At 40.2% G+C, this 72089-nt stretch overlaps 1 protein-coding gene and 1 pseudogene across 6 annotated transcripts; one reads left to right on the top strand and one right to left on the bottom strand.

The window, feature by feature from the left end:
* On the top strand, window positions 21882-33744 carry LOC109226787 (kinetochore protein spc25-like). Of its 6 annotated transcripts, none has more exons than XM_019391648.1 (11): window positions 21882-22212; window positions 22383-22448; window positions 27651-27797; window positions 29644-29757; window positions 29956-30045; window positions 30123-30245; window positions 30522-30742; window positions 30923-31002; window positions 33028-33065; window positions 33145-33258; window positions 33346-33744. In XM_019391648.1, exons 1-10 carry the CDS (start codon window positions 22044-22046, stop codon window positions 33153-33155), a joined length of 1059 nt encoding a protein of 352 aa, XP_019247193.1. In that variant the 5' UTR covers window positions 21882-22043; the 3' UTR covers window positions 33156-33258; window positions 33346-33744. The 6 variants fall into 6 exon arrangements, with proteins under 6 accessions (XP_019247193.1, XP_019247191.1, XP_019247195.1 ...); XM_019391646.1 differs by having other exon boundaries at window positions 27651-27812; XM_019391650.1 differs by lacking the exon at window positions 30923-31002 and having other exon boundaries at window positions 27651-27812.
* On the bottom strand, window positions 34569-37513 carry LOC109227755 (annotated as a pseudogene).

Raw genomic sequence — 72089 nt, 5'->3', positions numbered from 1 at the left:
TTTACAATATGGCTGATATCGGAGTGGTAGGACCATTATCCAGGGAAAGAGCCATCGTAGTGAAATACAACAAATAAAATTTCTGAAATGCATCTGTGGTTAGGTTTTATTTCTCTTTATCTGGTTGTTAAGTATTGACTCTTTTTTTCACATCATGCTCCCTTAATGGTTGATCTCTTGGAACCTGTATTGGTCAAAATTTGGACTGGACTTAATAACTGCAAATGGACGTGGTCGAGGATTAAGACGACCATGGCACAATGGCGAGGAGTCGTCTTAAGAAGGATTAGTGCCGAGGTCAAGTAAAGAATGTACGGAAGCAACGATAGAATAAGTTTACAATAGAAAGAAGGAATATTCCATTGGATATTCTTTCAGTTGTACTTTTTAGGTTTCTTAGGAATATCCCCTATAAATAGGAAGAGATAAAGAACAAAAAGGGGATATTCACTTTTGGGATAAGAACACATTGTAAAGGTTTACAGAGAATATACAAAGCTTGTCTGGTCCACTGATTCCACTATTCAACATATATCCCTTACTCACAAGATCCAAGGATCTCTTGTCCACCTTCATTTCGTATTGTCTCCACGTTGTTGTCAGGAAGGAGAATCATACAAGTCATCTAATATTTGGGTGACAAGTTCCTTCTTATTACACTTATTGCCATTGTCTACATTCATTGCAGGCGTTCTTTATTGCATTCATTGACAATCATTGCGCACTCTTAATCGACATTAAATATTATCGGACATGATCCTACATTGTTAATGCATTAAGTCTTCAGATCTAGTAGTTATTATATTTAACTAGGATTCACCCCCTGTTTTCTTATTAATTCGTTTTAAGAAAAGGTTTAACACTTTTTTGGTAAAACAGAACCATTAGCCAATGGCTGCTCTTTGGGGACAATTAGCACTATAGGGAGGTTTGAATTTTATTAATCTTTGCTGGACCTTTGTGGAAGCATGTTCTCATCTGGGTGCGAACATTGTTTATAAACAAAAGGACATTTGTATAATAGTTTAATTTCAAGCTGAATCTACAATTGGTTCCAAATTAAGTTATTCACTTCACTAATGATAGAGTTCAAGATGGCTTCCCCTACCTCAGTTCCAATATGACTAGTTTGCAGGTCTAAGTGTCTGGTTTCCTTTATCATATCGGAGTAATTCAGCTATTATATTAGTGCCATCAGTGGGAGCAATTCCCCACGAATGGATTTTGCCTAGGTTTATTTTGAGAGTCAGAGATCCAATCATTTCTCTGATGTTCTTTCTGGTGCTTCGTTTTTGCTCAACTTTGCAGTAAAAGGGAGTTTCTTCCGTTACTTTTGAACTTCCTGAACTGTATAAATGTGCTTCGACTCTCCTACGCAAGCCCCTTTCTGTTTCATGTTGACTGGGTGCAGAAGCCTTTCTGGGTAAATTCTACTTGATTTCTTTTAACTCCTCCCCAGGAGGTCCCCACTTTGCTTCCTTGCTGACTCAAACTCGCAATCTTTAGGTTGGAGGTGGTGGGTGCGTTTCACTTGAGCAACCCTCTCATGTAAAAAGTTTACAGTATCAAAGGAGGAGGGACTCCTTCCACTTACAGTTCATGGCTCTAGCCTTCTCTGTGAGTGCTATTCAAAGTACCAACCAGAGTGTTTGGTTGCTTTGATTTTGAGTTATGGAAGTTCATTTGCCCAAAAGGGGAAAGAGTCTAATATATCCCTCTAGTATGAGAAAAAGATCAAGTTTATCCTCAGGTATACTTTTGGTCTAAAAATACCCCTACGGTTGTACAATTGACTCAAATATATCCCTCATCCGTTAAGATTGTCCAAGGTGGACGCCCAATCCCACATGTCACTGGAAATTTTGGCCACGTGGCATGCCACTTTACTGCCGCCAACCCATTTTACCCCTCTCCTTCACTTCTTCTTCCACCATTAGGACCTCCTACCCCTTCACCACTAGTACCGCCATTAACACCATAACTACCATTATTTCCACCTTAAACTTCGCAAGTCTTCTTTCTTTTCCTATTATTACATTTCTTATAGGAAGTTAGCAAGGGGAAGCAACAATTCAAATTTAACCTCACTTCATTTTGTGATTAGGACACAGAAGTTTGGCTATCTGTAAGCATTCCCAAGTCACTTAAAAATTTTCAAAAATATGTTAGTCTGTGATGAAAATATTTGGTTGTCTTAAATTGTTGTTTAATTAATTGGGGGTGATGCTTTGGTGCATGTTATTTGCAGATGACATAGTTCTGATGAGGAGACGCGTGGTGGTGTTAATGAGAGGCTGGAGGTACGGAGACATACCCTTGAGTCTAAAGGTCTCAAGCTGATCAGGACCAAGGACAAATACTTAGAGTGCAAGTTGAGCCTTGTTGCCAAGGAAGCAGAAGGGGATGTGAGGCTTGATACGCAAGTCATTCCCAAGGGAGAGAGTTTTAAGTACCTTGGGTCTGTGATTCAGAATGATGGAGAGATTGATAGGATGTCACACATCGTATCGTAGCAGGGTGGATAAAGTGGAGGCTCGCTTTTGGTGTCTTGTGCGATAAGAATGTGCCGTTGAGACTTAAAGGAAAGTTCTACAAGGTAGTGGTTAGACCGGCTATGTTGTGTCGACGCCCCCTTTTTCCTCGCGGAATCGGGTTAACGACATTTGGGAAGACAACTCTTTTCCCACTTTGGGAATTGGGTTTTTTGAGAGTTTGGATTTTGGAGAGTCGCCACCTAATGATTATAGTGCAGTATGACACTTTTAGAAGAATTAAAGATGCAGACCAGAGTTTTGGGTAAGGGCTTGAAATTATCTCGAGGGGAAGGTGTTAGGCACCCCTCAAGATCTACTAGTGTGGTTCCCGACCATGCTACCATTGTGACTTTAGATGTAAAAAAATAAACAAGTACAAGAAGCACAAAAGGTTAAAAGAAGTGCTGAATTTTAAAGGAGCAATTTTGTAAAAAAACGTGCAAGTGGAGAAAAAGGTCAAGTACTTAGTGCAAATAATCCGAAAAGATCATGCGAGAAGCAGGAATTGAAAATGCAATAGCTTTAAAGATTCAGAAAATTTTATTAAACTAATAAAGAAGGAGAAGGGGGTCCTACGTTTATACATTACATGGATCATTCGCACAACACTGGTACTCAATTGTACGCGGAGTGTTAACGTGTAATCATCATCTCCATGTCTACCCTTCCCACCCTATTAAGGTATTAAAGCGCGGAACGGTATCGTTTACTTATCGCATGCTACTACCCGTCCCAATCCTATTAGTCCCGGGGTATTAGTACTTCTAATCCTAAAACGGAAGAAAGGGATGGGGGCCTTTGTAGAGTTTAAAGGATAAAATTCTAGCTCGACATTCAAAACAAGTATCAAGTAAAAGGGGAGGACAAGCAAGCATACAAGGCTCAAATTAACCCCAGAAGTCAAACAATCATTTAGTTTAGCATGCCTTGACAAATACTGATTTGGTCTTAGATTAAATTAAGCAGCGAGCGGACTGGTTCAACACATGTATTTAAACAGAGAGTCTGCATTAGGCAACTCGGATACAGTTGTCAGGGACTGACCCAATTCATTAGTTAGCCAACCCTTGTTTATGAGTTGAAATAAAAAACCTAGGCGTAGGATCTATTAATTTCAGGAAAAAGATGCAAAGAGGTACCAGTAGTTTCAGAAAAGATGCAAGTTGATTTTAGAAAAAAGAATTATCAGTTTAAACAAAGAGAAAAGATGCAAACCGATTTTTAGAAAAGAGTTACCAATTATTTCAGAAAATATGTAGACTGATTAAAAGGTTTACGAGTTTCGGGGGAGTGCAGATTGGCTATAGGAAAAAGATTTACCAATTTTAGCGGGCTTCAGAAGTAGAAAATTACCGGTTTTAATAAAGACACTAGTTCCAGCAATCGATACTGTTTAAGAACGAATGATGCTATTAAAGACGAGGTTTCCTATAGGCATGTTTTCTATATGTTTACTGATTTTAACACCCTTTCCTGATATCAATAAGAGTCTTATACACATGATGTCTATATGCAACTTTGTTATTAAGCCTATAAACGGTTTGCCTAATGACATTTATATATGCAGAGCAAGAGCCTATGACATGATCTCTATATGTGTCATTACAGAACATGAATGTTAAATCCTATAGACATGCTTTCTAGGTGATTTTTGCGGTAAAGTTAAGCGTTAAATCCTATAGGCATGGTCTCTATGTGATTGAATCAGTATTAAAGACCCTATAGGCAGGATTTCTAGTTTGAATAAAATCCTAATTCATGATTTCTACCCCTTGGATACAAGAAAAGTAAAGACCCCTCCCACACCCTTTTACTATACTCCCCGAGTTTCATACAAAATTATTACAACCCAATGAATCAAACTGGAAATTAAAGGATACATCAAAAGATAACAGCTAGATCCGAGTAGCCTAATTCAACCTTAATGTCTAATAACATGCGATTGAGCCACTTCCTGGATCCAGATTTCCAAAGCCTTCTCTTTATCCAAGGTGCTTCAAAGTTCCAAGGAATCTTAGGGATTCCAAGCATTGCTTACACCCAGGATACTACCAGAATTAGAATAGTGCAGTGTGGAAGAGCCAGCTCTCATGCATCCAAGTTCAGAGGGAGCTCGGGGGTCCCAAGCATGGCTTGCAAGAGAGGGGCAAAACTTATAGCTAAGAGTAAATGCAAAGTGAAATGGAATTGGGGGGGCATGACAGGTGGTGGTCATACCTAGCTACAAAGTAGGCTGGCACACCCCTGACCACCTGCTTGGTCAAACACATTAAGAGCAGACCCTTGAAGGTCAGACCAGAGTCTGGACAGTGATTAGGACACTGCCAGACCCAAGTCTAAAGCTCAACAACACATAAAGGGGGAAAGGGAATGGGAACTGATTGAGTTTGGGATTCAAAGAATTCAATCCGGAATCATGGACAACAATATTAGAGTGTTGTTATGCCCCAAACCATAACTCACCTATAAAGGGGTATGAGGGTTTGGGATTCATAAAGTATCAAATTCATGACAAACAACTGACAGAATGCATACATAATTTAAATACTGAATTACAAAGGAAAGGGGGGGAACATGTTACAATATGCTAGAAACAAATATCAACTAAAAGAATTGGACAGAAGTGGGCAGAAGTAAACACATTGTGGTGGAGACATGTAAACTAACTGAGACATACCAGTAGAGAAGCAAAAGAGCGCAGGAGAAAGTAGAGTAAACAAAGTCCACAGCAGCACAAGTAAAAGAGAAAGAGTTTTTAAGTGAGAGTGACTTGTGGACTCCGATCGCGTTCTGTGTTCGTGTGTTCAAAGAAAAGGGAGGAGATATTTATAGCTTTGAAAACGTGTAGAGAAATAAGATAAAAAGTACAAATCTAACACAAATATGGCATGGTCACAAATCAGAATCAATTAGTATAAGGCTCCCCTTTAATCAGGGAATTCTTATTCAAACGGATACTAACCGTATCCAAATAAGGAAAGGAGAACCAGCCTTGCAAGCAGAATGGCTGTTGCCATAAAAGAAACAGTAAAGTCATACAATAGGCAATTAAGTCTAAGTACAGGATTGAAATTATTTTTGGAAAGATTCAGTGGGGCCAATCAAAGGAAAAGGAATCAATTAGACTTTGACAAGCTAGTAAAATCAGGATCTCAAGGAAGGAAAAGTTTTTTGAAATCAATTTCGAGTTAAATAAATCACAGGAGGTACTCAGTATATAATGCATGCACAAATAGCAGACATGCGAGGCTAAGTTATGGCAAAAGAAACATCATGCAGCAATAGCATATAGCAGACATTCAAAGCATGTTAGTTAGACTTCAAGGTGTAATAGAGAGAGAAGGAGTCGAAAACATGCAGGGAGTCGAGTGAGAATCACAAGCGTATAACATATAGAGAAAAGAAATGTTGAAACAAGGCATCAAGTTGAATAATTTCAAACATACAAGCATGCACAAACAACCTCACAGGACTTTGAATAGCCTCCCAAAGAGACTAGGGTTTTCAAATCAGTTGAGTTTAGAGACGACAAACAGGTGAAACAACAAGCAATTTTAGAGTCCCAAGTGAAACCCTTAAAAATTAGGGTTTTCAGTAAACCAGACAGATAGGCTCATGAACTCGAATAAATTCCCAAAGTTAGGGTTTTTAACATCAAACAAACCTAGAGATGATCCGCGTATGAATCGAATGAAATCTTAACAAACAGACTCAAACAATCACAAAATTAGGGTTTTCAACATGCTTACTCAGATAAGGAAAACAAACAACAAAGTCAGAAACATGCCAAGAATAAGAGAGGAATTTCGAAATAACTTAACCTAAAACCATAGTTAAAAGAACATAGAGTTTTGAAAGCAAAAAATTGGGGAAACTTTGAGAAACATGCTCATAACGTTCAAACACATATAGATCTTGGAGCAGATCTAAGAAATAAATAGAAGGAACCTTAGAGCTAGGGTTTCATAAGAAACCCAGGCGATGAGAAAGGCTTTGGAAACTCCAGATCTAGGCAGGATAGTCGAAGATCGAGCTCGAATGGCCATGGCTGGCCGGACAGAGGTTGAAGGCGACCGGAGAACAACCATCGAGCAACGGCTTGGTCGAGACCCCTTCAAGATCTGGTCATAGGACCTTAGAGATGAGCGCATAGAAGCCATGGGAGGCCGGTATAGGCCTCCGATGAGTCTGGGAAGCCATAGATTAGGGTTTCGGTGAGAGGCGACGGCTAGGGTTTGAGGTGAGTTGAGAGAGAGTTGAGAAAAGAGGAGGATTCAGAGGCGGCGTATTGTGAGGAATGGGTAGGGTTTGGGGTCGTTTGAAATTAAAAAAGGAAAGGGGAGGTCTGGGCCATTGATCAAAAATGATCAACGGCTCAGATTAAAAGAAAGCGGGCGGGTTTGATTTAATGGGTACTGGGTCGGGTTGATTGGGTAATTAGGCTGGGGTGATTTGGGCACAAATTGGGGTTGAATTGGGTTATCAATTTGGCTATAATTGAAATGCATTGGGCTAAGTCGTAAATAGCCAATTTTTCCTTTTTTAATTTTTTTATAAAATAGTAACACAATTTTAAAAGTAAATTAAGAGTACTGGGTAAATAAATATTGTATAAATATTAATTTAAAAATGCTGGGATTAAATTTTATAATTATAAAATGCTAAAAATTACAAGATAGGCTATGATTGCAATTATATGCAATTTAGCTTTAAAAATGCCAAATGAATTTTTAAAAAATATGCAAAAATTACCTTACTTATATTTTGGTGTAAACATGAGAATGAAATAAGTTATTCACCAAAAATGATAATTTGGGAATAATTTTGGATTTTTGTGGTATTAAAACAGGCAATAATTTGGTTTAAAAATCATGAAAGATACCAAAACTCATGGGTGTGCTTATATATGCACACATATGCTATTTTGGAAGTATTTTGGGTACAAGAATACATAGAAAAAAATTGGGTATCAACATGTTGTAAGGGGCAGAGTGATGGCCAGTTAAGAACTCCCATGTCCAGCAGATGAAAGTAGCAAAGATGAGGATGTTGAGATAGATGTGTGGGCACACGAGGTTAGATAGAATTAGGAATGAAGTTATTAGGGATAAGGTGGGAGTGCCTCTGTGGAGGAAAAAATGCGAGATGCGAGGCTGAGATGGTTCGGACATGTTAAGAAGAGAAACATAGATGCCCCAGTCAGAAGGTGTGAGAGGTTGGCCTTGGGGGTAAGAGGAAGGGGTAAAGGTAGGTCTAAGAAGTCTTGGAGAGATGAACTGTCACGACCCATTTTCCATAACAGGTCATGATGGCGCCTAACACCGTTGTCAGGCCAGCCGGTGCGGAATGTGATTAAGTTCTCATTTTACTTTAGCCAAAGATAGTTATACTAGATTTTCGAATTTAAAGATATGACCAGTAAAGATCATAAAGTGCTAAAATAGCGATACAACCCCAAAAATAAATGTCTACTACTGTGTGTGCCAGGACCTGGTGTCACAAGCTACGGGCAACTAGTAGAATATACACAAAAGAATAATACACTATCCTACTGTCTGAATCAGAATAGACAGAAACAAAAAGTACAAGAAAGGACTCCTTCGGCTGCGGATCGGCATGAGAGAGAAGGCAGCTCACCGTAGAAGTCCCTAAGCGTGCTCACTGATGCGCACCAGGATGATGTCCAGATCCACCTGCCTCAAATCATGTACAATTAAGTACACAAGTGTAGCATGAGTACATAAACCACATGTACTCAGTAAGTATCCCGTCTAATCTCGAAGAAGTAGAGACGAGAGGTCGACTTGATACTTACTAAGGTCAAGATAATATAATATAATAAAGTGAGATATACAGCATGAAGGATTTCCAATAACACACGTTTAATAGAAGAGTCATATTCATGTTCTTGTCATAATTAAATTACCAATTTTCCCTTTTTCATATCAAATGAGTGATCATGTCATAACTAAATGTAGGCATATAAATCATGCACAAACATGCTGAGGTCGACGGCCCGCTCCAACGGAAAATAAATTGTGCACTGCCGAGGGTCGAGCGACACGAACCATAGATGCATCTATTATCACCGAGGCGATCGGCCCGATCCATAACCATCAAGAAAATATCAAGAAAAGCACATAAGGCAATTACATGCAAGGGAATTCCTACCAAGGCTCAACAAACTCATACGTTCACCTTTCATTTCCTCAAGTCTCTAGCAAATCAAAATGATCATATTGGCAATTTAAAATAAGAGATATTCCCCAATTAGACATGACGTGGTCCCAAACTACCCGAACAATTATCATATAGTAGCTATGCACGGACTCTCGTCACCTAGTACGTACGTAGCCCCTGCATTTAGCAACAATTACTCATTTAAAATTCTATGGGGACAATTCCCTCTTACAAGGTTAGAAAGGAGACTCACCTCGCTCCAAAGTGCACTCCCAATGTCCAAGAGCGAGCCCAAGTCCTTAATTCGAAGCCGGACAATCCCAAACTAATCAAACGAAGTAAGAACTAGTAAATAAAGGCTTACAAGGTTGAGTTCTAGCTATTTAAGCAATTTCCTAACCATTAACACAAGTTTCCTAAATTCCGACCCCGGGCCCACGTGCTCGGATTCCGAGATTTTTTCCCGAAGGAAGTTGTTCTCTATCACCTAAGGATCACAAATATATGATTTCTAGTTCACTACATGGCAAATTATGTGATAAAACCTTAGTTTTCATTAAACCCTAGGTCTAGCTCAAATCCCTTGATTTTACCTAATTTTTAGTGTTAAATCTACCTAATGGTTATGTATTTGAACTAAAAATGAGTGGGGATTACTTACCTTGCAATGTTATGTTGAAACCTCCTCTTTGGAATCACCAAAATCGCCTAAGTGTTGAGAGTAATGTGGAAGAAATGAGTTTGGGTTCGTATTAATGAACCCTTCTGCCCCCAGTGATTTCCGCTTCTGCGGAAGGAATCCCGCTTCTGCGGGTTCCGCTTCTGCGGACATGAGCCGCTTTTGCGGAAATGGGCAAGGGGGCCTGGGCCGCTTCTGCGGTCATAACCTCGCTTCTGCGAGGCCGCTTAAGCGGAAAGCCCACCGCTTCTGCGGTTCTGGGCCTGGGCGGATGGACCGCTTCTGCGGTCAGGGGTCCGCTCCTGCGGTTTCCCCTGGGCCTGGCCCCTTACGCTTCTGCGATAAAACGACCGCTTCTGCGGTCTCGCTTCTGCGGTCCAAGAGCCGCAGAAGCGGTTATGACAGAAGCAGCAGATAAGGTTTTTCCTAAGTTTTCAACTTCACTCGAACCTCGACCATTTGACGCTCGGGGCTCCCGAGCCCCGCCCGAACATACCGACAAGTCTGAAATCACGAGGCGGACCTACTCGAGCCCTCGAAACGCTTAAAACAACGCTAAATCAGGGAATCAACCCCAAAACCAAATGATTCAAATCATTGAACCTTCAAGTTCTAAATTTCCTCCTAACGGGTCAAAACGCCCTTAAACCACTCGGATTGACACCAAATTTTACAGGTAAGTCTTAACTGATATTTCGGACTTGTACCAAGTTTCGCAATCAAAATTCGAACCCGATACCTAGGAAAACAATAATTTCTTAGTTTATTTAAATCTTAGAAACTTAAACTTAACAATTTCATATAAAAATTCATTACTCGGGCTAGGGACCTCGGAATTCGATTCCGGGCATACGCCCAGGTCCCATATTTCCTCATGGACCCTTAGAAATTGTCAAATCATGATTCCGGGTCCGTTTCCCCAAAATATTGATCGAAGTCAAACTTGGCCTTTTTAAAGAAACTTAAAGAAGCAACTAGGCTTATTCTTGCTCAAAACTCTTCTAACTTCCGAACCACCCGTCCCCGCAAGTCATAAATTAGCTAAAGCAAGTGCGGAAAGTATTATTTAAGGGAACGGGGTTCGAAAATGCAAAACGACCAGTCGGGTCGTTACATTCTCCACCTCTTAAACAAACGTTCGTCCTCGAACGGACATAGAAAAGTACCTGGACTGCTGAACAAGTGGGGATATCGGCTCCGCATGTCCTCCTCGGACTCCCAGGTCGCCTCCTCGACCGGTTGGCCCCTCCACTGGACTCTTACCGCAGAAATCCTCTTGGACCTCAACTGGCGATCCTGTCTATCAACAATGGCAACTGGCTCCTCCTCGTAGCCCAAGCTCTCATCTAACTGAATGGTACTGAAATCCAACACATGTGAATGGTCGGCATGATACTTCCGAAGCATCGATACATGGAAGACTGGATGAACTCCTGATAAACTGGGAGGTAAAGCAAGCTCATAGGCAACCTCTCCAACTCGCCTCAACACCTCAAAGGGGCCAATAAACCTTGGGCTTAGCTTGCCCTTCTTCCCAAACCTCATAATGCCCTTCATTGGCGAGACTTTCAAGAGAACCTTCTCGCCAATCGTGAATGATACATCACGTGCCTTCTGATCCGCGTAACTCTTCTGCCTGGACTGAGCTGTGCGGAGCCTCTCCTGAATCAACTTTACCTTATCCAAGGCATCCTGAACCAAATCTGTACCAAGCAACTTAGCCTCACTAGGCTCAAACCACCCGATAGGAGAACGACAACGCCGACCATATAATGCCTCATACGGGGCCATCTCTATGCTGGACTGATAGCTGTTATTATATGTGAACTCCGCCAAGGGTAAGAACTGATCCCACTTCCCTCCAAAGTCAATCATGCATGCTCTAAGCATATCCTCTAAAATCTGAACTGTCCGCTCCGACTGCCTGTCGGTCTGAGGATGGAATGCTGTGCTAAGCTCCACGCGGGTCCCCAACTCACTCTGAACAGCTCTCCAGAAATGGGAAGTGAACTGAGGGCCTCTGTCTGATATGACGGAGACCGGCACACCGTGCAATCTCACTATCTCCCGAATGTAAATCTCAGCATATCTCTCCGCCGTATAAGTAGTCGCCACCGGAATGAAGTGGGCCGACTTGGTCAACCTATCCACAATAACCCACACTGAATCAACCTTCCGCTGAGTCCGCGGCAACCCAACCACGAAATCCATGGTAATGCGCTCCCACTTCCATTCCGGAATGGGCATCTGCTGAAGTAGGCCACCTGGCCTCTGGTGCTCATATTTGACCTGCTGGCAATTCAAACATCTAGCAACATACTCCACTATGTCCTTCTTCATCCTCCGCCACCAGTAGTGCTGCCTCATGTCACGATACATCTTCGTGGCACCTGGATGAATGGAGTACCTCGAACTGTGGGCCTCCTCTAGAATCCTCTCTCTCAAGACATCAACATTAGGAACACATACACGGCCCTGCAGCCGTAACACACCATCCTCGCCAATAGAAATCTCCTTGGCACCCTGAAGTACCGTCTCTCTGAGGACCGCCAAATGTGGATCATCGAGCTGTCGGGCCTTAATCTCCCCCAACAACGAAGACTGAGCAACCATACATGCTAGGACCCGACTGGGCTCTGAAATATCCAATCTCACAAGTCTGTTAGCTAAAGACTGAACGTCCAAAGCTAATGGTCTCATCTCAGCAGGAATGAATGCCAAGCTACCCATACTCTCCACCTTCCTACTCAAGGCATCCGCAATTACATTTGCCTTGCCTGGATGATAAAGAATGGTAATGTCATAATCCTTTAGTAGCTCAAGCCACCTGCGCTGCCTCGAATTAAGATCCCTCTGCTTGAACAAATGCTGCAAGCTGCGATGGTCTGTATAGACCTCACATGACGCTCCGTATAAATAATGCCTCCATATCTTAAGAGCATGAACAATCACCGCCAACTCTAGATCGTGCACAGGGTAATTTTTCTCATGAACCTTCAGCTGACGTGAAGCATATGCAATAACTCGCCCCTCCTGCATCAATACACATCCCAAGCCAACGCGAGAAGCGTCACAATACACTGTATACATCCCCGAATCGGAAGGCAATACAAGAACTGGTGCCGTGGTCAAGGCTGTCTTGAGCTTCTCGAAGCTCTCCTCAAAATCGTCGGACCAACAGAATGGAGCACCCTTTTGGGTCAATCTAGTCAGCGGTGATGCAATAGATGAGAAGCCCTGCACAAATCACCGGTAATAACTTGCTAACCCCAAGAAACTCCTGATCTCGGTCACTGAAGTAGGACGTGGCCAACTCTGAACTGCCTCAACCTTCTTGGGGTCCACTTTGATACCCTCTCCTGACACTACATGCCCCAAGAATGCTACTGACTCTAGCCAAAACTCGCACTTGGAGAACTTAGCATAAAGCTTCTACTCTCGCAAGGTCTGAAGCACTACTCTCAAATGCTGCTCGTGCTTACCCACGCTATGCGAGTATATCAAGATGTCGTCAATGAAGACGATAACAAAGGAATCAATATAGGGCATGAACACCCTGTTCATCAAGTCCATATATGCCGCTGGAGCATTAGTCAAGCCAAATGACATCACCAGGAACTCATAGTGGCCTTATCTAGTCCTGAATGCGGTCTTCGGGACATCTGAATCCCGAATCTTCAGCTGATGATACCTTGACCTCAGGTCAATTTTAGAGAACACCCTAGCACCCTGCAGCTGGTCAAACAAATCATCAATACGGGGCAATGGATACTTGTTCTTGATGGTGACTTTGTTCAACTGGCGGTAATCAATGCACATCTGCATAGTCCCATCCTTCTTCTTTACAAATAACACCGGTGCACCCCAAGGCGATACACTGGGCCTAACAAACCCTTTAGCTAACAACTCCTCCAACTGCTCCTTCAGCTCCTTAGGAGCCATACGGTACGGCGGGATAGATATAGGCCGAGTGCCTGGAGCCAAATCAATACAGAAATCAATATCACGATCCAGAGGTATGCCAAGAAGATCAGAAGGAAAAACATCGGCGAACTCTCGGACAACTGGCACTGAATTAATCGTAGGAGACTCTGCGGTGGTGTCTCGAACATAAGCTAAGTAGGCCAAACACCCCTTCTCAACCATGCGTTGAGCCTTCAGGAAGGAAATGACCCTACTAGACGTACTAACTGTGGAACCCTTCCACTCAAATCTCGGCAACCCTGGCATCGCTAGAGAAACGGTCTTGGCATGGCAATCTAGAACGGCGTGATGTGGAGATAACCAATCCATGCCCAAAATAACCTCAAAATCGATCATATCGAGCAACATGAGATCTGCTCAAGTCTCAAGACCATAGAAAGTAACCACACAAGACCGGTAGACCCGGTTCACAACCACAGAATCGCCCACAAGAGTGGACACATGAACAGGAACACCCAAAGGCTCAAGAGAAATAGCTAGGAAACGAGCAAACAGAGATGATACATATGAATAAGTAGACCCTGGATCAAATAACACCGATGCATCTCTACCGCTGACGGAAATAATACCTGTGATGACGGCATCTGAGGCCAATGCATCTGGCCTGGCTGGAAGACCGTAGAATCTAGCTGGAGCACCGGCTGTCTGGCCCCCAACTGACTGAGTAGTAGCTGGCTGACCTCTCCCTGTCTGGCCTCTACCCCTGGAACGACCTCTACCAGTCTACTCTCTACCTCTAGGCGGCTGGACTGCTGGTGCTGGGGTCATGGGCTGCTGTCCCTGCTGTACTGCCTTGCCCCTAAGCCTGGGGCAGTATCTCCTCATGTGGCCTGCATCCCCGCACTCAAAACAACGTGGTGCGGCGGCCTGCTGTCCGGATGGCTGACCCTGAATACCAGAAGGCCCACTAGAAGGAGCCTGAGTAGCCGGCGGGCGGTAAGAACTCTCCGGCATAGCACTGAAATAAGGACCGGAAGACTCCGGAGGACCTGAATACCCACTGGATGAACCTTGAATAGCTGGCGGGCGATAAGAATTCTCTGGCATGGCGCTAAAATAGGAGCTCGCTGGAGCACCTCGAGCCGGTGGTGGTGCTGGAGCTGGGTGCCTGCTGGGCTGACCCCTCCCAAAGTGACCTCTGCCCCTGGCTGGGGCACCTCTGAACTCTCCTGAGAATCTGGCCCTCTTGTCCTGCTGCATCTGCTCTCTACCCCTCAAACGGTAGCCCTCAATCCGGCGGGCAATCTCAAGTACTAGCTGATATCCAGTGCCCATCTCTACCTCACGAGCCATACCCGACCAGATAGTGGGATGTAACCCCGCAACAAACCTCCGTACTCTCTCTGCCTCTGTGGGAAGTATCATGAGTGCATGGCGAGACAACTCAGAGAACCTCGCCTCATAGTCGGTCACTGACATATGACCCTGCTCCAGATACTCAAACTGATGACGTAGCTCTTCCCTCTCAGAGGGTGGAATGTACCGATCAAGGAACAACTGAGTGAACTGACCCCAAGTGAGGGGAGGAGCGCCTGCTGGCCTGCTAAGTAAATAAGACTGCCACCATCTACGGGCCCTGCCCTCCAGCTGAAAAGTAGTGAAGTCGACTCCATGTGACTCCAAGATCCTCATGTTGTGCAGTCTATCCCTGCACCTGTCAATGAAATCCTGGGCATCCTCATGACGCTCGCCCCCGAAGACTGGAGGGTGCAACCTGGTCCATCTGTCTAATAACTTCTGCGGATCGCCGTCCACAGCTGGCCTGGGCTGGGGTGCCGCTGCAGCAACTGGCTGGACCCCATCTGCGGGTAGTGCACCCGGAGTATGATAAACTGCGGCTGCATGACCTGGAGCCTGTGCGGTAGGGGTCTGTGCTCCCCCTCCTGCCTGTGAGGTAGCTGGATCTGCTGGAAATAAACCAGCCTGAGTCATAGTGTCCATGAACCGAAGCATACGGCCCATGACCTCCTGAAATCCCGGCGCAGTCATGAAATCCACCGGAGTAGGCACAGCTGCGGGCGCCTCGCCCTGCTCCTCAATAATGGGATCCCTCGCAGGGTCTGCTGGTGGTGCATCTGGAATAGCTCTGGGACGCCCTCGTCCCCTGCCACGGGCCGGTGCCCTCCCCCGGCCTCTACCTCGGCCTCTAGCAACGGGGGGAGCAGCTCCTCCCGGGTCCGAAACGTCGGCGGTACGAGTCCTCACCATCTGTGAGAGAATAGAAGAGGAAACTTAGTACACTGACCACTGCACGATGGAGAATGAATAAAGAGTAGTCTTTCCTAACACCCTATAGCCCCTCGAAGATAAATACAGACGTCTCCGTACCGATCTACAAGACTCTATTAGGTTTGCCCGTAACTTGTGAGACCTACGTGAACCTAGTGCTCTGATACCATGTTGTCACGACCCATTTTCCATAATAGGTCATGATGGCGCCTAACACCGTTGTCAGGCCAGCCGATGCGGAATGTGATTAAGTTCTCATTTTACTTTAGCCAAAGACAGTTATACTAGATTTTCGAATTTAAAGATATGACCAGTAAAGATCATAAAGTGCTAAAATAACGATACAACCCCAAAAATAAATGTCTGTGTGTGCCAGGACCTGGTGTCACAAGCTACGGGCGACTAGTAGAATATACACAAAAGAATAATACACTATCCTACTGTCTGAATCAGAATAGACAGAAACAAAAAGTACAAGAAAGGACTTCTTCGGCTGCGGATCGGCATGAAAGAGAAGCAGCTCACCGTAGAAGTCCCCAAGCGTGCTCACTGATGCGCACCAGGATGATGTCCAGATCCACCTGCCTCAAATCCTGTACAATTAAGTACAGAAGTGTAGCATGAGTACATAAACCACATGTACTCAGTAAGTATCCCGTCTAATCTCGAAGAAGTAGAGACGAGAGGTCGACTTAATACTTACTAAGGTCAAGATAATATAATATAATAAAGTGAGATATACAGCATGAAGGATCTCCAATAACACACGTTTAATAGAAGAGTCATATTCATGTTCTTGTCATAATTAAATTACCAATTTTCCCTTTTTCATATCAAATGAGTGATCATGTCATAACTAAATGTAGGCATATAAATCATGCACAAACATGCCGAGGTCGACGGCCCGCTCCAACGGAAAATAAATTGTGCACTGCCGAGGGTCGAGCGGCACGAACCATAGATGCATCTATTATCACCGAGGCGATCGGCCCGATCCATAACCATCAAGAAAATATCAAGAAAAGCACATAAGGCTCAATTACATGCAAGGGAATTCCTACCAAGGCTCAACAAACTCATACGTTCACCTTTCATTTCCTCAAGTCTCTAGCAAATCAAATGATCATATTGGCAATTTAAAATAAGAGATATTCCCCAATTAGACATGACGTGGGTCCTAAACTACCCGAACAATTATCATATAGTAGCTACGCACGGACTCTCGTCACCTAGTACGTACGTAGCCCCCACATTTAGCAATAATTACTCATTTAAAATTCTATGGGGACAATTCCCTCTTACAAGGTTAGAAAAGAGACTCATCTCGCTCCAAAGTGCACTCCCAATGTCCAAGAGCGAGCCCAAGTCCTTAATAATTCGAAGCCGGACAATCCCAAACTAATCAAACGAAGTAAGAACTAGTAAATAAAGGCTTACAAGGTTGAGTTCTAGCTATTTAAGCAATTTCCTAACCATTAACACAAGTTTCCTAAATTCCGACCCCGGGCCCACATGCCCGGATTCCGAGATTTTTTTCGAAGGAAGTTGTTCTCTATCACCTAAGGATCACAAATATATGATTTCTAGTTCACTACATGGCAAATTATGTGATAAAACCTTAGTTTTCATTAAACCCTAGGTCTAGCTCAAATCCCTTGATTTTACCTAATTTTTAGTGTTAAATCTACCTAATGGTTATGTATTTGAACTAAAAATGAGTGGGGATTACTTACCTTGTAATGTTATGTTGAAACCTCCTCTTTGGAATCACCAAAATCGCCTAAGTGTTGAGAGTAATGTGGAAGAAATGAGTTTGGGTTCGTATTAGTGAACCCTTCTGCCCCCAGTGATTTCCGCTTTCGCGGAAGGAATCCCGCTTCTGGGGGTTCCGCTTCTGCGGACATGAGCCGCTTTTGCGGAAATGGGCAAGGGGCCTGGGCCGCTTCTGTGGTCATAACCTCGCTTTTGCGAGGCCGCTTAAGCGGAAAGCCCACCGCCTCTGCGGTTCTGGGCCTGGGCGGATGGACCGCTTCTGCGGTCAGGGGTCCGCTCCTGCGGTTTCCCCTGGGCCTGGCACCTTCCGCTTCTGCAATAAAACGACCGCTTCTGCGGTCTAAGAGCCGCAGAAGCGGTTATGACAGAAGCAGCAGATAAGGTTTTTCCTAAGTTTTCAACTTCACTCGCACCTCGACCATTTGACACTCGGGGCTCCTGAGCCCCGCCCGAACATACCGACAAGTCTGAAATCACGAGGCGATCCTACTCGAGCCCTCGAAACACTTTAAACAATGCTAAATCAGGGAATCAACCCCAAAACCAAATGATTCAAATCATTGAACCTTCAAGTTCTAAATTTCCCCCTAACGGGTCAAAACGCCCTTAACCCACTCGGATTGACACCAAATTTTACAGGTAAGTCTTAACTGATATATCGGACTGGTACCAAGTTTCTGAATCGAAATCCGAACCCGATACCTAGGAAAACAATGATTTCTTAGTTTCTTTAAACCTTTGAAACTTTAACTTAACAATTTTACATAAAAGTTCATTACTCGGGATAGGGACCTCGGAATTCGATTCCGTGCACACTCTCAGGTCCCATATTTTCCCACGGACCCTCAGAAATTATCAAATCACGATTCCGGGTCCGTTTCCCCAAAATGTTGACCGAAGTCAAACTTGGCATTTTTAAAGAAACTTAAGGAAGCAACTAGACTTATTCTTGCTCAAAACTCTTCTAACTTCCGAACCACCCATCCCCGCAAGTCATAAATTAGCTAAAGCAAGTGCGGGAAGTCTTATTTAAGGGAACGAGGTTCAAAAAATGCAAAACGACCGGTCGGGTCGTTACATGAACAGGCGGGAAATGGCCCAGCTTGAGCTTACCGAGGACATGACCATTGATAGGAGGGTGTGGAGGTTGAGAATTAGGGTAGAAGGTTAGTATGTATTTTAGCGTTTCCCTTTGTCTTCCTTAGTTCAACAATATTAGTGTTAGTATGGTATCTCTTTTACCCTTAGTTTGCTATTTCCACATATCTTGTATTGTTAGTACTTGCCATCAGTATCCTTTTAGTTTGATATCATTATATATCTTGCACTGTTATTACCTGTGATAAGTACTTCTTTCATCTTCCCTTTTTTTATCTTGGATTTAGTTTTCTAAATATCATGTATTGTTATTACTTGCTATCAGTGTTATTTACATCTTTTCTTTAGCCGAGGGTTTTCCGGAAATAATATCTCTGCCCTTCCAAGGTAGGATTAAGGTTGCGTATATCCTACCCTCCCCATACCTCACTTGTGAAAATATATTAAGAATGACTAATGGCATCTATTGGCTTAAATCAATTTCCTTCAAGTTCTCAATTGTTATGTTACATAGCCCTTAATGCTCAAAACTGTCACGAGAACAGTATTTCCAGAATCACCTAAACGTTATATCCATGCTCCATCCACTATTTCCACTACAATTGAGAAAATGATCTAGAAATTTTCTGGCGCAAATAATATTTTATAAAAAAAATTAACTAATTAGATCGTATGTCATGATACGTACCCTGAAGTAGGAAATAGTAACGATGCACCTGAATGTAATCTTTTGAGTCATATTAGGGATGATTCTAGTAGTTTACCATTTTTCCTTGATTCTTAATATCATGTCCTCAAGAGCTTGGAAGTAGTTTCTGGTTAGGCACTTTTCTTGTGTGAAGCTTTGAGGGTGTTAGTGGAGGTCAATATAGTGAAAATAGTGGCTTTGATGGTGGCACTAGTGGTGAAGGGTAGGAGATGCTAGTGGCGGAAGAAGAAGTGAAGGAGAGGGGTAAAATAGGTTGGGGGCAGTGAGGTGGCATGCTACGTGTCTAAAATTTCAGTGCCACGTGGGATAGGGCGTTCACCTTCGATAATCTTAACGGAGAAAGGGTATATTTGAGCCAATTGTATAAACGTGGGGGTATTTTTTGACCAAAAGTATAACGGAGGGTAAACTTGATCCGGGGTATATTTGACCTTTAGCCCAATGCCCAAAGCATCTGCAATTACATTCCCTTCCCTAAAATATTGTGTTACTTGGATTCCTCTTTCAATTACCTTCTTGTGAATCTTCTCCACACCTTTCTGCAGACTCCATCGTGGTTTATACACTCTCATAGGTCTGTACAATCCATATGCACGCCTCAACTTCATTGTTAAGCTCTGTTCTTTGAACCATCATATATATATATATATATATATATTATTTTTGAGCCTTGTAAGAGTTAGCTCTCTAAACATAATAACTACCTCAGGTTGTTTTTAGAATTATTATGACTTTGGATATATATTATAGGGAAAAGGTCTAAAATTGCCCCTTTACTATACTATATTGTTTACTTCTGACATTCGTTATACTATTCGTCCAATCTAGCCTCTACCGTTAATAAACTTTTAAAAATTGCCCATAACCCTAACGGATCTACACCGTGGCAACTGACCCACTCCATTTTTTCCATGTCAACTGCCAAGTCACACGACCTATTGCCACCTCATCGTCCTCTTCACCTACCATTTTCTCTTCTACTCATTTCTTATTAGTATTTTTTTTCTTCTCACCAAACACTCACGTAACAGAAACCACTACTGGCTGGTGACAAATAGCTAGAAACACATTTGAAATACTCCCTCCGTTTCAATTTATGTGAACATGTTTGACTGGGCACAGAGTTTAAGAAAAAATGAAGACTTTTTTAATTTGTGGTTCTAAACAAGTTAAAAAGAGGTCCAGAGTATTTGTGTGGTTATAAAAGCTTCACACTAAGGGCAGAATTGGAAGTTTAAGCTAAAAATTCTTTCTAAATTTAGAAAGGTATCATTCTTTTTGGAACGGACAAAAAAGAAAATAGATTCACATAAACTCGAACGAAGGAAGTACATATTTAGGCCATAAACATCATATCCGAGCGTAGGTGACTAAAACGCCATCACCAGAAAATGTTCGCTTCGTCGGAATACTTTTGCTTTGACAGAAAATACGGACGCTGGCAACCACTAGCCATGAAAGATTATTTATGGTAAAAACGAAGTCCAAAGCCAAAGCAAAAATAGAGATCGGAGAATTTTCAGTGGGATCTCGGGAGGATCCATTTTCCGACTAAGTTCAAAAAGTTCCGAAACCTCCTAAGTTTTTAGATCTAACAAATTGCAAAGAAAAAAGAGAAAATGACTAAAAAAAAAAAAATGAAGGAGGAGGGGGATAAGGCAGTGGTATTTTGGCGACTTTTTGGTCAAGATCTATAATGGATCTTGTTGGTTTTCATGGTGGTTGAAAAAATAAAGAGAGAAAATAGTGAGAGAGATAATAGAGGTAAACGATGGTGGTGGCCTTGTGATTTTTCAGGCGAGTGTCACCGATTCCGTTTGCTGGGTTAGTGGAACGAGATTGCTGTTTGAATAACAAATGTCATGGCCCCACAAACTTTTTACCGTTAAACATCACAAGTTTCAATTTTTTTTTAAACTCCGTCAATCAAACTACCTCATCTAATATAAAACGCCCATCTAATATAAAACGAAAAGTACTTTATTTTTTTTAGAACGGACTAATAAAAATTTTAGTGCCAAATAAGTTGAACCGAAAGGTATACCAGGAATACATTTATAAGCAAAAGACAACTGATTGCTAGCACGGGCCAGAATCATCTAGTGTTCCTTATTATATAGTTCTAGCAATTAAAGAAAGCACGAAAGTGGATAAGGATAATAGCCAAAAAGCCTAAAATCAAAATAGAGCTCTTAAATTTTGTTACTATAGGAACTCATCAAATGTCGAAGGCTCAGCTTTTAGAAAATTTGAATGGAAAAATAAACCTGATGAAATTAGTAGTTGTGCCGAAATGCACTTTTAGGCGTTAGAATTTTATAAATAAGTAGTCACATATTTAGATAAAAAGCTAGAAATGAAAATAAATATTTATCGTATTTGGGAAATCAATATTTTTCCTTAAAGCTATTTATAAATATAACTTTTATTGTATTTCTACATAAAAAGAGATAAATGACTGAAATAGAATAGAAAGATGATTAAAACTTATTTTGGGAAGAATAATTCAGAGATTATACATTATATAATGATACAATGATAAAAGAATTGGTTAAACTAAAAGTGTTTATAAACCGTAAAATTATATTTATCAAATATATAAATAAGCACTTTGATATTTATCAAATATAATAAATAAACCAAAAAAAAAAAAATAGTATAAGCTTAGTGCTTATCCAAAGGAAGACTTATCAAAGAACAAAACAAGAACAGAAAACAAATGCCCCACTTAAATTTTACAGTATAGGAAAGGAAAATCGCGGGCTGGGGGAAAAAATCTCCCAGTATTCAAAAATCTCATACACACAAATTTCCCTCTGAGACACAGTGGAGAGATCCAAAAAAGGGTTTGAGAAAGATGGAGAAAGGAGTACGGGAAAGTATAGGATCAAAAATGGAGGAACTTAGATTAAAATGTGGGAGGGATTTCTCTATTCAACAGCAGCGTATAAATGCAGGCACTACCTCCTTTGAGGAATCCCTGCATTCAACCAACACCCAAGCTCAACAAAACCTTCAATTACAAGGTTAACTTTTCGAAGTGTTACATTTTCGATTTCTAACCACTCCATTTTTAAAAAGTTTAATTTTGTCGGGCGCGCATTTTCAGTTAAATTAAAATATCTACAGCTTTGAACTTTCTCGCTGTTGGATTACTAATTGGTATATTTTTGCTTTGATACTTTTGTCCCGGCAGCAAAAGTTGAGAAATTGAAAACTGAGCTTAGAGAGGCGGAGGATAATTTAATAAAAGCACTTACAGGTATATCAATCTCTCACACTTTGTGTCATACTTCCTTTTTTAGAGCCCGTTTAGCCAAGCTGCCAAAATTTGCTTATTTTAAAAAGGCAGAATAGCCTAAATGGCACCTATACTTGTGTCATTTTGTCATGCCGGTCCCCAAACTTAACAATATGCCGGTTGAACAACACTCTTTCAAATTGTGTATAATAAACGCTTATGACACGAGGCTGTCAGTGCGTGTAATACAACCTCCTCCACGTTGGCTGCCACGTCAAAAAATAACAATGTATAGATGCCATGTCACATGGTAGATTAAAAATAATTAATCATCTATTCGGATCGATGCTTCCGTTTCCTCTTATCCTTACCCCATTGTCTTCGGAACTTTGGCCGAAATTTTTGCCGACAGTGACTCTTATATTGTATTGTACCTCGTCGATTGGGAGGTCAGTCACTTCAAGACAGGTGGTGGAAAGGCAAACATATCGGCGAGAGTTAGGGTTTTGGAACCGGAGGCGGCGGAAGAGGCCTTGAGGTTTTAGGGTTTGGAGGATGACGGAATCGGGTTTTAGCTTGGATTTGAAAGGGAGGGCGTTGGAATCGGAGTCGGAGTCGTGAGCTGCTCGCCGGCGTTTCTTCTTGTCCGCCATTGATGACAGAGATTACGACGGCGTTAGTGGATAAGTGGAGTTAAGGACCAAGGAACTGTGTTCACAGAGCTGAATCAGAGGTAAATTGAAAAGTGGGGTGTAAAATCGAAAAGAATAAGACCGGCGAAAAAGATTGGCCATACAAACACCATGTGAATCAAGATATTCATTGGGTTGCTATGATATGTGCCATAAAATGCAAACTACTCCCTCCGTTTCAATTTATGTGAACCTGTTTGACTGGGCACGGAGTTTAAGAAAAAATGAAGACTTTTGGAATTTGTGGTCCTAAACAAGTCAAAAAGGGGCCTAGAGTATTTGTGTGGTTATAAAAACTTCTCATTAATGTTAGAATTGTAACTTTAAGCTAAATTGTTACCAAATTTAGAAAGGGTTCATTCTTTTTGGAACGGACCAAAAAGGAAATAGGTTCACATAAACTGGAACAGAGAGAGCACTTCTCTAAGTCAAATATTCCCATACTTTCCTTTACCCCATCCTCCTTCTGCCTTTGCTCCTATAAGGTAATCGGGTAGTGATGAAGAAATTGGGCTTGAATGATTTGACCCTCTTTTGGGATTATAAAGAGGAAAGTTGATGGGAATAGGGATGGGGAAATTACTGTGGACGTTTTTAGAAGAATTAGGAATTGTTCTTACCTGGTGCAAACAATGATTTGCATTTGCATTTGCAGGCGGTAATTAAATCAAGAAAAACAAGAATCTTTTTGTTTTTTGTTTGGGGAAGAAGAAGAAGAAGCGTATAAGAAAACAAAAAGGGGAGGGGTGGGGGGAAGAAGCTAACAGGAAAAAGAAAAATGGGGTGGGGTGTGGGGAATTTTGTCTTTTGCTTTTTGTTTTTTTTTTGCTTTTTTACATATTTTATTTTATTTATCATTCTTATTTTAATTATTTCTTATTCAAAATGTCATATTCACGCTCGTTGTCTGCGTGAACTACACTCGTATTGTCCAGCTCAACCATTTTGTTGCCACATGTGCTTGGTCAATGGTCAGATGGGTTTAAAATATAGGTTTTGGTCAAGCTTAAGTGTTTGGATGAAACTTTGTTGATTACAAGGACCGGGATGACTAACCGAAACAAGTACAAGTGTCTAAGAGGCTATTCTGCCTTCTAAAAAGTACTTTTTTTCAGAAGTATTTTTTTCCGAAAGTACTTTTGCAAAAAACAATTTGTGTTTGGCCAATTCATTTAAGAAGTACTTTTTGCAACATTTGGTATACAAATTGTGTTTGGCCAATCTTTCTAAAAAGTGCTTTTGAGTGCCAAATTACCAAAAAGGATAGTACCAAGGTCTTATAATTATTTTAAAGAGAAAAATGAACTTAAATATTTATCGTAATAGACTTTTGTTATTTAACTAAAATATAAAACATAAAGTAAACAAACATATTAAAGATTTAAATCAATTTTACATATATGGTTATACCAAAACATATAATATTATCTAGTATTATTACTTATTGTTACACGATGATTTGAATAATCAAAATATATCATTCAGTATGAATTAGAATTCTATTCCAAAATTTACTATATACTAATAATCCACTATGAAATAATAAGTAAAATCACTCATACATGATAATATTTTTCAACAATTTCATCTCTACTTCTATCACTCAACGCCTCCATATTAGTAGAAGACTTGCTTTGTATTTCGAAAGGAATATCATAAGGCCCATCTCCTTCTTCAATCTCTGCCGTAATGTCTTCGTTAACATAATAGTTGAATTCCTTATCGGTAGACGAATGTCGCTGGATGAAATTATGTATAGCCACGGTAGTTGTAACTAGATGATTCTGAGTGTCAAACTTGAAAGATGGCCTTGAGCGTAAAATAGAAATAATTTTAAATATATAAAAAAAAATTATTTTCATTAAAATAATAGTTAGGTATGTTTAAATTCAAATTCAAAAAGAGTAACTAATTATTAACAACACATAACATATATTTTTTTTTTTAAATTTAAATTAAAAAAGAAACTAATTCTTACCTAACTAACTAATTTTGTCCTAAATTTCCAAGCGGCCTATTGTGAGCCTGACACTTGGTTCAATGTGGATGCCTTTTTTTTCTTCTTTTAATAATATATAGATAGATTATGCGATGCAATTGTAAATTTATTACCTATTTGTAGGTAATTTTTACAAGTTAGATTTGATAACAGTTTTAAAGATTCGGGAACTAATATCCTATAATAGAAGAAATTATAAATGATTATTTGTAGGAAGAGAATTGATAATCCAAAGAAGAATGTAGATAATTTGCTTTAGTGTGAAAAAAGAAGAAGATAATTTGAAAAGTTACAAGACATTACACAAAGAAAAAAATCAAAAACAAGAAAAGTCAATAAAAATTTGGTAAGTTACAATATGATTCATGTATATGATATCTTTAATTTTAAAAGAATGGTAAAAACTAGTACTTAATAAATATGAAAAGAAAAAACTCAAATTAGTAAGGGATAATTTGAAAAATATAAATTTTAAGGTGAGCACGGTTTTGTCTTGAATAAATTAATTTTTCGCTTCTTCCCAAAAGCAGAAAAACTGCTTCTACTGCTGGCCAAAAGTACTTCTCTGTCTTGGCGAAACAACTTAAATTTTTTAAAACGTACTTTTTTGGGAGGAAAAAGTACTTTCGGCCCCCGAGAAGCTTGGCCAAACATGCCCTTAGTCTGTTCCAAAAGAATGTCATACTTACTTATCTAAAAATAATTTAATTTAAAATTTTTTATTTTACCCTTAATAAGATTATTTATAGTCTTAATAACATGATTTATAGCCACACAAAGTCTATGACTTACTTTACACCACAAGTTTTAAAAGTTTACTTTTTTTCTTGAACTCTACGCCGAATCAAACCCCACCACATAAATTGGGTCGGATGGAGTAGTACTAGTGCTTAATCTTTTCTTTTCATAAGGTATAGTAATGATTAATCTTTATTTGCATTGCTATTTTTCTGTGATCTGTCGAAGAATTTATGAACAAAATGAGCGTGTCTAGGTTGAGGATGGTTTTGTGTTTCATATTACTCACCTTGTTGACATTGCTGTCCTAGTTAATTGTCCAAATTTCGTTTATATATCCAAATGCTTAACACATCCGAGGATGGAAAATCACTGGAGTTAATCTTTTGTTGTCATCTCTTCATAATAGTCATCGCAATGGAAAAAGGGTGATCATAGATTTTAAGAGTAGTGTTGATAGAGGTGAAAAGCATTGAATAACTGACTGTGCTTTAACCGCAAAGTGCAACAAGTGCACGCTTTAGCGGAGGAAAGGCACAAATAAAGAAAAAAATATAAACATAAAAGTTTATAAGATAACTGAATTTGAAAAAGCCTACATTAGGCAATATTTTGAAGTAAATTATCAGAATAATGATTTTAATCATCTTATATACTAAATCTATAGTTCATATTCTTAGATAATAACATACTCATTCATAATGTCTCCTTAACAATTGATGTGTCACTTTGCCGGTTATATTAATTATTTAGTATCGCCCTTTACAAGACTAAACTTGTGTGGGCAATAACGTGCACACCTAAGTGCCTTAATATACTCATTAAAATGCTGCCTAAGTGAGACAAAACGCTCAACTTGCATTACTCCTACTCCCGACTTCAAGAATAAAGTGCGCCTCATGTGAGCCTTAGCAACATTGCTTGAGAGTGCTTATGGAGTTTTGCATTTAGGCATAGTTCTTTGGAAGTTCTAAAGAATTACTTTTTATGATTAATAGACACTAGTATTTTGAAGACACGAGTTGGAAATTTCAGGATATTTGTAGGAAAGAACAAGATCTGATGGATCATTTACATTAAGAGAGGAAAACTTATCTGCAAGAAGCTGATAGTTCTGAATGATATCATTCTCTTCTACGTAGCAATGGAACTCACTCCACATTCCAAATTTTTAGGGTAGATGAACTGTATACAATTTGAATTTAGATCATTTTAAGCTTGTGGATGTTGATTGTGGAATTCTCATTAGCACTTCTAATTAGGTTAGTGAACCAGCAATTGCAAATGACTTAAGTATGACAAACGTGCTAATACATTGTACCTTTAACACTCTGATTTTAGTAAGGGTGAGAAGCATCAAAAGTTGAAAGTTGAAAGCTCAAAGTAACGACACCTTCAAGAATCAAGACTTAGAGCGTATAAGAGGGAAGGATTCTAACTTTTAAGAGTTTTACTGACTTCTGTTTGTATTTGATGGTAAACAAGAAGAATGTATGAAGATTCACATGGAAAGTACCTGTGACAGGGCAAATGCTTGGGATTCTTTTCTTTTGTCTATTATTACTCATTCATGATGTTACCAAATGCTCCAGTTCTTGCTCTCATATAATGAATTAAGGCACACATATAATGCATACCTTATCAAAAAAAAAAAAAAACACTTATATGTATCCTTAGCAGGAAAATCGGTTACTCATTATTCATCTTCTTAGTTTATTAAAATTTTGTATGCTCATGCTGTCTTCTTTTCATTCCTTTTTTGTTAATAAATTTATCAAGTTATCTCATTTTCAGTAAAAACCAGAAAAGAGGCAATGAGAATAGCAATAGCAGACTCAATATCTGCTACAACAGCTAGAATGGAAAAACTTAGAGGGGCTGTGGAAGATAAAAAGGCCAGGAAACTTGAATATGCCGCCCTAATATCTCAACATTCTGATGGTAAAGTTCATCCTTGTAAGAGTTATTCTTCACTCATTCATTAAGAAACGGGAGTTGTTGTTTTTCGAGTTTTGTAATTTACACAAATAGGACATGGAAATGTTTCGAGAAGTATCCTTACTCAACTTTTCTTTTCTGGTACTAATAATATTAAGACAAGTGACAATGTGAGTATTTTCTTTGCATATCAATACCTACTTTAAGGATGTTTAATTCTCATTTCTTGCAACTTTTTTTGTTGCATGGAGGTTAACTCTTTGGCCAGATCTTGGGGAGGTTAGAGAAAAAAGAAATTTGCTCTTGTTTAACCAATAATTCTTGGCATAGATTTGTGTATAATTGTCTATTTTGCTGACAATAGTCACCACTGATAATCTATCATATCTCTGCCTAGTATGACCATAGTCACCAAATTCTTTTATGTATGGGATACCAAACCTGCCATTTATACTTTACATCACTATCTGAGAATCATTTAGAATTTCCTTTCTCGAAAAAAGTTTCCCTCGCAAGAACTTTGGCCAAAATCACTTGTTATTTTCCTTTAACCAGAGAAATGAATCATACAGAACTTCTGTGTTGCACACTTGTGATGAAACACTTAATTTAAAAGAATAGTTTGTCGGAGCAGTAGAAAATCATTCCTAGGCGTGCTGCCCTTTTCTTTTCCCTCACCTTCATTCTAGCTTAGCATTAAATTCTAGAAGAGGGAATCTACTAGAGAAAGTAACTAATTGCCAGTTAAATTACCTGAAACAGCACCCGGGGCAGTCTAGCGACCTATGAAGCTGGAACTGACCATGGGCGACTAGGATTCAAATCCCAGCAGAGGTTAAAAAAATACTAGGCGACTTCTTCCTATCTGTTTCAGATTTGATGGACAGAGTTACCTGGTAGTGCACACAAAATGGCTCGGACACCATTGTTATACAAAAAGAAAATACCTGAAACATTAATACATCATTGTTGCACACTTGTTAACATATAGGTTTAGTGCCTCTTTTTTTTCCTTTTACTGAAGGTAGCCTATCTTGGTCTGTTTACCTCACAGTGAGGAAATTTTAATAGCTGTCCTTGTAAGTTAACTCGTGTTCTCATCACCAACCCATTCATTATTTTACAGGTCTTTCTTAATTTGTTCTGTTAGGTCTAACTAGTTCAATTAAGTTGACTTAAGTCTTAGATACTTTCAGAATGTGCTGTATTACTTTTAAGTAGTACTTTAAGTAAAGAAAGATCTAGTTTTCTAGTATATTTGTTGTGCAAGTTGGTGCTCGTCCAACTTTAGTTGCATAATATCACATGCTCTTTGTGTCAAGCTAATGGTGGCTATCACAAAATCATGCCATCTCTCCTAATAAGAGCATTCTAAAGTATTTGAAATGTTGTACCATCAAAAGTTAAAAGAGACTCTTTTTTATATATTCGTCAAATGGCTGAGTTTATCGTTGCTTCTAAATCAAGTTCTAGTTAAGTGTAACGGAGCCTGATCTTCTCTCTGAGTGCTTTTGTGCCTGGTCAAATAAAGGGTATATGATTTGGCCTGAAAAAAAGGTATATGTTTTGGTGGAAAGGAGTATGAAGAAATAATGATAGTTGTCTCTTGTTCCTTTGTGATATCCCAAGCTCTAAAATAATGTCAGACATGAAAATGTTCAATTTAGTTTTTTTCATATTGTCCTTCCACAATGCTCCTTTTATTTATTGCAAAAGTTATTTCTGTGTTCATCATGTTGGTGCTGCTTTTATGTGCATAAGTTCTTATCTATTTGTGCTGTTTCCATTAAGTGCTTGATATCCTTGTTTGGTAATTGAGCTGTGCATTTCTTTTCTGTTGGGGGGAAAGCTCTGGAAGCATTTCAAGAAAAGCTTAACCAGAATACTGAACATATAGAGGCAATAGAGGAGGCTACTCTGTGGTACAATAAGGTGCTTCATTTACGTATAGAATGTGGCCAAGGTACGCAGAATCTAATGGTAGACGCTTTTTAGCGTAGTAGAAGATTAAATCTTTTTCTTGCTGAACATGTTAAAAAAGGAACAGCTCTCTATTCAGATTCTGAACTCTAATATAGATACAATTATCCTTATTCGAACATTGATGGCCTACATCTAGATACAATTTTCTTTAGACATTTATGTCCTACATTTTCTGCAGGAGTAAAATTCATCTTTACTAATGTAGATGCCGACAATCCAGACAAGGAGTACTCCTTTACCGTCCGTCATGAGAATGATGTATATACTTGTAAGTCTGGATTTTTAATCAACTTTAATAAATTGAAGGTAGCTCTGAATTATAACTCTTTCCTTTGCTTGGTTTAGTGATTGATTGCGATCCACAACTGCATGACGCAAAAGAGCTGTTGATTGAGTTAAATAAAAGTGATGGACTATTCAAGTTCGTCCGGACGATGAGACTGAAATTTCTAGAAGCTGAAGCACGTGGTATGCCCTGTGACTTGCCTGTTTCTTAATTCTTCTCCTGATTGCAAACTTTTTTAAAAAAAAAAATAAAAAAATCATGCCTGTACATTGCTAGTTCTCCAAATCATTAAAGACTAATTGGTACCTGTAAGCCCCATAAAAATGGCATGTTCGTTACAGCCTGCAGAATCACAAGTATGATAGGAGTGTTTTCATGCAAATGCTGTTATTGTTTCAGAATTTGGATATACTCGCTAAGCTACTTTGGGGGGAATGTTTTTATTCTGTTCCTTCCAGGATTAACATCTCAAGATCAGGATGCTACTACAATCCCTATGCCTGCCCCGATTTCATTCATTTCAGCTGATAGTAGAGATGAAACTTCACCCCAGAAAGAGGAGCCTCAAACTGATAAATATAAGAGAAACTCCATGAAGCTTGCCCGCGGTAAACGGGATAGGTCATCCGTCCTCTCTCCTGTATCTGCATCATCTAATCGCTGGTCCCCTCATTTTAAGGTATCTATCTGTTAACTTTGAACATATTTGACAATTCACTCAAATTAGTTCCAGTGTTTGTTTATCCTGTGACTCTTTTTTCCTTGGGTAATGTTGAATCGATCTGTTTTCTTGATTGTACTATTCTGTTCATAAATGCTGTGATGTGAAACCACCTGTGGCAAACTGATCTGAAAAAAGAGACCACCTATGGCTGAAAATGGTTATTTGGACCTCAAATTGGATTGGGACTTAACACACAAATGCATGAGAAAAGTCAGGTAAACTTGCAAATGGTCATCTTGCCCACTGTTGTTATATAACAAGGATCAGTCCAGTTTAGCAATTTATCAATTTCTTATATGAAAATTTTATATTACAGAACATCAGGGAAAAAGAATAAAGATATGCATGTGCTTGAATGAAGCTAGTGCAGCAACATGATTTTGAAGTGTGGGATACTGTTGTCGCAGAAAAACATGAAATAAGGAATTTAGAGTTAAGAAGTGGAATCTGCATTAGAAACATCATTTACTATCAGTGTCATTTAGGCCTTTTAATTTTAGCACTGTATAATATTAATGGTTCGTCAACTTGGAGCATGTGAGGAATATGGTTATCTTTAATCTGTAGGTTCAATACTTCAATCACACAGAATTCATATGTCCATTTCTGAGCTAAACATATTTAATCCCTCGCACGCTAAATAAAGTTTAACAGGAAAAACATAGCAACTAATAACACTATCTGAATGATTCCAGCGATTACAAACATTTTCACTAATTTACACCATTAGATGAATAATCACAGAGAAGTGAATTAATTCGAAACAATTTTATTCATTATGCCTTCTCGTGAATAGTTTTTGACCGAAATATCTATTGTGTAACATCATTGCTTAAATAATCATCTCATAACATCAACAAATTCAATTAGATTGAATTTGAATAAGCACTTCATACAGAATGAGTACCTAACAAGCAAAATTTTCCTATTTGGCAGGTCAAGAAATGATAAAAATTAGCCTTTTGTTTCATCTAAGTTTGTTGAAGCACCTTCTTGAAGTTGATCAGCCATCATAAGTCTTAATTGGCCAGCACTGACCAGCAAATACTCCCTCTTCACTTTAAGTGTCTTACTTTTCCTTTTTGGTCTGTTTAAAAAAGGATGCTACCTTTTTATAATCTGTAAGTTTATTTTTTAAATACGAAGTCTCAGGTTCAAATCACAGCGGAGGCAAAAAATACTAGGTGCTTTCTCCTTATTTGCCCAAGTCTTATTGGCAGAATTACCCGGTAGCTATGTTGATGGGAGGTAGTAGCTACCTGGTGGAATAGTCGAGGTGCGTGCAAGCTGACCCAGAAACCACTGTCATAAAAAAAAAATATTTAGTTAGTTTTTAACTCCAACGTTCTCATCTAACCCTTAATGTCACTCCTTATAGGATTGATATGGCATGTTTAAGACCACAACATTGTAATAGTATATTTAGTATGTTATATACACCTTTAGTTTAACACCGTAAGATTTAGAAGTCTTCACTCTTCATTACATTCTTAAATTTTGTACCTAGATAAACTAAGATACATAAAATGAAATGGGATTTTAAGTACCTAAAGAGTGGAAATTAACGAGCCAATAATAATGAAGCGGATGCTGGAGCCTCACAGCCTTCCTAGGGTTTGAATTAGCTGACTTTGTTTCCTAGGTCTAAAAGACTTCATTGATTTTGCTGAAGTATATTATCACAGCTTTCAAGTTATCTATCCGATTATCCTTTTATTTATTTTTGGCCTTTCTGTTGGTTGTTTCTGCAAGGCCTTATGGTGTACTCCCATATGTTTTAATCTTGTATCTATTGTAGAACAGAATCTGCTGAGTGTTGCAGTTATTTTTTATCTTGTCCTTCTACTCTTTATCTCCTTTCTATTTTGGATATGAGTACTTGATCTGTATCCTATTGATGGAAAGTTGAATAGCAAGAGAGACGAGCATCACAGATTAAAAAAAGCAAAGGTCTTATAGCTCCCCTCTACTAGTTTGGGATTGAGGCTTAGTTAATTGGTTGCTAACAATGCAACAGTTGATAGTAGGAATGCAACCAAACATTTCTTTCTGTAATATGTGTTTCATTTAATGATAAAATCCATTACAGTAATATTTATTATTTTGGGATTAAAGTTATTCGCTTGCTGATTCGAAGACAATCTCAAAAGAACATAAACAAAATCAATAGTTTTTGACTTTTTGTAATGCCTGAAAAGGTTGATGAATTTGATGTGCGTCCATTTTTTTTGGAACCCCAGGAAAACCCGCAGCTGCCATCACAGTCTCTGCCCTTTGGGTGAGCACTAAAATTTGAAAGTTATTGGTATGTGAAAGCATAGGTGGTAAAGGGGTATTAATGGTGTTTTTGAATGTAGCAAAATGGTAGATTGAATGTCCAAAGTGCAACGAGAAAAGGTGAAGCATGCCATGGTCCATAATTGCCAGGGACTACCAAAAACAATGAAAAGAGAAGTCTTCATAATTCCAATGTAATTTTTACTAGTATCGTTTTATAGTGTGCTTACCTTTTTTTTTGGTCCTGATGGATATACAAGTGTAAATCTGTTTACTTACAGGTCTCTCCCTCTCCCAAAAATTTAAGGAAAAAGTCATTCCAAATGTGGAAGCAATCTTCGTTGAATTAGTGCCCGAGTGTGCTTCCACTGTTTATGAGCTTCAATTTCGTCATTTGCTAAAGCTGAGCAGTGACATTCGTTGCAGTCTGCAAAGTATTTCCCACTTGCTCCCCTCGTCTGTGGGTTCATTGCTACATAGCATGTACTTGCCGAACCCTGCCATTCCAATGGGAAATTGAACCCTCGTCAATAAGGTGGAAGTTCAGGTAACCAATCAATTGAGATAATAATTCGTCATACAAGACAGAGTAAAGAACAATTAGTGGGTGCGAGTACCATCACACTTAATATTTCTATTTTTTAGTGATAATGAATGCACTTATCCAGTACCAAAAGCTACATTTACTCTTGATTATTATATCTTCCTGAAATGTTTGATACAAAAGTTATTTTCCCGTTCATTTTTAGAAAAAAAATAAGATAAAAATGTCCACAAAGAAGAAGAATTGTATGAGATTTGAAAGGATATTGGACAGCGTAAGAAAGACGAGCATATATGGACGAACCTGTGATGTTGACTTTAGAAACTTTGATGCCATAAAATAGAGAGAATCTGTTTAAATTTTATGAAGAAAGTCATCAGTTCCTTTAGTTGTCTTTGTTTGTTTCTGCCACAAAATTTTAGAGAAAAAGCAAAAGGAAAGAAAAGCTCAAAAACAACAAAAGGGAAATGCATACCTGTGATAAAGCCCTTGTGATCCCTTGTTATTCCAGTTTTAACAATACCTGGATGGACAGCATTGATAGCTATATTTGCGTTTCTTGCCTGTTCATTCCAACATTCATTTTCAGTAGCGAAACCAAAAAAAAAAAAAAAGAAGCCAAAAGCACTCTTGTGTACAAAAGACTATTTTCGGATACAAGAAATGAGACTTTTTGTGGCGACTAAAGTCACCAAAAAAATTTTTGTGGCGATCTTAAAGTCGTTGAGGTTAGTCCCAAACTTATTCGCGATGACCTCTAGTGTATGAAGAAATAAATAGGTACATATTCACCTTTAGCTGTCTTGACAATTCCTTGGCATGTAAAATGTTGGCCAATTTTGACTGAGCATATGCACGAGTACCATTATAACTGTACACAAGCAATTCAAAGTAAATGAGATGCTTGCAAAACATGTAAATCTGTGATTATAGTGATACATATACTAATGAGGAGAGAAGTTAATACATGTTAGGTTTGAGCATTTGGCAGAAGTTGAAATGATCTCTTTTCACCCAGTTGTGAACTACAGAAGTAACATTTACAATCCTTCCTTCAATCCCTGTTTGATCTGCTGTCTCTACCATCTTATCTAATAGCATCTCTGTCAACAGAAAATGACCTGCCCAACACCATAACCAATTTAAGTTCAATCCTCACTGAGATTAACTTCTATGCACTGACAGTGTATTGTTTTTTACTCTATCAGGTAAATTCGACCTGTAATGAGAGGTAACTGCTTAGTAAGTCTAATTGGTAACACAGTATATTGGAGTAGTACATAACTTGCTACAACTAGTCAAAATACATTGATAGTGTACCAATCATTACGAATTATTAGTGTTGTTATTGCTAAAAGTGGACTGTAGAAGATAAATTACCTAAGTAGTTTGTGGCAAAAGTGAGCTCAATTTTGTCTTCAGAAAACTCCAACTTGTGTGAAAATTTGCCTGCATTATTTCTGCATGATAAAATTTCAGACTAAAATCTTTGAATGGAAGAAAATGAAGTCAAGTCTATTTCCAATAAAATAATGTGAGCCCAGGGATTCTCTTTTTGTATGGCTTCTTTTACCATAGCTGCCTTCTTCAAGTCTCTTGCAGGAATAACTATTCTTACACCCCTCTTTGCCAGCACTCTTGCTGTTTCTGCTCCTATCCCAGATGTTGCACCTGTAATTTATTCATTCATCAAAATCCAAAAAGAATAACATTTTAAGTCCTGTGCACTGTCGGTGCAAAATATATTTGTCACTTATAAGGTAATTAATTACAGGTAAATATCTGGTAAAATTGATAACTAACCCGTTGTGACAAGGTTAAAATTCACTGATTGCCTAAAGGTCTGTCTAATCTTTACATGACAAAATGAGTCTATGGAGAGAGCACTAAATAACTAATGCAGGGTCATTATAATTGTAATTTATGAAAATGTGGACTGTGACTTAAATATATAGATAATGAACTTTTTGTTGTTAAAGATAGCATGATTAGTTCTCGGTACTGTCCAGATGGAAATTATATACTAGTATTAAACATTAATCTATGAGAGACTAGTAGTACACAGTAGAGTAGAATCCCATATATCTGTTCTAAGAATATTCGTATGTTATATCTTCAAAATAATCCAACCAACAGATAAATGAAGATAAAAGAATGTATGAGTAGCTAGAAATCTGTAGTAGCAGATGAAAAAAAATACATTCAAACGGAAAAAGAACTGAAGACTAACCAGCGATAATTGCAGTGAGGTGAGAAGAAAGGGAAAAGGAGCAATTTTGAGTGACTTGCTCTGCAGTGGTTTTAGAGCCATAACCACTTGGCCCAGCAATACCTACTAAATATTTAAGAGTAGCCTTCATCAGAGCACAACTTGGAATTTTAAATTGAAAGATTGCAGCTATGGTTGAAAACCACGTATATATAAATGCCTTGTAAACCTTATGGATATCCATGCACCTATATATGCAAGAAAATATTATAGACTCGAAAATGAAAATATTTTGCCAACTTCCAATTACAACAGATCCCTATATTTGTAGCTTATATTGTCAGATTATTTCGGCTATGACCAAAGAAAAGTTTGTCGTGTTTTGATTGACCATTAGCTTCTGATTTATCTTTTTGAGATTTTTTGCATAGCACACGCACGTAATTATGTGCAAGTTTTCTTTCTTTCTTCGAATAATTGCTGTCTGCCCTTATTAGTCTTGCCTTACTTTTTCTTTTTTCTACCGTAATGTTTGTTCTGCTTTGGGGAAAGGTTAAAAATTTTGTTGTTTCAGGGCACATACTTTAGCTGCTGTTTCCAACTATGTCTTTTTCTTCTTTGAACTCCAGGAAAAAAAGAAAAACATTAAGGAATGTTCACCTAAGCAGTTTTGGTTTTGATGATTGATAATGTATGGGCTAAAATCCGATCTAGGAAACTCAGTACGCAAAGGTGATCATCATGGAGGTCGTATCTCACCATGGGCGGCTCGGCCGAGTACGACCAGGGCGAGCCGTTGAAGGGTTCATTAAAGCCGAGGTCCATGACAAGCGGAACGAGCCATAGAGTGGCTCGCTAGGGCCGAGATCAAGCAGGGAAGGGAAACAAGGGTTAGTTTGGCTTTGGAATCTGTGGAGAGAATATTCAACAGAATATTCCCCCTAGTTGTACTTTCTAGGATTCTTTGGGAATATCCCATATAAATAGGGGAAGAGATAGAAAGGGGATGGGGATTCAATTGTAAGAGAAGTATTCAAAGATAAATACAAATAACCACCTTTTATAGAGAGACTATCTTTTCGTGGATTATTCCATTTGTCATTTCCATCAGATCCAAGAAAGTAAGCAATATTCTTTAGCATTCGTGTGATTCAACGTTATCAGAAGATGGAATCTTTTGTCCTCTCCACTAATTGGTGATTCCTCCCTCATATTTATATTTATTGCCATTTAATACAATTATTGCTCATCATCCTTCTTGCCATCCAACTTTGGTAACGTTATTTAATGCTCTTTGTATTAAACCGGCTCAACGCTATTCTATACTATTTATGCATGTCCATGCCAAATCTAGAACTTATTGTGTTTAACAAGGATTTATCCATCACCATTGTATTTAATTAATTTAACAAAAAGGTTTCATACTTTTTGATAAAACAATTTGGCGCCGTCTGTGTGGATTTCCTAGTTAAAATCTTAGTTTCTTCTAGATCTAAGAAAGAAAAGAAAAACAACATGCAGAAAACCCTATATATTCTGCCGTATGCACAAATCTAACATGGCAGGTAATGGAGAGGAAAAGAGAAAAGCAATAGCTGACATCACTACCAACCTCCTTCACACCATCAACAAAACAGAAGACGAGAACATGACACCGAATGCATCTCCTTGGTGAAACAGCTCGTCCCTTCCCCATGGTAGCATCACGACTTCACATGGTAGGGCGGCTTCAACGTCCACAATGGAGGAGGCACCACCCGCAGTGAAGAAACTACTCGAGGCGTGGTTGACAAATACACTGACCAACATTCTTGACAAGCCAGCCCAGAGGCTGAGCAGAGAAGGAGCAGAGGCTCGCGCTGCGCCAACTCTCAAAGAACAACACGCTCCTGCCCCAACAGGTATTACTGACAATGTTAATGGTGCAGATAACGACACCCTCACGGCCATTTTGAGGAAAATGGAGGAGATGGAGAACGAGAATAAGATGCTCCGAGAGCAAATGAAAGAACATCAAGAAAGGGTTGATAAGATACCGGGCGCACCGGAACTTCTGCCAAAAAGGGACGCCGGCCGGTTCGTGGAACAACCATATAGTGATGAGGCGGCACCACATGCCATACCAAAACTTTCAAAATGCCGCCGTACTTGAAAATATATGACGGCACGACGGACTAGAAGATCATGTGACCCACTATGTCACAGCAGTGAAAGGCAATGACCTCGGCAAAGAACAAGTGTCATCCATATTACTGAAGAAGTTTGGCGAAACCCTTACCGGAGGAGCCCTGACTTGGTACTCGCAGCTGCCTGCACGCTCGATTGAAACATTCAAGGAAATGGCCGATAAGTTTGTACCAGTTCACGCTGGAGCAAAAAAGGCGGAGGCGAGAGTAAATGACATATTAGCCATCAAACAATCACCCGGAGAGGGACTTAGGGATTTCCTCGCTCGATTCAACCGAGTAAGAATGACCTTGCCAAACGTATCGGAAGGAATAGTCGTGGCGGCCTTTCAGAACGGGCTAAACAGAAGCGGTTCAAGAGCGACCAGAAAGCTGCTGAGCCGCCTTATGAAATATCCCCCTACAACTTGGAACGAAATACACAATGCTTATTGCGCCGATGTTCGAGCCGACGAGGATGATCTAAATGGGCCAATTCAGCAGTTAACTTCAGTACAAGTCGAACCCAGAAAGGACCGAAGGAGCGACAATAGGAGAGATCAAACGGGGCTCCGACCCGATCGGGAAAAGTATTAGCCCTACACTCGAGGCACTCTCATGCCGCCTCCCGCCACGACGAAGGCCTGTCCAGGCCGCGAATAGGGACTCACCGAAGTCAGAAAAGTATGCCCCCTTACTATCTGCTCACAATTTCTGTGTTTCCCCCTCAGAAATAGTTTATGCGCTGGAAAAGCTCGGCCTAAAAGTAAAATGGCCGCAGAAGATGAGGTCCGACCCCAACACTAGAAAGTCAAACGCCCTCTGCGAATTTTACCAAGAGCGGGGTCATAAAACCGAGGACTGCCTCGCCTTGAGACAAGAAGTCGTTAAATGCTCCGCCAAGGGCACCTGAAAGAGCTGATGAGCGACCGAGGAAGGGCCAACTTCGCTCGTGGGTGAGAACAGCACTAGGATCCACCCAAATCGCCCTCCCCGATTCAAACCATTCAAATGATCATCGGAGAGGGTAACGACGCATCAATCAACAACGTAAAGTTCACCACCACCCACAAACTCAAAAGGTCGATCACTCATGAACGGTACGACGAACTCGAAGAAAGTATCATCTTCATAAGTCGGATACCCACAATTTGGTTTTTCCTCATTATGACGCCCTTGTCATTACTTTACCCATCTTAGACACTGATGTAAAGTGTATTATGGTCGATGACGGAAGCAGCGCGTGCATCATTCACCCAAGAGTTATCACCCAAATGAAACTCGATGATAGGATAGTGCCACGCTGCATCACACTAATGGGTTTTAACAATGCAGTGGAGCGGACCTCGGGAGAAATTACATTGCCTATCCTAGCCGATGGCGTTACGTTGGAAACCACATTCCACCTCATGGATCAAGATGCGTACAACGCCATCATAGGTCGACCCTGGATCCACGCCGTGAAAGCCGTCCCCTCAAGCTTATACCAAGTTATCAAATTTCCCACTCTATGGGGGATATTCTGCAATCGAGGGGAGCAATGCACCACCATGGAATGCTATTGCATCGCCCAAGACTGCACTCACACCCAACAATTGAAAGGCAAAACCAAAGAAGCATAGCAATCAACATGGTCGAGGTCAAGTGAGAACGAGCAAGATGTAATCAAAGATCCCGAAGTCGTGAAAGCTTCGGGATCCACCGTAGAGGACCTCGACTCCGTCCAACTCGATGAAAATGACCATAGCAAAAAAGCTTACATCGGCCACAAATAGCAGGATTCAGGTAAGTTCCGTCAATTTTTAGATAACAACAGAGATTTGTTCGCCTTTTCCCATGCAGATTCCGGGCATTCCGAAAGAGATAGCAATCCACAAGTTGAACGTCGACCCATCTTATCCTCCACTAACGCAAATAAGGCGAAAATTCAACTCAATGATGCCGTTCGCGAAGAGGTCGAAAAACTACTAGAGCACGGTTCTATCAGAGAGTCGAAGTATCCTCAGTGGGTCGCCAATATGGTCATGGTAAAAAAGAAAAATGGCGAATGTGCGTAGACTTCACAGATTTGAACAATGCCTGCCCAAAGGACTCGTTCCCACTGCCCCATATTGATCAACTCATCGACGCAACTGACGGGCATGAGCTATTAAGCTTTTTAGATGCCTACTGGGGCTACAACCAAATCCTCATGGAGGAGGAAGACCAAGAAAAGACCACCTTCATTACTCACCAGGGGACGTACTGCTATAGGGTCATGCCGTTCGGATTGAAAAACGTAGGGGCGACATATCAGAGGTTGGGGACAAGAATGTTCAAAGACCAACTCCATAAAACAATGGAAGTCTACATCGACGATATGTTGGTCAAGTCAAATAGGAAGGAGGATCACATCGACCACCTAAAAGAAGCCTTCGACATACTCAGACATACGACATGAAGTTAAACCCCGAGAAGTGTGCCTTCGAGGTAACTTCGAGAAAATTCCTCGATTTCTTGGTATCACAATGAGGTATAGAAGTCAACCCGGACCAAATCAAAGCTATCGAAGGGATACCAGAGGACCTGACTAGTAAAAAACAAGTACAAAAGCTAACCGGTCGTATAGCCGCCCTGTCAAGGTTCATCTCGCGGTCCTCTGATAGAGGCCATAAATTTTTCGGCGTGCTCAAGAAAGACAACGAACTCCAATGGAACTCCGAATGCGTCGAAGCCTTAAGAGAGCTAAAAGCATACTTGTCTCCCCTCCACTACTCGCCAAGGCATACCCGGTGAGTGTGTCCTCGTCTACTTGGCTGTGTCCGACGTGGCCGTGAGCGCGATTCTAGTCCGAGAAAACAAAGGTACGCAATCTACCATTTATTACATTAGCAAAACCCTGGTCGATGCCGAAACGAGGTATCCACACCTCGAGAAGCTGGCCTTGGCTCTAGTCGTAGCTTCACGAAAGCTTAGACCCTACTTCCAGTGCCACCCTATCTCGGTAGTAATCCCCCTAAGGAGTATTCTGCACGAGCCCAAGATGTCAGGCCGATTAGCCAAATGGGCCATAGAACTAAGCGAGTATGATATAAACCTATCAGCCGCGGATGACGATAAAGTCACAAGTGCTCCCTGACTTCGTTGCCGACTTCAGTGCAAAAATAATGCCTGAAGTCGAAAAGGAAACCGCCCATACTCCCCCCGAATTACACGACCTATGGGTGCTGTACACAGATGGCTCTTCCGACGCATTGGGATCGGGACTGGGACCCGTGCTTGAGGTCCCAACCGGCGAAGTAATTTGCCAATCTATTCGATGCCCAGATATGACTAACAATGAAACCGAGTATGAGACCGTGATTATAGGTTTAAAACTAGCGTTCAAGTACGGAGCAAGGCGGGTCGTCCTACAGTGTGACTTTCAGCTTGTCGTCAATCAAGTCACAGGGACTTTCCAAATAAAAGAGCAGAGGTTGCAAAACTATCAGGTCGAGATCTGCAAGATATTACCCTAGCTCGATGAATGCCAGCTCGACCAGATCCCCGAACATAGATATTGAAGCAGACGGTCTCGCCAAGCTGGCCACAACCACTAAAAACATCCCCGGGGAAGGGAATGTGGTTACTCTCCTTCACTAGTCGATCGACCAAATCGAGGTACGAACTGTAAACTTAACTTGGTACTGGAGGAATCGTATTATGTCATATTTGCAGGACGGGGTGCTCCCACCCGATAAAAAGGAATCCAGGAAGCTGCGAATGCAGGCGGCCATGTACAATGTCAACAATAACGACTTATACAAAAGAACATTTGGCGGCCCTTTAACGAAGTGCTTAGGACCAAATCAAACGCGGCGCATCCTCGAAGAAGTGCACGAAGGCCACTACAGGGCTCATACCGGTAGTCGAGCTCTCACCAGATGCCTCATACGAGCGGGCTACTATTGGCCCACGATGAAAAAGGAGGCTGCCAACTTTGTCAAAAAGTGCGAGCAATGCCAAAAATATGCCCCCATGACAGTCACCTCGCCCTGGCCTTTCATTAAATGGGGAAAGGATATCGTTGGACCCCTCCCAGCGGGACAAGGTAATGTACGATTCCTTTTAGTTTTAACTGACTATTTTTCCAACTAGGTGGAAGCAGATGCATTTGCCCAAATACGCGAGCAAGAAGTGATCACATTCATATGGAGAAACATCATATGCCGCTTCGACATCCCCAAAGAAATCAGCTGCGACAACGGGCCTGGAGAAAAGACTGCCGAGTTCTTTGAAAAATGGCACATCAAAAGAATACTCTCCACGCCATATCATCATGCGGGTAACGGTCAGGCGGAATCCTCCAACAAGTCAATATTGAACATCATGAAAAAGAAGCTCGAGAAAGCCAAGGGACTGTGGCCGGAATTGCTGCCGGAAGTGCTATGGGCATACTGCACAATGCCGAAAACAAGCACAGGAGAAACGCCATACTCACTGGTCTATGCGACTGACGCAGTGATACCAGTCGCGATCGGTGAACCAAGTCTAAGATATTCAAATGAGAGCGGGCTAGACAACGATGAAAGTAGAAGGCAAGACCTCGACGAGGCTGAAGAGCGAAGAGACATGGCCTACATAAGAATTGTAGCCCAAAATCAACAAGCTGAGCGGTACTACAACAAAAATGCCATGGTCAAGCCGCTCAAAGTCAGGGACTATGTACTCAAAGCCAAAACACAAGCAAGCAAGGAACCGCGGGAAGGCAAACCGGGAACCAATTGGGATGGCCCATACAAAATTACAACAGCAGTAAGCAAAGGGTCGTTCCAGCTAGAAACAATGGAGGGAAAACTACTACCAAACAATTGGAACGTCACCCACCTCAAATACTTCAACTTCTAAAGATTGACGTCCCCCGAGTTGTGCTCTTTTTACCTCTCCCGAGTTTTGTCCCTATTGGGTTTTCTCGGGGAGGTTTTTAACGATGTGACAAAGAGGGCGTCTCGAAGTTAGTGTAAGTTCATTGCTCGCCTCACAACTACTTCTCCAGGTCGACCAATGAATGGACTAGATAGACTGGGACTTCTCCAATGTATGCATGAACAGAATGAAACATGTAAACTTCTCCGATGAATGTATAAACAAAACGAAATACGCAAATACACGAGTTCCTCATTTCTCTACCAAGTTCATACATTACGCCAATCTCTAAGAGTCATCATTCGACCTCGTTCGAATCGACTCACATTCGACCTCGTTCGAATCAACCAAGAGTCAATATTTGACCTCGTTCGAATCAACTCACATTCGACCTTGTCCGAATCGAATCACATTCGACCTCGTTCGAATGAACTAAGAGTCAACATTCGACTTCGTTCAAATTGACTCACATTCAATCTCGTTCGAATTGACTCACATTCGACCTCGTTCGAATTAACTCGCATTCGATTAATTAAAAATTCAACCTCGTTTAAATTAATTAAACATTCGACCGTGTTCGAACTCATATTCGATCACACCCGAATTCAACTCATGTTGACTTAAGTTCAATTTATAACTTTGTTTGAATTAAGTATGACATAGGACTTCACCCAAGAACAAACAGCAAAAAGTCATGATCATTCCATTCCCAAAGTAAAACATCTTACAAAGGGCCAGAAAGACGCCCCACAAAAAAAGAACAAAAACTAAGAACAAAAGCATCACACTACATCTCCGCCTTCTCCGTCGCCATCTACACCGCCCGTCGCAGCAACACCATCTCCATCATTACCGCCCATTCCAGCAGCACCATCTCCATCATCACCGCCCGATCCAGCAGCACTATCTCCATCATCACCCTCACTATTAGGATACTCGTCATCATACCAAGCATCAGACGCAAGCCATACAAGTCCTCTTCATCATCACCGGTCCCCGACGTAGCGGGGTCGTAACCACATGCAAGCCTGGCGTCACGTGCTTTAACATGAACATCTTCAAAATCGGCCTCTGGAACCTTCCCCGCCATCATCAAGTTCCTATATATGTCCAGCTGAGCCTCAACATGGATCCACATCTCGTATAAATGCTGGGGAACGTTAGGGAAAGTGGAAGCATGAGAGGAGGACGGTTGAGCCAACTGCCTCGCCTTCCGGCCTCAAGGACGGTGATCTGCTCTTTCAAAATCGAAAAATCATTTTCGAGACCACCAGTCCGTTCGCTAGCCTCTCTCTCCCTAAGTGCTGTCGTCTTAGCATCGTTCGCCCGCTTAGACCTAAGGACACGGACAACATTCTCCAATTCGGCCACCTGCGCCAACGCCACCACCCTGGCCTCCCCGGACCTCCCCAACTCAGCAATCTTTTCAGCCAACTCTCCACTCAAGCCATCGGCTCTGATCAAGTTCTGATCATGCTCTGGTCATAAGGACGCCACCTGAGCTTGGAGGTCGACACATTCAGCCACGACCCCCTTGTTCACTTCGATCTCGTCCTCTTTAATCTTGAGCGCCCCCTCAAGCAAGCTCGCTGCATCTGCCGATGACTCTCACGAGCTCATCGTCCCTCTGCTTCAACTCTTCCCTAAAAGATTGGAGGTTATCTCCAGCGCAGACCCGAGCACGCATCTCACAGTACTTATCGCGGAACCGGCGATACTTCGTAACCATTTTCATAAAAATAACCTTCTTTTTCTCCGCTCGGCGAGCACTATCAATTTCCAAGTTGAGAGTCTGAAGAGAGAGAACAAAAAAAAAGAGAAAGGAAGAGTTAGTAGGAACGAAAAGGAGATAAACACAAGGCAAAAGAACGAAAACAAAGGTAACTCACCCGCATAGCCAATCTGGATACGCTTAACGAGAGATCGACATCCTTGAATGACTGTAGAGCCCTGTTCTCGGAGCTAGAGCAAAGTGGCACCAAAGAGGGGACCACGCTCTCCGTTTTGGTCATCAAATTGAAATCCAAAGGGATGACTATTGAACGAGAGGATCCATCCGTTCTCACCTCAACCTGGGTAAGTCTCTCATCGAACATCCTCTCCTCCTCGGGGTCGACGTCAGAACTCGATTCAAAATCATCGACAGCCACATCTCTCTCCCCTCTTCGGCGGAGGAAGGAATATTGACCGAATCAGAGGACGACGGATCGCTCCTCAGTATAACCACGGTAACCTCCGGTAAAGAAGCAACCTCAGCATGGGGAATCGAAGTTTTGATGTCCGAAGCCACGCCAATTTCCGATACGGGTACGGTCGGTTAGGGTTTGTCACGCCCCAACCTTGGGAGGCGTGGCTGGCACCCGGTGCCGCACTGGCCCGAGTGAACCACTCTGAAACTCATTCATTTCTTTTGTAACTATCATGGGCCAACATGGCCACAACTCGTAATGTACAATTGTAAGTGGACAATATTGTATCACTGAACCTTTTTTTCTTAAAACATGAATACATATGGGCCGTCAAGGCCTCTGACATACTGTACAAAATGAACCTTTGTCTACAAAGCCTCTAAGATTATTCAACATTAAATGGGATAGGATACCGACCTACCCATAAGTCTGTAGCAAAACTCTGACACGATGACTCATAGCCTCAGCCACACTCCGAATGAGGTGGAGTCTTACCGATCCTTCACTGAATGCCAATCTCTTCTACTATGAGGGATCATCAAACTGATTATCTATACCTGCAGGCATGAATGCAGCGTTCCCAACAAAAGGACGTCAGTACGAATAATGTACCGAGTATGTAAGGCATGTAAATCAGTATATAAAGAACATGGAGAAACATGGAGTAAAGAACTCAACCTGTAAGTCTGGATAGCTTTGTAAATTACGAAATATTTATAATGTCATGCATATAAATGTCATGTAATGCATAGGTCTGTATGTACATAAGATCATCAAGCCTCTGAGGGCATCCCATCATATCATCTCGGCCACTGTGGGCAAACCATCAACATATACCAGTTGATCAGGTAGTGGTGCGTATATAACGCCGTAGCCTTTTCCCTTATCCCCTCCCCCCCATATATATATATATATATATATATATATATATATATATATATATATATATATATATATATATATATATATATATGCGTATATAACGGCATCTGGTCATGGGTCAATGTGCATGTATAAATGCATGAAATGCATATGAAATACGTTAATAAATTCTCTCGGTACGTCATAAGACCATTATGCCTCTGATTAGTACCATGAAATACTTTACCAACTTACGTATTTTTGAGACCCATGAACAGATGATAGAATAATATGACACATTGGAGAATAAGAATATACACATCTCTAGCATTTCTACGAATAGAGTAATTTATGGAAGTTGTGCATTTGCTCGTCTCGTTTGCATCATACGGATCATGCCAAAAGAAAGGAGGGATAGCCTTAACATACCTGATTATAAGTATATAAAGATGCATGGTAGGTAAATATCCAGCAACTCTCATTCCGTTGTAAATTTTCTTCACTTCAAATATGTCACCAGCTTGTGCAAGTGCCTCAAGCATCAAAAGAATGGAACTCTTACTAATCTTGAAAACCATATCTTGTAGTTCCTGAATCAGAACATATAACTCGTTTAAACTACTATCAACAATTAACACTTGCATGAGATTGTTGATGGTATCCAATGTAGGAGATGGACCATTTCTCATCATGGTATTAAAAATAGCTCTAGCTTTCTCATAAAACCCACTTAAAGCATAAGCTTGTATTAATGCATTCCAAGCCGTCCTCTCTACAACACCATACCGTTCTTCTAAAGTTGCGACAACACCCTCTGCCTTTTTAACTACTTTCAGCTCCAATATCTTATCAGTTAAAAATTGGACCCTTTTACGCCAATCTTTAGCCCTTTTAAGTGCAAGTTTAGTCATTTTCTTAGCCTCAGTCCTACTAGTCCTACCCAATACCTCTTGGTTTTCATCATTTGAGTTCAAAGACTCCTCTTTTACATCACTTTCAAAATCAAATTCAACATTTTTAATGGAGGTAACGGGTATAGATAACTGCGAAAGATGTGAATTTTGGTGGGTGTCGGTGAATTTAAGGTGGGGCCATCTAGCAGATGGAGAAGCTCTACTATAGGTGAATTTCTTGGGGGTGTCTTGGTCATTAACAGTAGAAGTAGTAGTAGCAGAAGTTGAGCAATCTAGAGAGCAATAAACAGAGGTTTTTCGTTGTACCTTTGATTTTGTTGCGGAGTTTAATTGTGGCGGAGGAATACTCAGCAGTGCCGTTGATGCCATTCCCTTAAGATTTTCTTGGGTTCAAAGAGAGTTCACGACATGGTAGGGATTTGATTGAATAAAAGAATCAAAGCTAGTGGAGAGCTTCTATCTACTTTTAAGTGTTTGTTGTTATGAATTGAGAAGATATTTTTACAAGAATGTGTTATTACCTCTATTGTTTTTTTATCAAGCTCAAAGGCTATGTCTTATAACTAGCATTTTAGGTTGCCACCTAATGAAAATTGACTAAGAGTCACTTCTCCAAGAAGTGGCTTGCTGCCACGTGTGGGTGGGGTGGGAAATTAATCTTATCCCATAATCAAAAAATTAATTAGGTAATATCCCGCTATCCGATAATTAACCAATACCCGCATAATTAAGAATTGTCTCAAATTACTTAAAACTTTACTTATTTTTAATATATTTTATACATCCTACTATCATGATCATATGGTACCTTGTATGGTACTAGTCCATCAATATCAGGTATTTTAGCTCGGGCTGTATTTTATCCCAAAATGAAAAATTTCGGCCAACCTCATTCTCTTCAACTCGTTTACCCTCTCACCTTCACGACTTTACTTATTACTTGTTATAAATATCTTAAATACTTATAACCTCAAAAAATAGTCTTGTCCTCATCTTAAAGTACTACTATTACAATATTAAAATAATAAATCGTGGTACCATATAAAACTAATACATATACTATTATTTTATTAAAACCTCCATGTAAAAATACATATATCTTCTCAACTTATAATTTTTGCTAATCTCGTACAAATAGTACAAATTCTCGTACGCTTAATTCTTAAAATGGTAAAAAGATAATCTTCTTTTCTTGTGAGAAAATAATTCTATCTTTACAATAAAGAAAATATCATAAACTTCCTCATATTACGTGTATAATTTAAAATATATTCGAAAGTAGTAATATTAATAACTATATAAAATCAAAATTTTCAAGCTTTTTACAAAAATCTTTCACTCAATATAAATACCATATCACAATGTATCTAATGGTATCAAGGTTGTTAAACTTACTGGGTCTTATGGTCACAAATCCTCTGTAGAAAAGTACGGGATGTAACATCCTTCCCCTCTCTAGAAACATTCGTCCTCGAATGTTAACCCTTTGAGATTTTCAAATTTTTTGCTAGGGTCTTCTATGTTTAGTAATCTAAAACCCAACCTCTATCTGAGCTCTGGACTATTCACAACCTTTTGTACTTGAGTATCTCGTATCTTCTTCACTTTTACCTTACTTAACTTTCAATCGTGCATCTTATCTTCTGTTTCTTCCATAACTTCCCTTCCACATAAGTAGAAATTACATCTACGCCTTAAAGCTCTATTGTGATAGCACCTCTAGTGCATACAAAATTCGGTAGAAACTTTATACTGAATTCTTACGACTTAGCTCTATGGCACGATATGGAAACAAAAGAAGGGTAACATTTCCTAAATGTCCTATAGCCTCTCAATTATAAATGTGGTGCGAAACACGCCCATAAGTGAGACTCTACTAGGCACGGCTTTGTAGACTCACTAGGACACAACCTCGCTCTGATACCACTTTGTCACGCCCCAACCTTAAGAGGCGTGGCTGGCACCCGGTGCCACACTGGCCCGAGCGAATCACTCTGAAACTCATACATTTCTTTTGTAACTATCATGGGCCAACATGGCCACAACTCGTAATGTACAATTGTAAGTGGACAACATTGTATGACTGACCTATTTTTCTTAAAACATGAATACATATGGGCCGTCAAAGCCTCTAACATACTGTACAAAATGAACCTCTGTCTACAAAGCCTTTAAGATTATTCGACATTAAATGGGATAGGGTACCGACCTACCCATAAGTCTGTAGAAAAACTATGACACGATGACTCATAGACTCGGCTGCACTCCGAATAAGGTAGAGTCTTACCGATCCTTTGCTGAATGCCAATCTAGTCTACTATGAGAGCTCGTCAAACTGATTATCTATACCTGCAGGCATGAATGCAGCATCCCCAACAAAAGGACGTCAGTACGAATAATGTACCGAGTATGTAAGTCATGTAAATCAGTATATAAAGGACATGGAGAAACATGGAGTAAATGACTCAACCTGTAAGTCTGGATAGCTCTTTAAATTATGAAATATTTATAATGTCATGCATATAAATGTCATGTAATGCATAGGTCTGTACGTACATAAGATCATCAAGCCTCTGAGGGCATCCCATCATATCATCTCGGCCACTATGGGCAAATCATCAACGTATACCAGCTGATCAGGTGGTGGTGCGTATATATATATATATATATATATACACACACACGCGCGCGCGTATATAATGCCATCTGGTCATGGGTCAATGCACATGTATAAATGCATGAAATGCATATCAAATACGTTAATAAAATCTCTCGGTACGTCATAAGACCATTAAGCCTCTGATTAATACCATGAAATAAACTTTACCAACTTATGTATTTTTGAGACCCATGAACAGATGATAGAATAAAATGCACATGGGAGAATAAGAATATACACATCTCTAGCATTTCCACGAATAGAGTAATTTATGAAAGTTTTGCATTTGCTCGTTTCATTTGCATCGTACGGATCATGCAAAAAGTGTAACCACCCGGCCGGTCGTGTTGAGAATTTAAGCTCCGTTCAGTGGCGTAAGATCTTGAACATCTTCATAATATGAGTATCGACTTGCATGCATGGTTGAATTGAGTTACCGGATGATTCGGAGTTGAATTGGAAGAAGGAATCTAGTTTTGGAAGCTTAAGCGGTGAGAATTGACCGGAATTGGACTTTTGAGTAAATGGCACCGGAATGGGTTTTGGGTGATCTGAACAACTTCGTATGGTGATTTTGACCTAGGCGCGCGTATGGATATAGATTTGGAGGTCCGTAGGGTAATTTGAGGCATTTCGGCGAAGTTGGAAAATGGAAAAGTTTGACCCATAGTTGACTTTTGTGATATCGGGGTCGGAATGCGATTCCAAGAGTTAGAGCAGCTCCGTTATATTATTTTGGACTTGTCTGCAAAATTTGGCGTCATTCTGGGTTGATTTGATAGGTTTCAGCGCGAGTTTTGGAAGTTGGAAGATCTAAAAGTTCCTAAGTTCGATTCATGGTGTGATTCGTTGTTTCAACGTTGTTTGATGTGATTTGAGACCTCGAGCAAGTCCGTTTTAGGTTATTGAACTTGTTGGTGTGTTTAGACGGGGTCCCGAGGGCCTCGGGTGTGATTCGGATGAGGTTCGGATGTTTTGCATAGTTGTAAACAGGTCTGGTTCTGGTGTTTTCGCACATGCGACCTTGGAGCGCAGGTGCGGCTCCACTTCTGCGTGAGCCTGGCCGCTTCTGCGGTCATGAAGTCTTGGGAGCTTGCTCGCTTCTGCGGAGGCTGGCACGCAGGTGCGTGGGCCGATTCTGCGGTCCAACTATCGCACTTGCGGTGAAATCTCGCTCCTCGGATTCCCCTTTTCGCTTCTGCGGTGTTGCTGATGCGGCTGCATATCCGTAGATGCGCTCCCTGGCCTGGTCAGCTGAGTTCGCAGATGCGGACTCTCTCTCACAACTGCGATCCCGCAGATGCGGTTTCTTGACCGCAGATGCGGAAGTCCTGGCAGAATGATATAAGTCGAGGGTTTGGCCATTTCTTCATATTTTTGAGTTCTAAACTTTGGATTTGGGAGCTTCTTTTGGGGGTTTTTCAAGCAAATCGATTGGGTAAGTGTTCTTCACCTAGAATCTAACATATTCCATGATTTAATCTTCATTTTTATCTTTTAATTTGTGTTTTGGATTGAGGAAAATGTTGGCTTTTGAAGAAAATTTCAAAAATGAAAAATCGTGATTTGAGGGACCAAATAGTATCAGAATTTGATAATTTTTGTATGGTTGAATGGGTATTCGGATTTTGTAAAATTTGTCGGGTTCCGAGGAGCGGGCCCGGGGGTCGACTTTTGGACCGTTTTTTGGATTTTGTTAAAGATTGAGACTTTATGATCCAGAATAGTTTCTTATGTGTTTTATTTGTGCTTTGAAGTTAATTTGGTTGGATTTGAGCCGTCTGGAGGTCTTTTCACCCGAGAAGTGCATTTCAGAGTATCGGTTTATCATCTTGAGGTAAGTATCTTGCCTAACTTTGTGTAGGGGACTTCCCCTTAGGGTTTGAGTCTTCTATGTTGCTTGTAGTTTGTGTCCACGAGGTGACGAGTGCGTGCCCGGACTTATTTGTGGAAAAATTAGCCTTTTAGGGTTTTAGGTCCTTATATTCACTGTGTATGAATGTGTTCTTGACATGTCTGAGTTTTCTATTTACTAGTTTCACCTCTACATGCTTAATTGGAATTAATTGCTTCATGATTCACTCTTATAGTCTAATCGACTCCTATTTAACTTAACTGAATAATTTCATTTCTCCTATTATCATGCTATCTATTCATAGCTGCTTGTCTTAATTTGGAATTTATCATCATCTCCTCCTATAATTGTTTAGTCTTAAGTGAAGCTAAGATCATCTTTCCTTAATTGAATTGTCAAATATTCTCATAATTTTCCGACCTTAAAAGGAGTTTAGATAACCTATATATTTGTGGACTTGCCTTTACTTGGGACTACTGGACTCGTGTTGATTTCCTTGTTATTGACTTGTATATAGTGGGGAAGTTGCTACATGTTAGTTTTCCCTTTGTTGAACTGTTCCCTTTATGCCAACATTCTTTTTCTATGGTTATTCTTTGTGAGCTGGTTATACAGTTTCTTTGTAATTTACAGTTCTTGAGTTGACTTACTTGCCGTACCTTGTATTATTGTCATTGTTGTTGTTGTACTTGTTGTGGTGATGTACGAGTTTTCAGTCGTGCTGTAATTGTATTCTCTTTGGTTGTGCTGCATATTTATGTTTGGGACTACGGGACGGTATCCGAGGAGATTCCCCTGTCCTGCATATTTACTTTGGGACTACGGAACGATATTCCGGGAGATTCCCCTGCACATTTACGTTTGGGACTACGGGACGGTATCCCGGGAGATCCCCCTGTTCTGAATATTTACTTTGGGACTACGGAACGGTATTCCGGGAGATCCCCCTGCACATTTATGATTTGGACTACGGGACGGTATCCCGGAAGATCCTCTGTACATTTACGTTTAGGACTACGGGACTGTATCCTGGGAGTCACCTGTTATTATCACTGTGTTATGATCTGTTGTTTTCATTGATCCTATCCCTGTGTAAACAGTATATGTGCTGTCCGTTCTTGTCCTTATGCTTACTAGCTGGTATGAACTATGTTAGGACACTTGCACAAGCACACACGTGGCTAAGCACCCTTATTGGATAGGAGGCTCCTTGAGATTTCTGAGTATAGGCGCACACCCTTGTTTATTTTCCTTCCATGTGAGAATGACTCTTTTGGGCACGTGAGTTGTCAGTATGATTATGAGGTGTGATGAGGGCACAGGATGCCAAGTGTTAGGGTTCAGGTATTGAGACCCGTATTGTATGATTATGAGATGAGGTATCACGGTGTGACTTATATTCGAACGATATTTATTTGAAAGGGTTATATTCGAAAGGTATTCATTTTTAGAGAACTATTTGGAAAAATATTTACTTGAAGGAAGTATAATTCGAAATTTTTTTTATGAACTGAAAGATTTGACTAATTGATTGAAGTTGTTGGCTATGACCTAATGTGAAAGCTGCCGTAGTTGCTAAGTTATGACTTGTCCTTACTGTATTTGTGATTTCGTATTTGTGTTGTATTTTCGTTCACTTTTATGTTGCTTTATTATGGTGTTCTGCTGTTACTTGCTGTTGTCTTTCCTTATTGAGGTTACTGTATCGTTAGCAATATCGCCTAGTCTTCATATAGATATCATGTTCGGATGTTTCTATACTTATACTTGTTCTGCTTATTGGACCAGTAGGTGTTTTGACTGTTCCTCGTCACTACTCCGCCGAGGTTAGTCTTGATACTTAATGGGCACTGCTGTGGTGTGCTTATACTACACTTCTGCACATTTTTGTGCAGATCCAGGTATTGATCGTTAGTAGCTGAGCGGATTTTTGCCGAGGAGACTCAAGGTAAACCTGCTGCTGCGTTCGGAGGCTTCAGAGTCACCTTCCTATTTTGTATTCACACTATTGTACTTGTTTCCATACAGTTGTGTTTAGAAGTTGTAGCGAATCTCTATAGATCTTATGACTTGTACTACAGGGTTTTGGGAATTATAAATTTTGTAGAGATTTTTGCTTCAAGACTGTTAAATTTCATTTATTATTGTGTTATTTCAGTATGAGTTAGGCTTACCTAGTCCCTAAGATTAGGTGCCATCACGATACCCAAACGGAGGGAAAGTTGGGTCGTGACAAGTTGGTATCAGAGCTCTAGGTTCATAGGTGCTATGAGTCATAAGCGAGTTTAGTAGAGTCTTGCGGATCGGTACAGACACGTCTGCACTTATCTTCGAGAGGCTACGAAACTATTAGGTCAATCTCACTTCCTTTATTCCTATCGTGCGAGCTTATTGATCTCGGAGTTTGAACTTTTATCCTTCCATGCTCTCACCGACGGTGAGGACACGAGCTGCAGTTATCGATGACGCTGCTCCCAGAGCAGATGTCGCTAGAGATAGAGACAGAGGCCGATGAGGAGTACGTGCCGCTGCTAGACCACATTCTAGAGCAGCGAATTCACGTTGGTCAGATTCCAGGTGTCAGGGCGACACAGCCTGTGGTCCCAGTTCAGCTCATAGCCAGGGCAGCAACATTTGAGGAAGAACAATTTAGATTTGCAAGGTTCAAGGACTATGATCCTCCTACATTTAGTGGTTGGGCTTCAGAGAGCGCACGAGGTTTATTGAGGAGTGCCATCGCATTCTCCGTACTATGGGTATTGTTGAGACGAGTGGGGTTGCTATTACTACGTTCCAGCTTAAGGGAGCGGCTCACCAGTGGTGGCGGGCATATGAGTTGGGTAGCCGGCCGATGCAACTTCACTTACAAGGGTTCAGTTTTCAGAGATATTTCGAGAGAGTTTGTACCTCAGTCACTTCGGGATGCATGGCGCGCGGAGTTTGAGCAGCCGTGTCAGTATTAGATTACGCCGTCAGATTCAGTGAGTTGTCCAGACATGCACCTGCCTTGGTCGCTACAGTTAGGGAGCGAGCTGTAGATTCATTGAGAGGTTTAGACATGATATTCGGTTCAGCATGGCTCAAGAGTTGGATTCAGATGTTGCATTTCAGCAGGTGGTAGGGATCGCTCGTCGGTTAGAGGGCATGTGGGACCGGGAGCGAGAGGACAGACGAGATCAGGACAGAGGGAGTACAGGGAGGCGAGGAGGCCTCACAGACCGGAGAGATCTGCTGGTCCTTATTTCGGAGGCAGGGTGCGACATGGTAGAGGTTTTGTGGGTCAGCCAGTTCAGTTTGCGCTTCAGGCTTCACACAGTGATTCAGGTGTTCATGGGTCTCAGAGTACCCGTACCGCACAGTTCCCATAGTCTCGTCAGCAGAGAGGTTGCTTTGAGTGTGAAGATACTAGCCATATGGTGAGAGATTGTTCCAGACTTCGGGCCGATGTGCCACATCGAGGTATTCAGGTGAGTAGGGGGCGCCCAAGAGGGCGAGGCCCGACCCGTTGATGTGTTTCATGTAGTAGGCTTAAGGCCGTTGCGCTAGATGATGTCATTCAGGTATGATTTTGATTTGTTATAGAGGAGCACCATCCGTAGTTCATTACAGTTTTGCTTATCGGGGTGACTTCCCCTGTTTGTTGCTCCACATATGGGTGCGTTTCATGATTTGCACTCTGTTTATGTGGTACCCTGTTGGGATGTTCTATGAGTGATAGCCGTGTTTATCGTCTGTTTTTATTCATTATTGAGAGTTATAAGACTAGCAAAAAATTCCTATTGTCTATTACGGTAGGTTTGATGTGATTTTTGAGTATTTTTGGCTAGGAGTTGTGATCCTTATGCTCCACCGGTGTGGGAGCCAGTACTTGTTGTAATTTATGACGGAAATTGATCTAGTGAAAGCTTCCAGCTGATTTAATGTATACCCTACTTGTGATTCAGAGTGAAGGGCGGGACCCTCGTGATTTTATGTGATTTGATGTGTTTGAACCGGGTTGTGTACCGCGGTGGAAGTTATATCAGTATGAGATCCTTGTGATGTGCTTTCATGCTCTAATTCTTTCTTGTTATATTGTTTTGTAGGTTAGTATTGATAGAAAATTGTGCTTGTCGGTCTTGTTTGATAGTTCCCTTATGTGCTTATCTTTCAATATTCAGTCATTATCATTCTGCGCTTCTTGAGTTTTAGCTTGCAAGGTGTGTGCCCGGTGTTGTTAGTTGTGACTTGTTGATTCGGGTGTTAGTCATGAGGTTTTCGTGGTTCTTGCATCATCATATGTGTTGTGGAGGTTTGAAACGGGTTCCTATTGAATATGAGGCTAGTGGCCGGTGCATGAATTGATTCCGGGCAGGTATTGTGATCAGGAATGTTATTGTAGGCCTATGTGTGGTGTGTATGTTGTATGGTTGTACTCTGTGAGTATAGGCATAAGTGGTTGCAGCTAGTTGAGACTGGTACCGAATGTGGATTTAGAATCGGGTCTTTTGGAAGTGAATGGAAGGTGAGAATTCTGGCTTTAAGGCTTATTGGTATGGCTAGAAAGGCTAAATTTCAATGGAGATGGTGTCTTGAGGTTTATGCGGATTGGGGTGACGTGGGATCACTCGCGGGTGTATGTTGGAAGTGTGCATTCAGCTATTTGAGGGCTTCGAGGCAAATCTTGGCACGTTCGAGGACGAACGTTTGTTTTAAAAGGGGGAGGATGTAACGGCCCGGCCGGTCGTTTTGAGAATTTAAGCTTCGTTCAGCGGCATAAGATCTTGAACATCTTCATAATATGAGTATCGACTTGCATGCATGTTTGAATTGAGTTACCGAATGATTCAGAGTTGAATTGGAAGAAGGAATCTAGTTTTGGAAGCTTAAGCGGTGAGAATTGACCGGAATTGGACTTTTGAGTAAACGACACTGGAATGGGTTTTGGGTGATCTGAACAGCTTCTTATGGTGATTTTGACCTAGGCGCGCGTCCGGATTCAGATTTGGAGGTCTGTAGGGTAATTTGAGGCATATCGGCGAAAGTTGGAAAAGTTAAGTTTGGAAAATGGAAAAGTTTAATCCATAGTTGACTTTTGTGATATCGGGGTCGGAATGCGATTCCAAGAGTTGGAGCAGCTCCGTTATATCATTTTGGACTTGTTTGCAAAATTTGGCATCATTCCGGGTTGATTTGATAGGTTTTGGCGCGAGTTTTGGAAGTTGGAAGATTTGAAAAATCCTAAGTTCGATTCATGGTGCGATTCATCGTTACGACGTTGTTTGATGTGAGTTGAGACCTCGAGCGAGTCCGTTTTAGGTTATAAAACTTGTTGGTGTGTTTAGACGGGGTCCCGGGGGCCTCGGGTGTGATTCGGACGAGGTTCGGATGTTTTGCATAGTTGTAAATAGGTCTGGTTTTGGTGTTTTCGCACCTGCAACCTCTGAGCGTAGGTGCGGCTTCGCTTCTGCGTGAGCCTAGCCGCTTCTGCGGTCATGAAGGCTTGCTCGCTTGCTCGCTTCTGCGGAGGCTGGCACGCAGGTGCGTAGGCCGCTTCTGCGGTCCATCTATCGCACCTACGATTCCCCTTTTCGCTTCTGCGGTGTCGCTGATGCGGCTGCATATCTGCAGATGCGGTCCCTGCCCTGGTCAGCTGAGTTCGCAGATGCGGACTCTCTCTCGCAACTACAGTCCCTCAGATGCGGTTTCTTGACCGCAGATGCGGAAGTCCTGGCAGAATCATATAAGTCGAGGGTTTGTCCATTTCTTCATATTTTTGAGTTCTAAACTTCGGATTAGGGAGCTTCTTTTGGGGGTTTTTCAAGCAAATCGATTGGGTAAGTGTTCTTCACCTAGAATCTAACATATTGCATGATTTAATCTTCAGTTTTATCTTTTAATTTGTGTTTTGGGTTGAGGAAAATGTTGGCTTTTGAAGAAAATTTCAAAAATGAAAAATCATGATTTGAGGGACCAAATGGTATCGGAATTTGATAATTTTTGTATGATTGAACTCATATTGGAATGGGTATTCGGATTTTGTAAAATTTTTCGGGTTTCGAGGTGCGGGCCCGGGGGTCGACTTTTGGACCGATTTTTGGATTTTGTTAAAGATTGAGACTTTATGATCCAGAATAGTTTCTTATGTGTTTTATTTGTGCTTTGAAGTTAATTTGGTTGGACTTGAGCCGTCCGGGGGCTTTTCACCCGAGAAGTGCATTTTAGAGTATCGGTTTGTCGTCTTGAGGTAAGTATCTTCCTAACCTTGTGTGGGGGACTTCCCCTTAGGATTTGGGTCTTCTATGTTGCTTTGTAGTTTGTGTACACGAGGTGACGAGTGCGTGCTCGGACTTATTTGTGGAAAAATTAGCGTTTCAAGGTTTTAGGTCCTTATATTCACTGTGTATGAAAGTGTTCTTGACATGACTGAGTTTCCTATTTACTAGTTTCACCTCTACATGCTTAATTGGAATTAATTGCTTCATGATTCACTCTTATTGTCTAATCGACTCCTATTTGACTTAACTGAAGAATTTCGTTTCTCCTATTGTCATGCTATCTATTCATAGCTGCTTGTCTTAATTGGGAATTTATCATCATCTCTTCCTATAATTGTTTAGTCTTAAGTGAAGCTAAGATCATCTTTCCTTAATTAAATTGTCAAATATTCTCGTAGTTTTCCGACCTTAAAAGGAGTTTAGATAACCTCTATCTTTGTGGACTTGCCTTTATTTGGGACTACTGGACTCGTGTTGATTTCCTTGTTATTGACTTGTATATAGTGGGGTCGTTGCTACATGTTAGTTTTCCCTTTGTTGAACTGTTCCCTTTATGCCAGCATTCTTTTTCTATGGTTATTCATTGTGAGCTGGTGACCATTTCTTTGTAATTTACAGTTCTTGAGTTGACTTACTTGTCGTACCTTGTATTATTGCCATTGTTGCTATTGTACTTGTTTTGGTGACGTACAAGTTTTCTGTTGAGCTGTAATTGTATTCTCTTTGGTTGCGCTGCATATTTATGTTTGGGACTACGGGACGGTATCCTGGGAGATACCCCTGTCCTGCATATTTACTTTGGGACTACGGGACGGTATCCCGGGAGATCCCCCTGTCCTGCATATTTGCTTTGGGACTACGGAACGGTATTCCGGAAGATCCCCCTGCACATTTACGTTTGGAACTATGGGACGGTGTCCCGAGAGATCCCCCTGTTCTGAATATTTACTTTGGGACTACGGAACGGTATTCCGGGAGATCCCCTGCACATTTATGATTAGGACTACGGGACAGTATCCCGGGATATCCTCTGTACATTTACGTTTGGGACTACGGGACTGTATCCTGGGAGATCCCGTGTTATTATCACTGTGTTCTGAGCTGTTGTTTTCATTGATCCTATCCCTGTGTAAACAGTATATGTGCTGTCCGTTCTTGTCCTTATGCTTACTAGCTAGTATGAACTATGTTAGGACACTTGCACAAGCACACAAATGGCTAAGCACCCTTATCGGATAGGAGGCTCCTTGAGATTTCTGAGTATAGGCGCACACCCTTGTTTATTTTTCTTCCATGTGGGAATGACTCTTTTGGGCACGTGAGTTGTCAGTATGATTATGAGGTGTGATGAGGGCACAAGATGTCAAGTGTTAGGGTTCAGGTATTGAGACCCGTATTGTAAGATTATGAGATGAGGTGTCACGGGGTGACTTATATTCGAAGGATATTTATTTGAAAGGGTTATATTCTAAAGGTATTCATTTTTAGAGAACTATTTGGAAAAATATTTACTTGAAGGAAGTATAATTCGAAATGTTTTTTATCAACTGAAAGATTTGACTAATTGATTGAAGTTGTTGGCTATGACCTAATGTGAAAGTTGTCGTAGTTGCTGAGTTTTGACTTGTCCTTACTGTATTTGTGATTTCGAATTTGTGTTGTATTTCTGTTCACTTTTATGTTGCTTTATTATGGTGTTCCGCTGTTACTTGCTGTTGTCTTTCCTTATTGTAGTTACTGTATTGTTAGCAATATCGCCTAGTCTTCATATAGATATCATGTTCGGATGTTTCTATCTTATACTTGTTCTGCTTATTAGACTGGTGGGTGTTTTGACTGTTCCTCGTCACTACTCCACCGAGGTTAGTCTTGATACTTACTGGGCACCGCTGTGGTGTGCTCATACTACAGTTCTGCACATTTTTGTGCAGATCCAGGTACTGATCGTTAGTAGCTGAGCGGATTCTTACCGAGGAGACTCAAGGTAAACCTGCTGCTGCGTTCGGAGGCTTCAGAGTCACCTTCCTATTTTGTATTCACATGTTGTACTTATTTCCATGCAGTTGTGTTTAGAAGTTGTAGCGAAACTTTATAGAGCTTATGACTTGTACTACCGGGTTTTGGGAATTATAAATTTTGTAGAGATTTTTGCTTCAAGACTGTTAAATTTCATTTATTATTGTGGTATTACAGTATGAGTTAGGCTTACCTAGTCTCTAAGATTAGGTGCCATCACGATACCCAAACGTAGAGAAAGTTGGGTCGTGGCAAAAAGAAAGGAGGGATAGCCTTAACATACCTGATTATAAGTCTATAAAGATGCATGGTAGGTAAATATCCAGCAGCTCTCATTCCGTTGTAAATTCTATTCACTTCAAATATGTCACCAGCTTGTGCAAATACCTCAAACATCAAAAGACTGGAACTCTTACTAATCTTGAAAAACATATCTTGTAGTTCCTGAATCAGAACATATAGCCCGTTTAAACTACCATCATCAATTAACGCTTGCATGAGATTGTTGATGGTATCCAATGTAGGAGATGGTCCATTTCGCATCATGGTATTGAAAACAGCTCTAGCTTTCTCATAAAACCCACTTAAAGCATAAGCTTGTATTAATGTATTCCAAGCCGTCCTCTCTATCCGTTCTTCTAAAGTTGCGACAACACCCTCTACCTTTTTAACTACTTTCAGCTTCAATATCTTATCAGTTAAAAATTGGACCCTTTTACGCCAATCTTTAGCCCTTTTAAGTGCAAGTTTAGTCATTTACTTAGCCTTTGTCCTACTTGGCCTACCCAATACCTCTTGGTTTTCATCATTTGAGTTCAAAGACTCCTCTTTTACATCACTTTCAGAATCAAATTCAACATTTTTAATGGAGGTAACGGGTACAGATTACTAGGAGAGCTGTGAATTTTAGTGGGTGTCAGTGAATTTAAGGTGGGGCCATCTAGCAGATGGAGAAGCTCTACTATAGGTGAATTTCTTGGGGGTATTTTGGTCATTAACAATAGAAGTAGTAATATCAGAAGTTGAGCAATCTAGAGAGCAATAAACAGAGGTTTTTCGTTGTACCTTTGATTTTGTTGCGGAGTTTAATTATGGCGGAGGAATACTCAGCAGTGCCATTGATGCCATTCCCTTAAGATTTTCTTGGGTTCAAAGAGAGTTCATGATATGGTAGGGATTTGATTGAATACAGAATCAAAGCTAGTGGAGAGCTTCTATCTACTTTTAAGTGTTTTTTGTAATGAATTGAGAAGATATTTTTACAAGAATGTGTTATTACCTTTATTATTTTTTTTATCAAACTCAAAGGTTATGTCTTATAACTAGCATTTTAGGTTGCCACCTAATGAAAATGGACTAAGAGTCACTTCTCCAAGAAGTGGCTTGCTGCCACGTGGGGGTGGGAGTGGAAATTAATCTTATCCCATAATCAATTAATTAATTATGTAATATCCTGCTATCCGGTAATTAACCAATTACCCACAGTATTAAGAATTGTCTCAAATTACTTAAAACTCTACTTATTTTTAATATATTTTATACATCAACTATCATGGTCATATGGTACCTTGTATGGTACTAGTCCATCAATATCAGGTATTTTAGCTCGGGCCGTATTTTATCCCAAAATGACAAATTTCGGCCAATCTCATTCTCTTCAACTCGTTTACCCTCTCACCTTCACGACTTTACTTATCACTTGCTATAAATATCTTAAATACTTATAACTTCAAAAAATAATCTTGTCCTCATCTTAAAGTACTACTATTACAATATTAAAATAATAAATCGTGGTACCATATAAAATCAATACATATACTATTATTTCGTTAAAACGTCCATGTAAAAATACATATATTTTCTCAACTTTTAATTTTGCTAATTTCGTACAAAGAGTACAAATTCTCGTACGCTTATTTCTTAAAATGGTAAAAAGATAACATTCTTTTCTTGTGAGAAAATAATTTCTATATTTACAATAAAAAAAATCTCATAAACTTCCTCGTATTATGTGTATAATTTAAAATATTTTCAATTATAGTAATATTAATAACTATATAAAATTATATTTTTCAAGCTTGTTACAAAAACGTTCCACTCAATATAAATACCATATCAGAATGTATCTAACGGTATCAAGGTTGTTAAACTTACGGGGTCTTATGGTCGCAAATCCTCTGTAAAAAAGTACGGGATATAACAGGGTTCACCACCTGTCGACTCCTCGCCCCTTGTTGCCTCACTCGGCGATGACTCATTGATGTTTTATACTTCAATACCATACAAGAGGGGGGTGATTTGTATGGTGTCCAATTTTTTGCTTAAACTGATTATGGAAGGACCTGGTTCTTCTATGTGTTCCTTATACTACTGTTGCGGAATAATAAATGCAGAAAGTAAAGAACACAAGTATTTTTATGTGGAAAACACCCTGCTCAAAAGGTGAAAAACCACGACCTACTAATCAGTAGGATTTTCCCAAACACTTCACTAAATCACTGAGCCAAAACAGCATTTACAAAACTCTTTGTAAACCTAAGGATTACCTCTAATCCCGTTGTAGCACTCAACCTCTAACTGTTGCGACAACTTCAAGTTAACTCTAACTTGAATACTCTAAGTACCTATTACAATTGCCTCTAGATAAAGCTGAAAGGTACAATATGAAAACACCTACTACAATTGAACTAGAATAAAAGACAGACACTTGGACTGGTTCTTCTATCTGGTTCACGTAGCTTTAGGTTTGCACACTTGAATCACACACGAACTGCTTGCAAAATTGCCTTGCTATTTTTCTCTCAATTCACGTTTAAGTTCTGCGTTTGTGTAACACTTGTAAATGAGAACATCCTGAAATTTATAGAGTTAGTAGATGAAGAAATAACTAGAGTTCTAATGCTACTCTGCCTTGGAGGAAGAGTTCTAGTTGATTTTAACTTTTAACTCCTTTCCTATCTTGGATAGTGTTCTCTTTGATTAAGGAGTCCTTCTCCTTATCAATTATGCAACCTTCCTTATCAATTATGCAACCTTTTCGATCAGGAGATATCAATTATACCAATTTAAGCTTATCTCCTTCACGTGCATCCCACATGCTCGAATCTGCCCGTTTCTATGCACACAAGGGATGGACATGGAGGGATGGACCTGGTTCATGCGTGAGCTTCCTTTGTCAATCTTCAAAACAAACCTTTACTTGGGCCAACAAATTCCCCCTTTTTGATGATGACAAACTCTGTGCTTTTTCATAAGCTTAGGACCTGTTCCAACTCAGCTCAACATCAACACAATGTTAGAAAGATTTTTTCTTTTTATCACTTATCATCAAGGACCAGGTTCATTAGGTTATAAACATCACTATTCAAAGCTAAACATCACTTGTTTAAAGCACAACCTTTTCCCCCTTTTGGCATCATCGAAAAGTTGCATAAAAAATGTGAGATAACCAGATTTTAAAGCTTACTCATGGCCACTGGGGCTACTTCAAATGCAATAATGGATTAATCATCATAGATCAAGCTAAGAATTTCAACCATCAAGGAAATATAAACAGACAGTTAGAGCAAAAACAATGAATTTCATTGATGATTGATAAGATTCTACCACAAAGCATAAGAAGAAATAAAAATACTGAAAACATGAGCAAAAGAAACAAAAAGTCTTGAATTGGGTCACTGGTTGATCTACACTAGGCTAGGATTTAAGGCTTGGAAGGGCTAGGTGACTGGTTTTGACTTGGAGGAGTTTCAGCATATCTTGAAGAATGACATCATTCTTTTGTTTTTCTCTTGCCAGCTCAGTTCTGAGAGCATCTCTCTCAGTTTCCACCTCAACCAACCTCTTCTTCAGCCTTTCAATCTCAGCATCCTTAGCCCCACTTTCTTGCACCAAGGCTCTGACCTTGCTATTCACTGGTACCTTCTTGGATGAACCAGTTTCTTTAGGAGTGGCATTGACTTCATAATAGCAAGCAAGCAGAGTATTAACCCAAAAATGATTCTTGCTTGTACTAATCTCCCACTTCTTTATAGGTACCTTGAAATGTGCAAGTACAGTTGTGAGAATGAAGCAATAGGGAATGGCATGAGTTTTGGTGCCATTGATAACCCTATCAGTAGGTCCGCGAGGGTTTCCTGTTCAGATGGAACAAGTTCATCTATATTTTTCCCAAAGACAGACACTTGGAACTGGTTCTTCTATATGGTTCATGTAGCTTCAGGTTTGCACACTTGAATCACACACGAACTGCTAGCAAAATTGCCTTGCTATTTTGCTCTCAATTCACGTTTAACTTCTGCGTTTGTGCAACACTTGTAAAGTGAGAACATCTTGAAATTTATAGAGTTAGTAGATGAAGAAATAACTAGATTCTAATGCTACTCTGCCTTGGAGGAAGAGTTATAGTTGATTTCAACTTCTGACTCCTTCCCTATCTTGGATAGTGCTCTATTTGATTAAGGAGTCCTTCTCCTTATCAATTATGCAATCTTTTCGATAAGGAGATATCAATTATACCAATTTAAGCTTATCTCTTTCACGTGCATCCCACATGTTCGAATCTGCCCGTTTCTATGCATACAAGGGATGGACCTGGTTCATGCTTGAGCTTCCTTTGTCAATCTTCAAAACAAACCTTTACTTGGGCCAACACTTATCCACCAAATGTAGTAAGGAGGGCGCCGTAGTTCCCGCTGATGGCCCAGCCGCCCGACGGTTAGGCCTACGCAGAGCTGGGGTTTTAGCAGCGTCGGTGATCCGTGTAGGCTCGTCTGTAGTCACAACAATCGAAGGTCTATTCGTAATACAGGTTGACGGAAAAAGGGAGTGGGGGCCTTCGCCTTCTTCAGAGCCCATCGGCCTAAGAGCAAAGAAAGCGGCGTCTATTTTTACCACCAGTCCCTTAGTCCCACGGTGGCGAAGGTGTATCATCGTGCCCTGGTGAAAGCTCAGAGCAAAAATATGCATCAAATAGCGGATAGAGATTCCTCTTTCGGCCAGCTCTGCATACTTTATCAGCATAAGGAAAAGTTTATAAATATTAGGAGAGAGCTAGGCCGGACAAACGTTGTAGTAGCGGCAGAACTCCTCCGCCAATGGAGGAAGAGGAAGGGAATATCCCACTCGAAATGGGTACGCGTAAAATGCGCAGTACCAGGACGATGAATTTGGATCACATCATCCCCGGCCGGGACAAGGTCGATATGAGCGGGGATGTCGTACTTGGCCCTGAGCTCGAAAAGACGTGCCACTTCCATTTCAGATTTCACGGGCACAAGATCATCACGGGGAGCTTCAAGAAGTCATACCTAGTCTCCTCACTACGAGGAACGATCTCCTCTACTGTGGGAAAGCTATCATCTTCTGTAGCGATGACTTCCCCCTTAACATGAACGGACATGGCCACTGACAGCGGGTTCGGGCTGATAATTTCCTCGAAATTGGAAGATGCAATAGCCATTTGTGCGATCGTATATGAGCAAAGTGATTGAAAGTGAAGAAGAAATGACAATGACAAGAGAAGGAGTTGCAGAACGCAAAAAGCTCAGGAAGAGTAAGGGAAAAAGATGAATAGCTTCAGAAAACTCGAAAATGCAAAGTTCCAATTGAGAAGATTTCCCCCTCTTTTATAGAAAATACCGGCTCAAAAGTCAAGAAAAATAACCGCCAAATGCGTGAGAATCGAAGTGACAGGAGTACGGGAAATGATGCAACGCACCGGGAAGGTGCGTAATCATGATGCATGAAGCTGTGACACATTCTGAATCCTCATCATTAAGCACAACCTTCAAAAAGCTACCCTTCTATCTCGGCCATGACAACCACTACTTGGCCCCCAGACCGGATTTCTCGATACTACGACTGACGAAGTTCGCTTATCGAGGTCGACCAAAAAGACGACCTCGGCAAGCGGAGGGACTAACTGTATGGGCTAAAATCCGATCTAGGAAACTCAATACGCAAATGTGATCATCATGGAGATCGTATCTCACCATGTGTGGCTCGGCTAAGTACGACTAGGGCGAGCCATTGAAGGGTTCATTAAAGCCAAGGTCAATGATAACCGTAACGAGCCATAGAGTGGCTCGCTAGGGCCGAGAACAAGCAGGGAAGGGAAACAACAGTCAGTTTGGCTTTGGAATCTGTGAAGAGAATATTCAACAGAATATTCCCTCTAGTTGTGCTTTCTAGGGTTCTTTGGGAAGATCCCATATAAATAGGGGAAGAGATAGAAAGGGGATGGGGATTCAATTGTAAGAGAAGTATTCAAAGATAAATACAAATAACCACCTTTTATAGAGAGACTATCTTTTCGTGGATTATTCCATTTGTCATTTCCATCAGATCCAAGAAAGTAAGCAATATTCTTTAGCATTCGTGTGATTCAACGTTATCAGAAGATGGGAATCTTTTGTCCTCTCCCCTAATTGGTGATTCCTCCCTCATATTTATATTTATTGCCATTTAATACAATTATTGCTCATCATCCTTCTTGCCATCCACCTTTGGTAACGTTATTTAATGCTCTTTGTATCAAACCGGCTCAATGTTATTCTATACTATTTATACACATCCATGCCAAATCTAGAACATATTATGTTTAACTAGGATTTATCCATTACCATTGTATTTAATTAATTTAACAAAAAAGTTTCATACTTTTTGATAAAAACAGATAAAGGAACACATACATCAACCAGGTCCATGGACAGTGTATACAGGTCACGGCCAGATTTAAGCAAAAGGCATGCACGTGCAAAGGATAGGTATAAGTGGTTATTTCTAATAATCCTTGGACGAAAAGATTGCATATTTGATAAGGAGTGGGACTCTTTACTTGAAGAGAGTTCTATCCTAGATAACAAAAGAGCTAGAAGTTGAAGTTAACTAGTACTCTTCCACCAAGGTAGAGTAAAGCATTAGACCTCTAGTTAATCATTATTCTACTAACTCTATAAATATCAGTTTTGTTCTCTTTTACATGTGACACACACACTTTGAAGATAAGCAACAATTGAGAGTGAAATAGCAAGGCATTTTTTGAGCAATTCCTGTGAGTTTCAAAAGTGCGAACCTGAAGCTACATGAACCAGATTGAATAACCAGTTTCATGTGTCTGTCTTTTATTCTAGTTCAATTTTAGAAGGAACTTTTTAGTTGTACCTTTCAGCTTTTCTTAGAAGTATTTGTACTATGTACTTGAGTTGTATTTTTAAAGTTAGACTAACTTAAAGCATTCGTGACAGCCTGTGACGTGTTTCTACAAGGGTTAGAGTTTAATCCTTAGGTTTGCAAGAGGTTTGTAAACATTATTGCTTGGCTCAGAGCTGTAGTACAATGTTGGGAAAAGCCCTACTGGGAAAGTAGGTCGTGTTTTTTTTCACATTTCGAGCTGGACATTTTTTTCACATAAAAATACTTGTGTTATTTACTTTCTGCATTACTTATTTTGCATTAGCTTAGGAACGCATAAAAGTGCCAGGTTCTTCTATAATTCAGTGCACGCGAATATTGGACACTATACAAATCCACCCCCTCCCCCTCTTGTGTGGTATTGAAGTATAAAATATCAATTGGTATCAGAGGTGATTATCCTTGAAGAGGCTAACACCTTAGGAAAAGATCAAAATGTGTGCACCACCTGGAAATTGGGAAGGGCAATCCACTGGTAGGCCACCACTCTTCAATGGCCAATACTACTCACGGTGGAAAACAAGGATGAGAGATCACATGTAGGCAGAAGATTACGAGCTATGGGATATAATTACTGATGGTTCACTGCCAACTCTGAAGAAAAATACTGAAGGTGAGGATGTTCCGAAGACAAGAGTTGACTGCAATGCCGAAGACTTGAAGAAGTGGGAGATAAATGCTAAAGCCAAGAAATGACTTGTCTGTGGACTTGGTCTTGATGAGTATAGCAGAATGCAAGCTGCTCCACTGCCAAGCAAATATGGGACACACTGCAAGTAGCCCATGAATGAACAAAACACATGAAGAGATCAAGAGGAACCTTGATGTTTTCCCAATATGAAAACTTTGCCATGAGGGATGGAAAAACCATTTAGGAGATGTACACAAGGTTCACTACCTTGACAAATAAATTAAAGTCTCTTGGAAGGAATGTATCTGAAGAAGAAAGGGTTAAGAAGATCCTAACTAGGGTTTTACCAGTCACATGGAAAAGCAAGATCAATGCGATAATGAATCAAAGAACATTGCTATACTTCCTTTGGATAAGTTGATTGGAAATATCAAAGATTATGAGGAGGCTAACCATGAAGATGGATGTACCTAAAAAAGAAAGGAGTCTGGCACTTAGAATCACTGAAGGTTCTAATTTAGAAGATGATGAAGTGGCAATGATCTCCAAAGATGTCAAGAAATACCTAAGGAGAGGAAAGGTTCTCCAAGAAATGGAAGCTACAGTAAGGCCAAAGCTCTAGAGAAGCAGGCAAGTGGTGGATGCTATAAATGTGGAAAGCCTAATCACATGATCAAGAACTATCCCTTATGGGAGATTGAATGGAAAAAGGAAAGAGCTGAACGTAGGAGCATGAAGAAAGAACAGGTTCATCCCAAGAAAAGCAACGACAAAGGATCAACCAAAGTAGTGGTTACTGCTTGGGAAAATCTCTCAGATGAGAGCTCGGATGATGATGATGATGATGATGATGATGAACGAGTACTAATGGCTATTGGAGAATATGATGAAGAACCTGAGGTAAGTATACTTAAATTAAATGGTAAGATTAAGTTTCTGTCTAAAGAAAGATTATCTGAATTACTGTTGGAGTTAACTAATGAGTTTGAATATGTGAATAATGAAAAGGAACAATTATCAAAGAAGTGTGTTATTTTGAAAGCAAAGTGCAAAAACATGGAACTTAGGGCTTATGAAACTGAAAATGAAAATACTATTTTAAAAAAATAGGTTCACGCACTTGATACAACTATTTTACAACTTAGATCTGAAATTGAAGTTAGGAACAAGTAAAGAAATAGCTAGTGACACACAACTCACAATAGAAGAAGATTTAGGAAAGGTGAAAGATGAGTTATATAAAAGGGATGAACATGTAAGAACTGTAAAAGAGGACTTGACTAAGGTTAAGCATGAGCTAGATAGAACATGTAAATGGAACATGTCATTTGATGCACTTTTATGGCTACAAGAACAACATACTAGCAACAGAAGGGGACTTGGCTTTGGGAACTCTGCACCTAAATAGGATCCCAAAAGTAAGTACCTTACACTCCCTGAGAATAAGATTTGCACTCACTGTGGTAATATTGGACACTATAAGAGTGAACGTGCTATAAAAGAAAAGGCAAGTCTAAGGATCAAAACTTTGTTCTAGGGAAAACTAGGCTGCCAAGTTGGGCGAAGAAGAATATGATTTATCCTTTCACCCATAGAAAAGGACCCAAACTAGTTTGGGTTCCTAAGACTAACCCCTGATTTTCTTTTGCAGGCCAAGTGTAGGAGAGGAGTCAAATATGGTACATGGATAGCGGTTGCTTACATGACAGGAAGCAAGAACCAGTTCCTTTCACTTGCGGCCCTTAAAGAAGGTAATGTCTCCTTTGAAAATGAAAAGAAAGGTGAGACCATTGGAGTTGGGAAGGTAGGTAAATCTGAATCTCACTCTATTGAGAATGTATACCTGATAGATGGACTGAAATACAACTTGATAAGTGTATCACAACTGTGTGATAGGGGAAACAAGGTAGCTTTCACCTCTACAAAATGCTTTGTGATAAATCGTACCACTGTTTTTGTAGGGAAAAAGAGTGAATAACATATATGTGGTTGATTTTTCCACACTCTCGGATAATGAACTCACTTGCTTGAGTCTGTTGGACAGTGATCCCCTCCTTTGGCATCAGAGACTTGGACATGCAACTCTGAGTCAACTCAACAAATTAGTCTCCAAGACTTGGTGATAGGGCTGCCTAATATTAAGTTCAAGGTAGATAAAGTTTGTGAGGCTTGTGCAAAAGGGAAGTAGGTAAGATCCTCTTTCAAAAATAAGAAAATAGTAAGTACTACCAGATCAATGGAACTAGTTCGTATGGATCTGTGTAGACTAATAAGGACAATAAGTAGATGCGGTAAGAGATATGTTATGGTACTTGTTGATGATTACTCTAGGTTTACTTGGACACTCTTTTTAACATCTAAAGATGAAGAATTTGAAATGTTCACTTAATTTGTTAGAAAAACTCATAAACAACTAGGTAATCAACTTACATCAATTAGGTCTAATCATGGTACTGAGTTTGAGAATGCTAATATTTTGAATTCTGTGATGAGCATGACATAGATCATAATTTTTCTGCTCCTAGAACTCCATAACAAAATGGAGTAATTGAAAGAAAGAATAGGACTTTGGGGGAAATGGCTAGCACTATGTTACTTGCTAGTAAATTGCCTCATAACTTCTAGGCATAAGTTGTGAACACTGCATGCTACATCATAAATAGGTGCATGACTTGACCTATTGTTGAGAGAACTCCTTATGAGTTACTTAAAGGGAAAAAGCCAAATATATCCCATTTTAGGGCATTTGGATGCAAGTTCTTTGTGCACAATAATGGAAAAGACTCCCTAGGAAATTTGATTCCAAAAGTGATATGAGAGTATTCTTTCCATAGTAAAGCATATAAGATATACAACAAAAGAACTATGTGCGTAGAAGAAAGTGTATATATTATTTTTGATGAAACTAACATTCTTTCTAAGAGGCTGGAACAAGATAATGAAGAGATTGGACTGATAAGAAATTCAAATGATGAAACCATAGTCCAGCCTAAAGCTGCACCACAGGAAGGAACAAGTTCTTCCCCCAGGGTAACCTGACAGGGGGAATTGACTAGAGAGGAACTGACCCTCAAACCTCGAAGGAACCTGTCTATGAGCATGTTCCTCGACAACAAACAATGAAGGAACATCTAAAGAATAACAGTTGTTGTGAAACCTTACAAGTATCAAAGTTATCATCCCATTGGGAACATAATCATTGACCTAACCTCTGGAATCAAAACCAGGTCTTCTTTAAAGAATCTTTGTTCTTTTGATGCTTTATTGTCTCTTATTAAACCTAACAATGTCTCGGAGGCTTTGCAGGATGCAGATTGGGTGAATTCAATGCAAGATGAACTCAACCAGTTTGAGAGAAGTTACGTTTGGAATCTAGTACCAAAATCCAAGGACATAATAGTGATTGGCACTAAATAGGTCTTCAGAAACAAACTTGATAAAGAAGCAACAATTAAAAGGAACAAGGCAAGATTGGGGATTTAAGGATATAGTCAAGAGGAGGGCATAGACTATGATGAGACTTTTGCTCCAGTTGCAAGATTAGAAGAAATTAGACTCCTTATAGCCTTTTCTACTTACATAGAATTCACTCTCCATCAAATAGATGTTAAGAGTGCCTTCCTTAATGGCTATCTAAAAGAAGAAGTGTCTGTCAAGCAACCTCCAGGCTTTGAAATGAAGGAATGTCATGAGTATGCGTACAAGCTTGACAAAGCACTTTATGGGCTCATGCAGCCTCCAAGAGCATGGTATGAAAGATTGTCCGAATTCTTGCTTGAACATTGCTATAAGAGAGGTAAAATTGATAATAATTTTGTTCATGAAAGAAAAAGGGAAAGATCTCTTGGTTGTGCAGATATATGTTGATGATATTTTTCTTTGGAGCAACAACTGATAGGTTAGGTAAAGAGTTCGCTAAGCTAATAGGGAGTGAATTTGAAATGAGTATGATGGGTGAGCTTAATTTCTTTTAAGGCTTACAAATTAAACAAAATTAAAATGGAACTATGATCCATCAACAAAAGTATATGAAAGAGTTGCTCAAAAGGTTTAAAATAGAAGATTTCAAAGAAATTGACACTCCTATAGCAACAACCACGAAATTAGATATGGATAAACCTGGTTCATCAATTGATCAGAAGAAGTATAGGGGAATGATTGTCTCCTTGTTATATCTCACTACTAGTAGACCTGAAATTGTTTTCAGTATAGGCATTTGTGCTAGATTTCAGGCAAATCCAAAGGACTCTCACTTGAAGGAAGTCAAGAGGATCTTGAGATACTTAAAATACACAATATCTTTGCCCATGGTATCCAAAAGGTAGTAACTTTGATTTAGTGGGATATGCTGACGCTGATTATGTAGGTTTTCTTGTGGATAGAAAGATTACTTTAGGTATGGCACATTTTCTTGGCTCATGTCTTGCATCTTGGGCCACCAAAAAGAAAAGTTCTATGGCTTTATCTATTACTGAAACTGAATATGTGGCGGCTACCTCATGTTGTGCTCAATTGTTGTAGATTAAACAAAAATTAATGGACTTTGGAATTGATATAGGATGTATTTCCATCTTTTGTAACAATACTAGTGCAATCAGTATGACCAAGAACCCGGTCCATCACAAAAGAACTAAGCACATAGGCATC

The sequence above is a fragment of the Nicotiana attenuata genome, chromosome 6 (assembly GCF_001879085.1).
Source record: "Nicotiana attenuata strain UT chromosome 6, NIATTr2, whole genome shotgun sequence".
Classification (NCBI taxonomy): Eukaryota; Viridiplantae; Streptophyta; class Magnoliopsida; order Solanales; family Solanaceae; genus Nicotiana; species Nicotiana attenuata.
This window is presented reverse-complemented; position numbering and strand designations above follow the sequence as displayed.

Coding starts and splice junctions, on each gene's coding strand:
- LOC109226787 (XM_019391646.1), top strand. CDS start 22,044: ATGGAGAAAGGAGTACGGGAAAGTATAGGATCAAAAATGGAGGAACTT. Junction 27,813..29,643: donor TGATGGTAAAGTTCATCCTT/GTAAGAGTTATT, acceptor TTGGGGGGAAAG/CTCTGGAAGCATTTCAAGAA. Junction 30,046..30,122: donor TGAGAATGATGTATATACTT/GTAAGTCTGGAT, acceptor TGCTTGGTTTAG/TGATTGATTGCGATCCACAA.